This window comes from Cucumis sativus, chromosome 5 (assembly GCF_000004075.3).
Source record: "Cucumis sativus cultivar 9930 chromosome 5, Cucumber_9930_V3, whole genome shotgun sequence".
In the NCBI taxonomy this organism is placed as follows: domain Eukaryota; kingdom Viridiplantae; phylum Streptophyta; class Magnoliopsida; order Cucurbitales; family Cucurbitaceae; genus Cucumis; species Cucumis sativus.
The window spans coordinates 17,316,393-17,378,074 of NC_026659.2; the positions used below are offsets into that span (position 1 = coordinate 17,316,393).

At 33.7% G+C, this 61,682-nt stretch overlaps 4 protein-coding genes and 2 long non-coding RNA genes across 11 annotated transcripts in view; 3 read left to right on the plus strand and 3 right to left on the minus strand.

Annotated features, from left to right (window-relative positions):
* Positions 1-1,184, minus strand: part of LOC101221533 — a 1,496-nt gene extending 312 nt beyond the window's left edge. The window contains exons 1-3 of the mRNA XM_004140286.3: positions 971-1,184; positions 586-775; positions 1-496 (exon numbers count right to left, since the gene is read on the minus strand). The exon at positions 1-496 is cut by the window's left edge and continues 312 nt beyond it. Of these exons, the coding sequence (XP_004140334.1) occupies positions 182-496; positions 586-747 (477 nt within the window). The 5' untranslated portion in view covers positions 748-775; positions 971-1,184 and the 3' untranslated portion in view covers positions 1-181. The remainder of the gene's footprint in view (positions 497-585; positions 776-970) is intronic.
* Positions 1,185-13,889: 12,705 nt separating this feature from the next.
* Positions 13,890-17,306, minus strand: LOC116403960. Of its 2 annotated transcripts, none has more exons than XR_004216831.1 (2): positions 16,595-17,306; positions 13,890-14,196 (listed from the first exon to the last, which is right to left on the minus strand). It is a non-coding gene; the product is annotated as an uncharacterized LOC116403960 (long non-coding RNA). The 2 variants fall into 2 exon arrangements; XR_004216830.1 differs by having other exon boundaries at positions 13,890-14,201.
* A 135-nt stretch (positions 17,307-17,441) lies between these two features.
* On the plus strand, positions 17,442-20,392 carry LOC101221296. Its single transcript, XM_004140285.3, has 3 exons — positions 17,442-17,653; positions 18,724-18,929; positions 19,821-20,392. The coding sequence occupies exons 1-3, from the start codon at positions 17,555-17,557 to the stop codon at positions 20,086-20,088; spliced, it is 573 nt and encodes a 190-aa protein (XP_004140333.1). The 5' UTR covers positions 17,442-17,554; the 3' UTR covers positions 20,089-20,392.
* Positions 20,393-22,222: 1,830 nt separating this feature from the next.
* On the plus strand, positions 22,223-24,102 carry LOC116404157. Its single transcript, XR_004217097.1, has 2 exons — positions 22,223-22,340; positions 23,839-24,102. It is a non-coding gene; the product is annotated as an uncharacterized LOC116404157 (long non-coding RNA).
* Positions 24,103-30,952: 6,850 nt separating this feature from the next.
* Positions 30,953-43,515, minus strand: LOC101215748 (fluoride export protein 2). Of its 3 annotated transcripts, none has more exons than XM_011656869.2 (6): positions 43,283-43,515; positions 33,112-33,543; positions 32,939-33,016; positions 32,601-32,699; positions 31,915-32,107; positions 30,953-31,823 (listed from the first exon to the last, which is right to left on the minus strand). In XM_011656869.2, exons 2-6 carry the CDS (start codon positions 33,535-33,537, stop codon positions 31,210-31,212), a joined length of 1,410 nt encoding a protein of 469 aa, XP_011655171.1. In that variant the 5' UTR covers positions 33,538-33,543; positions 43,283-43,515; the 3' UTR covers positions 30,953-31,209. The 3 variants fall into 3 exon arrangements, with proteins under 3 accessions (XP_011655171.1, XP_031741854.1, XP_011655170.1); XM_031885994.1 differs by lacking the exon at positions 43,283-43,515 and adding an exon at positions 34,536-35,928 and having other exon boundaries at positions 33,112-33,570; XM_011656868.2 differs by lacking the exon at positions 43,283-43,515 and adding an exon at positions 34,536-35,927.
* Positions 43,516-47,813: 4,298 nt separating this feature from the next.
* LOC101221058 (cold shock protein 2) lies at positions 47,814-51,788 on the plus strand. 3 transcript variants are annotated; one of them, XR_004217082.1, is made up of 3 exons: positions 47,814-48,615; positions 50,765-50,832; positions 51,394-51,788. XR_004217082.1 is itself a non-coding variant. In XM_011656871.2 (2 exons), exon 1 carries the CDS (start codon positions 48,046-48,048, stop codon positions 48,589-48,591), a length of 546 nt encoding a protein of 181 aa, XP_011655173.1. In that variant the 5' UTR covers positions 47,814-48,045; the 3' UTR covers positions 48,592-48,615; positions 49,482-49,718. The 3 variants fall into 3 exon arrangements, 2 of the variants coding, with proteins under 2 accessions (XP_011655173.1, XP_004140332.1); XM_011656871.2 differs by lacking the exons at positions 50,765-50,832; positions 51,394-51,788 and adding an exon at positions 49,482-49,718; XM_004140284.3 differs by lacking the exons at positions 50,765-50,832; positions 51,394-51,788 and adding an exon at positions 48,692-49,045 and having other exon boundaries at positions 47,815-48,615.
* Positions 51,789-61,682: the final 9,894 nt, after the last annotated feature.

Genomic DNA, 61,682 nt, shown 5'->3' on the forward strand with positions numbered 1-61,682 from the left:
ATTTACTTGGATTTCCTTTTCAAGTTATTTACAATAATGGTCTTTTGGTCAAAAAGGTTTTTTCTTTTCTTTCAAAATTTTACTTTAATATTTAAATTTTGAATGTGGGAAAAAAAATTAAAATCCATGTGTTTGTTTTCTTCATCATCATTGCTCAACCGGCTCGGCTTGGATAGGGTTTCTAAGCCAGAGCAGGGATGCTACGGTTTCGCCTCTCTCTGTCGAGGCGGCAATCAAACCCTTCGATCCTCACCGCCGGGTTCTTACCAAAATTAACCCGGACACACCCACCTTTCCGACCGGCCGACGGCGGTGGAGACAAAGGAGGAGAAGCCGCCGGCGAAAAGAGGGGCAGCAGCTTTGGCTTCTCATCCCCAAATCGAGCGTCTTGGATTAATGGGTTAGCTACTCTACTCGGCGGCGATCCACAAAAATACGGTGGCGACGAGGCTAATTGTGCATTACTACTGTTAAAATTCTCCAAACCACAACCACCCTAAGAAAACACACACACACAAAAACTAAATATTCATCAATCCTCTTCTTTTATTGGATAAAATTCATCTCTAAGAGAAAATTAAGTACCTTTAAGAAGAGGAGATCCAGAGCATCTGAATCAAACCGGTGTCTAAATGGGTTATCGTTGCAAGTATCATTGATGAGACCGAGACGGCGGGGTTTTGGACAAACAATTCGCTCACGGCGGTCGGTGGCGGCGGTTTGCATCTCTTCACAAACCCAATTCATCTTCTTCTAATTTTAGTTTTCTGTTTGCCTATACAGACAAGATAAAACAAACGTTTTAAACATACTGGGAAAAAGAAAACCCAATTCACAATAGATCTAAGCAGAAACATCTTTCCCCCCAAAAAAATGAAAATACAATCCTGTAAATACAAAGATCTAAAAATTGAAAGTTTGAAGTGAAAGAGCATGGAAGTTAAAAAGAAAAGTGATATAGAGATTAAACCTGAAGAAGAAGAGAGAGGATTGTGGTTGGGAGAACAAGGGGAGGAGGAGGAGCGTCAGTTATGAGCAATATAAGAAGAGCATAAGGAAGAGAGAATGGGGGAAAGAGACAGGGGAATTAGATTTGTTAATTGAAAAATAAAACGAAAATGGAGAGAGAGAATAGGAAAAAAGGGTAATATCTATTGGGCAACAGCAAAAAACAGCTAGAGAGATATAGAGAGAGCGATGGGGAGATCTCCTCTCTATTTCAATCTTTATTCTTTTTGCTTTTAAAGGAAAATTAATTTTTACGCAGATAAGATTTTATTTCCCTTCTTTCAAATTATTCTATTTTAGATTTCAACCCCACCCTTTTCCCTTTTTTCATTTTTTTTTCACTAAATTATTTCCATTCCTAATTTATGCTAATATCTTTTTCACATTCATGCAAATTTTTAATTAATCAATAAACATCTTTTTTCCAAATAAAGAAAATTTCTTTTTCCATCTCTACCGGTGTTTTTAAGCTTTGTTTTGTTACTTTAGTGTTTGAAATTTCAATTACAATAGTTAGTATTTATAACATGAGGTTCTTTTAAAAATATAATAAGTCTAAAATATTTACACTGTAACAATTTTGAAAACGAACATAGCTCATATGTCTACAATGAAAAATACAAAAAACGTCTCAAGCAACACATGATTTATCGACTACATGCATATGTGTAATTCATCTTCTAAACGATCATGATACGTGACCATGTAGAAAATGATACGTGATCATGTAGGATATGATACGATTGTGTAGTTCTTTTTAACAATGTAAAAAATGCTTCGTGTAATTCTTTTTCTAAAAAATCATGATACGCAATCGTGTAGTTCTTTTTAACATTAAAAAAAATGTTTTATGTATTTCTCCAGCTAAACGATCATTATATGCAATCGTGTAGGAAATGATACATGATCATGTAGTTATTTTAATGATGAAAAAAATGTTTCGTGTATTTTTTCTTCTAGACGATCATTATACGTGGTCGTATAGAAAATTATGCATAATCGTGTAGAAAATGATATATGATCATGTAATTCTTTTTAACGATGAAAAAATGTTTTGTGTATGAAATTTATACATGATCGTGTAATTCTTTTTAACGATGGAGAAAATATTTCATGTATTTCTTCTTCAACGATCATTATACGCAATCGTGTAAGAAATTATACATGATCGTGTAGTTCTTTTTAACGATGTAAAAAATGTTTCGTGTAATTCTTCTTCTAAAGGATCTATGTGATCGTATAAGAAATTATACATAATCGTGTAGTTATTTTTAACATTAGGAAAAATGTTTCAAATCTAAACAATTTTGTTGACTAGGTAAGCGATCATTTAGATCATATCAAAGTGATATTTAAACAATTTTGATATTATTGAGGAGTAGTTGTAAGAAAGAAAGAAAGAAAAGAAAGATGACTAAAAATAAAAGAAATAAAATCTTAAATCGGAGCTCAAGAAACATGAAAGAAAAAATGAATAAATTGCAAAAAAGAAAAGAAAGATAAGTGACGAATGGTCCGCAACATCAAAGGCAACTTTGAAATTTCTGAAAATTTCTAGCAACTTCATGGGCTTTTTAATTTTTTAATTTTGTTAAATATTTTTGTGTATTGTTATATTTATGAAAATTAACCTTATAATATTATTGCAATTTAAGATTAATTTTAATATTATTATTTCAAATTTTTAATTGTCAACTTTGTTTATTAAACATTACAATAATGAATTAAGTGGTCAAACACTCCTTGAGATTTTATGTTTTCTTTTTCGAGAATTTTTTAACAAATTTATGTGTTAAATCTTGAAGACTAGAACAATATACTTTACGACTTCTCCAACTTACTTTTTATTGTTAATTTGTGGTCAACTTTTTTTTAATTAAATAAATAAATAGGTGGAAGTTTTAACTTTTTGAAATTAGTTCATTAAGTATAGATCCAAAAATTTCATAAAATATTGTTAAATGTACCTGTTTTTATAATTCAAAATATTTGAAAATAATGGTATTTTAAAACTTTGAATCTAATTATTGAACTACAATAAATGTATTATCATATGTACATGCAAACTTCTTTTAAATGTATTTACGATTTTTATACATCCAAAATTCTTAGTCTAATTTCAATTATTATAATTTATCTTTCTTCCTCTTCCTAGAGGAAGATATTTCTTCTAATCATCTATTTCACTTTTAGTTTATAATGATATATTTACCATAAAAATTTATATTTACCATTTTTAGAAGTATAATATTATTTATTTCTTACTTGATAATAGCTCGACACATTTATCATTGTACAACCAAACATGTATGAGATCCTTCAAAATGAAATTTTAACGTCGCAAAATTAAAATTTAAAATACTAATTGATGCATTGTGAATCACTTGTATGTTCATCATAGATAAAATAATTTCATAGATAAAACTTTTCATATTCAAACTTTTTAAATTCTACCTTGTTAGGATTGATTGAATCAACATAAATTGTTTAAATTAATTTTTCAACTATTGAAAGTAAAGTTTAAGGTTTTTTTTTTTAAAAAAATTGACAGCAAATTTATACCGTGAAAATATAATTTAAAGTAGTATAACAATATATAGAGGTCAATTTTCATGGATTAAATAAGACAATAAATATAGAAATATTGAATATTATTATTATCTTTAAATAAAAACAACATTCTAACTCTCACTTACAAAATCTAAAAATAAAAGCGAATAATATTAATCTATTGTTTCAAGATAATATTATTTTCTATTATTAGAATATGAGGGAAAAAAATAAAATGATATGATAATTTTTTTAATATAAAAAGTAATAGTACCCTTTACTAAAGTAGAATAAAATAAATTTAAACAAATATTGTATTTCCTCTTGTAGTCTAACATTCTCTAAATCCCTCACTCTTCTTCTACGGTCAAGTCTCTCAAAATCTCTCCCTCCTTTCTATCTCGTAGCCAATTATTTTAGATTAATTTTAGGGACAGTTGTAAAAATAACAACAAAAAAAAAATTAAATTATGATAATAGGTTCATGTTACTACATTTTCTAAATTATAAAAATAACAAATTTAAAAGTCGATAACTCTTTGATAGCCCTCTAATAACCTTTCGATAGTTGTCTGATAGTCATCCGACATCACTAATTACTTGTCATATTTGCTATATTCGCAATATGCAAAAAAGAGGTGTCATGAGTTGTTTTTTTCTAAATATTTTTATCATCTGATGCAATTTCTCTTATTTTTAAGAGCATGTGATTTTCTATTGTTAGTGTGGGAAATATTCTAATATCTTATTAATGAATATTCTGTATTTTACAAGAGTATCAATTGTAACATAAATAGATAAATTACACAAAGTAAATAAGGAATGTAATATAATTAGCCTAAACTATAGAATTTACATTAATACCCTCCCTCAAACTCAAGGTGGTAGAGTGTCGATCAACTTGAGTTTGGTAAGTAATTGACAGAATTGATTAGGTGGCAATACTTTAGTGAAGATATCTGCAGGTTGTTCAATAGTGAAAATAGAGCGTAAGAGGAGGGTCTTGCTTAAGAGTGATGACGAACAAAGTGATAGTCATTTTCAATGTGTTTTGTACGTTCATGAAAAACAACATTGTGAACAATCTGAATGCCACTACGATTGTCATAATGGAGGAGGGTGGGACCCTGTTGAAGGGCACCCGTATCAGCAAGGAGCCAGCGGAGCCATAGAAGTTCAGTTGTAGCATCAGCCAAAGCATGATATTCACATTCAGTACTGGAACGAGAGACAACACTTTGCTTCTTACTACGCCATGAGATGTGAGAATCACCTAAGTAGAAACAATATCATGTGGTGGATCGTCAATCAGTGGGATCCCCAGCCTAATCAGCATCAGAATATCCAGATAACACAAGGGAAGATTGAGAGGAGAACTGGAGACCATGTCCCAAGGTTCCTTTGACATAGCAAAGTATGCGTAGAACAATAGTGAAATGAATGGTTCGAGGAGCAGCCATAAATTGACTGACAATATGAACAACGTATGCAATGTATGGACGAGTCACTGTTAGATAGATAAGACTGCCGACAAGTTGCCGATACAAGCTTACATCTTCAAGAGGAATACCATCAAACGGAGTTAGATGGACATTGGGATCCAACGGTGTTGAAAATGTGTTGGAGTCAGTAATTCCTGGCGGACTATCAGATCAGAGGCATATTTTGCTTAAGACAACAGATAACCATCTGAACGTTAATAGACTTCAAGACCAAGAAAATAATTAAGAGATCCAAGGTCTTTCATCTCAAAATGTTAACCAAGATAATGTTGTAGATCGGATATGGCTTGTGGATCATTACCAATAATAATCATATCATCAACATAAAGAAGTAGAAGAATAATACCATGGGGTGCCTATTGCGTAAAAAGCGCATTGTTGTGAGAGCTGGAGGCAAATCCAAGTTGGATAATGGTGGAGCTAAATGTGGCAAACCAAGCTCTTGGAGCCTGTTTTAGACCATATAAAGCTCGACGAAGAATACACACCTTGTTGGGAAGAGAAGATGTGACCTGAGGTGGCTTCATATACACTTCTTCAGAGAGGGTTCCGTTAAGAAAGACATTCTTGACATCCATCTGAAGAAGAGGCCACTGTTTGGTAGCAGTCACAACTAACAAGCTGCGAACAGATGTCATTCGAGATACGGGGGCAAGTGTTTCTTCATAGTCAATCCCATATTCTTGTGAGTACCCATTTGCAACAAGACGAGCTTTATAGCGTTCAATAGTTCCATCAGAGCGAGTTTTGATTTTGTAAATCCATTTGCATCCAGTGGGTCTTTTACTAGTAGGTAAATCAACATAGTCCCAAGTGTGCGTCTTTTCTAGAGTCTGTAATTCTTCATCCATTGCTTTCTACCATAAAGGATTAGTACTGACCTTTTAATAAGAGGTGGGTTCAACAAGGAAAACAATGGTAGAAAAACAATGGTAATCAGTGAGATGAGTGGGAGGTTCTCTTACCCGGGTAGAGCGACGAAGAGGGGTATCAGGAGTAGATTCAGGAACATCATCGAAGATAGACGGTTGATCTGGATTCGCAGGAGCAAGTGTAGATTGTGCAAGCTCAGGATTCGAAATGAGTTCAGAAAGAGGAAAAATGTCAACAGATGTATTAGTAAAAAAATGATGAGGACTAGAGAATGAGGTGTGGAGGGGGACAAATGAGAGAACATAGTGCGTTCCCAAAAGGTGACATGTCGAGATATCCGAAGTCATTTGAAAAGAGGATCCCAACAACAAAATCCTTTGTGTTCGGTGTCATAGCCAAGAAAGCAACAGAGGCGAGCACGTGGTTCAAGTTTATTGTATTCATGAGAATGTTAAAGAACGAAGCAGGTATAGCCAAAGACTTTAAGGTTAGAGTAGTCAGGAGAAGTACCATATAGTCTTTCGAATGGAGAGGTGTTTTGAAGAACAGAAGAAGGGAGACGATTGATGGTATATACTGATGTAAGGGCAGCTTCACCCTAGAATTTTTCAGGACAAGAGGCAGAGAGGAGGAGGGCATGTACTGAGTCAAGAATATTACGATGTTTGCGTTCAGCAAGCCCATTTTGTTGAGAGGTATGAGGACAGGAGCGCTGAACAATAGTGCCCTGTTGGGAGAGAAAGGAAAGAAGAGTGGAATCTTTATATTCCAAAGCATTATTAGTGCAAAGAATTTTAATGGAAAAGGAAAATTGAGTGTGGATCATGTTAGCAAACTCAATATAATTGCGAGATAATTCAGAACGGTGTTTTAGAAAATAAATCCATGTAAATCGAGAGTAGTCATCAATGAATAAAACATAATAACGATAATCATGAACTGTAGTAGTAGGGGTAAGACCCCAAATATCAGAATGCACTAGATCAAATGGTTTATCACATGCAGAGGTGGATTGAGAAAAAGACAAGGTAGGTTGTTTAGCAAGTTTGCAATTCAAACAATTAAAAGGCTAGAAAAAACTTAGTAAGATTATTCCAATTGTTAACATAAATTAAATGATGGAGTTTTTCAGAAGAAGCATGATCAAGACGAAGATACCACTTATATGTGTTAGAATTAGTGACTGAAGCAGAGATAAAGGAGAAGGAAGCCGAAGTGATATGAGCTCAAACAATCTTTCCACTTTGCGACCCGTTCCAAATCGTCTGTCCCGTTTGTGGATCCTGAACCTGACAACCATTGGGAGAAAAGGAAACATTTAAGCCAAGATCACATAATTAACCAACAAACACTAGATTAAAGATCAAGTTTGGAACACAATAAGTATGGGGAAGATGTAGATTAGGAGTATCAATGGTGCCAATATGAGAGATGTTCATAGAGTTACCATCAGCAGCATAAATAGAAGGTAAAGATTTTGCAGGGCTAGAAGTAGACATAAGGGAAAAGTCAGAGGTCATATGATTACAGCAGGCAGAGTCAAGAAGCCATTGATTACCTGACGAGACAACAAGAGCAGAGGATGATGAAATTAATTGATTCAATAGACTCTAAAGATCACTTATCTGAATGGGGATGTGGAATCATCCGAGGTAGCAACAATAGAGGAGGGACCAAGTTTAGTAAAGTTTATCTCTTTTGTGGAAGTGACAGGAGGTCGGGGTGGTCTAGTAGGTTAATTATCCAGAATATGACCACGTTTATGGTAGTGGTCTAGTAGGTTAATTATCCAGAATATGACCACGTTTATGGCAGTACCTGCACTCTATTTTAGGGCAATCAATAAATTTATGACTAGAGAGTTTACAATTCTTACAAAAATTATTTGAAGCTTTATTGGGAGGGTACATGCTGGTAAGGATAACATCATATGGTTTAGCAGAATTAATGCCAAGACGCTTTTCTTCAAACAAAATTTATTGGATGGCTGCATCCAATGAGGGCAAAGGACTCCGGTGTAGTAAGACAACTCTGACAGATTCATATATTGGGAGGGTAAGGCGAAGATGATCTTTTCTGATGTTTGCTTGATATGGCTGAGTCCAAATGAGTTGAAGAACTGTCAAATATTCATTGACAGATTGACCAGTAACTTGATGAAGATTTACAAGTGTATTGTGCAATGCAGTTGATAGTAATTGACTAATCCAATAGATTTAAAGTCCATAATTTTTTAGATTTGATGATTTTTACCGTCCCAATCTTTAAGGTGTTCAATGAATCTATTATCTTCATCCTTGTCCTGTTTAATTGGTTTGGTTATGTTGCCAGTTACAAGCCGCCGTAGTTTTCTTGTAATTAGAAAACTTTTCATTTGACGGTCAAGAATTGTACTAATGGTCTATGGTCTCTCTCCATTATGAAAAATTGAAATTCCACGTATAATGAGTAGGTGAGTAAGCAGGAGTGTCAACCACGAATCGCGGCTGAGGGATTCGCGGATATCTTCAGATCAGATCTGGGGTTCTTTACATCTGGCGTTTCAGATCTGGGATTCACGGATTCACGAAGATTTGAGGTTCGCGGGATTCTTTAGATCTGGGGTTTGCGGCTGGGTTGCGTTTTCACGACAGGGGTTCGCGGTAGGTTCACGTTTTCACGGCTGAATTTACTTCTTCGCGGTCGGCTGTGAGAACGTGATCAATTGTTACTTCTTCGCTAATGTGATCAAAGGGGTTCGACGGCTGGGTTTTCTTCTTCGCGAATAGCTGGGGTTCGCGGCAGGGAGGCGTCTTCAATGCTGAGTTGCAACACTAAAACACGACGCGTTGAACGGAGACGAAGATGAAGAGATGAAGATTTTCGTTGTCAATGATCTTCACGACAGAGATCTCGGCGGCGGCACTGGTGAGTTACAGTAAATCTAGGTCTTTTGCTCTGTTAACATGTGGGAAATATTCTAATATTTTATTAATGAATATTCTGTATTTTAGAAGCCAATCAATTGTTATGTAAATAGATAAATTACACAAATTAAATAAGAAATGTAATATAATTAACCTAAACTATAGAATTTATATTAATAGTTAGATTATGAGAAAATTATAAACACATAATGATATTGAGTTGATATGATAATTGTTTAATATAAAAAATAATCATATTAAACTAAACAATAATAAACAAAATTAATCAATACTTGTATGTCCTCTTTTCCAATCTCACCATTATCTTCTTTCTCTCGTTTCTCTCGCTTTAGAGAGCCATATTCGTAGATTGTCATTGTTTACCCAAATAACGTTATCCACGCAATTTTATTCATATATCTTTACATTTTGTTTGATTTTTCAGCTTCCTTTCAATCTCTTTAGTCTTCAAATCTATAACCATAAAAAGATGGAGAAAACTAAATTTTAAAATCCAAATCATGATCATACCAAAGAAAAAAAAATGCACTAAAAGATGACTACCATTTTTCATTTTTTGTATGTGAATTTATATTGTAATTCAATAAAATAGGAATTAATTATGATGAGTTATTACTCAATTAACCATGGCAAAAAAGCACTTAAATCAATGGTCTATGAGTTTTTAAAAATTAAAATGGCAATGGCTTATTATTAGTTAAGAATTTTTGAAGTTTTTTTTACGTGGATGGTTGTAACTTAAAAATATTTTTAATGGTTGTTTTAAAAAAGGAATCAGCTCAGGTATAAATTTTGTAATATATAATATCTTGAACGTTGGATGTTATTAATTTTCTTTTTTCTTCTTCTTTTTCTTCCTTTTAATATCATATCTTTATCCTTAAACTACGATATACATTGATAGTAATTGGTTAACATGAACACTTCAAATATAATAGATTAATCTAAGATCACTCATCGTAAATTTACAAGTTTTCCTCTCTTTTGTCTTTTGTTCAAGTGCTAGTGGAGAGAGAGGTTTTTTGGTAAGTTTAGAGTCGAACAACAAACATTTCGAAATGCCTCGACTTTTCTAACCTTATGTGGTGACTATATCCAGTATATGGTTATGGACACGACGATGAAGTATAACGTAATATGAACTCAGCAATTAGGTGTGTTTATATAGGAATATTTAACCAATTAAATGTTAACACAAGCGAGATTAACATTTCAAGGTGATACAAAGCATTTATTAACTTCAAGGCAAGTAGCCATTAGGTGCTTTGGTCATACTTGCTCGTCTTTCGGAATCTAAATACTTGAAGTTAAGAAGATTTGTACACAATTTGTCTGTTTGAATCATAAGTAATCCATCCTTTATTAAGGCGGGCATCCTTTCGGTGCTCGACCACACACATTGTGCATTTATGTAATGTATGAAAAGGATAAATTCGACGACAAGATTGTATTGTAATGATCTCATAACCACTCAGTTAGCTAAAATAAGGTCATCACGCATCAAGTGATGACAATCAATACTTTGTCTGTTCTCTTGAATAAGACAAGGCATTGATGGCCACATTTAACTAAACAAGACTTATAATGCACTCAACTAGATTGTGAGATCCATTTCTAATTTGAGTAAGGAAGTAAATTCGGCTAAAGTATTAAGAAGTTGGCATTTGAATAAATCTGCAGAAAGGATTAAGCGATAAAATCTTTTATGGTTAAGTATACGTTTTTTGCAATTAAGTGGGTAGTTCACAAAAGAAGTTCATGTGCGATAAGAAGAGTCTTTGCATAAGTTAAGAAGTGAAAGTTTTGACAAAGTGTTAGACTAGATGTTTTGAGAGGACTTCGCGAGAAGAACCAAGTGTTTCGCGGAGAAGAAGTATGCGAGAAAGCCTTTGAGTTTAAGTTCGCGATAAGAGTTCTATGCGAGTAAAAGTTGGTTAGCTCGCGTGGTAGGTTTTCTTATAGTAAAACTATAACCATGTGATAAGGTTATTCGCAAGAAATGTTAAGTGGTTGAAGTTATTCACGGTATGGGTTAGGCGAGAAGCAAGGTTTGGAGTATAATACTCGTATTTCTACGAGTTATCAATTTTACTCACACTGAATTTGTGATATACACAATCTTCTACTATATTCGACTCAAAGCCAAAAGATGTAATTACTTCATGAAATTTATGATACCACTAACGACAGGCTTGTCTGAGACAATAGATGGATTTCTTCAATTTGCACACCATAAATTTTAAATTATTAGATATTAAGTTTTCTAGTAGTACTGTCACACCCTATCCCAAAAGACATCCTCAATATGCCCAACATGTGACATGAAGTCGATCGACATCATTCTTCTTCTAACGACATCTGTTGACTCTGATTGACTTGTAACCCTTATCTAGAGTTGGCTTTAGATTTGGCTACCTAAATTTAATTGATCAAATCTAAACGATTGTGTACTAAAAATAGTCAAATCTAAACAATCTTGTACACACAATCTTAAAAAAATCTTTTAGATTTGGCTACCCAAACTTAACTGATCAAATAACTATCGTGTACCAAAAATAGCCCAATCTAAATGCTTGTGTCACAAAGAACCTTGAAAAAATCATTTAGATTTGACTACCCAAATTTAAACGATAAAATCTAAATGTTCGTGTAGAAAAGTTAAAAAAAAAAAATAGTTTAGATTTGGCTAACCAAATTTAAATGATGAAGTCTAAACGATCGTGTACAAAAGAAGCCAAATCTAAACGATAATGTACCAAAGAATATTGAAAAAACTTGTTTAGATTTGGCTACCCAAAGTTAAACTATCAAATCTAAACGATCGTGTACCAATTCTTTTTAAAAAAAAACGTTCTGATTTGTTTGCCCAAATTTAAACGAATAAATATAAACAATCTTGTACAAAAAATAGTCAAATCTAAACAATCGTATACAAAGAATCTTGAAAAAAAATCGTTTAGATTTGGGTAGCAAATTTAAATAATTGTTTACCAACTATGTTATGCACGCTGGATGTCAATTAATCACGAGACATTTTTGGTATTTTTCATTAGGGGCCTGTGGGTTTTTTCCATTTTCAAAATTGTTTTATACAGTGTAAATATTTTGTTGCTTTGTATATTTGTAAACCCTGAACCCTATTGAACTTGGATTTTCTCAAGAGTTTGAAAGGATTATTTTTAAGTAAAGTAAAGATGGGAAAGTAGACTTAAGAAGTGACTTGGTAAGCATGTTTTGATAGGTGAAAAGTAGACTTGAGAAGTGACTTGGTAAGCATGTCTTGATAGGTGGAAAGTAGGAAAATTAAGAAATAATGATTTAAAAGATAGGAAAATTAAGAGGTAATGGTTTAAAAGATAAGAAAAAGTTAAGTAGAAAAGAGGAAAATTTTGGTTAACTCCATGGCCTAGGCGTTTGGCCTTGGTGGACGGTCAAATGAAGAGCTAATAACCTCTAAAGAGGTTATTTGGGTGAGAAGAAAGCTTGCTAGGCGACAAGATTAATGTGGTGGTGTATGGCCAAGAGGGTTAAGATAACCACTAAATGTGTTGGCGAATTGGCTTTGTCAGGCGAGAAGACTTGTTTAAAGGTTAGGTATGCAATTGGGGTTTGTTGTTGGACAGCAAGACAACACAAAGAAGGCTATGCGAGAGGCTTAGAGGTTAATAGGCGAGAGGCACTAGGCAACCAAGGCTATGCGATGAGAGGTTAGCCAAGTCTATGCGATGAAGACTATAGAAGTTAGCTAGGCGTTTTGGCATGTCCTTGAAAATTTGGCATTTTTGTTAGGCAAGATGAGGAAAATGTGGACTCAGTTAAGTGGATTCCAGGTGTCATATACATGCATAGATTAAATTTCGGCGGTAGGAAGTGTCAATAAAGATTTATGCAAGCTTCAGTATAAATAGGTCGCTTCAGATGAATATTTCTCCCAAACCACTTGTGCGATTTTGCTGATATTAGCTTCAAATGATCACAGGTTGAGTCTATTCTTTATTTTAGGGTTGTTGGTTTAATTTGAAAGAAGGAAGATTGAATTTAAGTTGAAAGAAGAGAGAAAAATCATTCTCAAGAGAATCTCGAGTAGTGTTCACTTCAAAAAGCTATACAATTCATCACAAAGAGCTTTTGGCTACAATTTTGAGGTAAGAAAGCTACGACCAAAGAAGCACACAGTAAACCCTGTCCGCGAAGGCTGTGCGAGATGGCCTGTGTGAGGCATGCGCATGACAAACCTTTTGTGAGGTTAGCACATGGCAGACCTGCCCAGGCCATGCACGTGTGTGCCTGCGCTGTCGCCCACCCCATACACACCAGACATGTCAAATGGGTGTTTTTGGGCTACTTTTGGTATTTTTAGAATTGTTAAGTAGAGTTAAGATGTTTTCTTGATGAAAGGATATTAATTGGAATTATTTCCCATCATTTCAGACCAAGAAGAAATCACGCAAATCTGGCGTTTGAATTAATCAACAAAAAAAATTAAGAGAAAATCTTTTATGGTTAAATATATGTTTCACAATTAAGAAAGTAACTCGCGAGGAAGTTTTGAGAAAAGAAGGATTTGCGATAGGACTTATAAGTCTAAACGCTCACGAGAGAAAGAGTATTCGCGATCGAAAAATGAGTTATTGCGTTAAGACCTTCGAAGTAAAATGATCATGGGTTTAGAATCATGAATTATGTTGATTTTTCTTAGCTTTGTTCTCGTTGGAACGCTGAGATTTCGTGATTCTTAGACTGTTTGATGATGGACGAATAACCTTCCCTGGAGTTGCTTGCTTCTTGAGTGCTGAATTTGTTGGCTTTATTGTTCACTCATCCAACATGGTCAATAACGAAGAAAATTTGAAAAGTTCTTCCGCTAATTTTGAAGAGCCAAAGTATGTTCTTGTTTAATATTTTCTAATGAATGTCCTATTTTGGAAGGCATTTTCTTGTTTAGTTGATGTAATGATGTTCATAATCACATAATTTTTCTGGATAGCCACTTGAATCCAATTTTATGATTTTGCTTATATGCAATTTGTGTCTTTAAAACTTTTTTTAACGCCACTGAATTCATGTTTTAATATTATGTTCTGTATTCATTTTTGACAAGGAAACCAAAATCTCTCTTATTTCAAACATGGGTAAATCTTCTAGAGCTATGATCTACTACTATCACTCCATTCATCCTTTGCCAAGTGATAGAACTGTTGAACTTTTTGGTTTTAAATTTTGACATGCACAGTCGAATCAACGAACCTGGAAAGTGCTGCTTACTCTTCACAAAAAGCAAAGGCTGGGACTGCTGACTTTCTTGTTCAGCTTGAAAATAGAAGATCCATCAAGGTCTATACTACAAACATCATTGCATACATTATGATAAGATCCACATTCCTCTAGTATTTCTTGGCCCAAGTATTTAACAATCCTAAATGTACTGTACTTAATATTGTGTGATGTTGCATAGCAAAGCCAAAGTAAATAAAGTGGGCCTGATAGGCCATTGGTTCACTTTCTCTTTTATTCTTACAAAGTTACATGTACTCAGTGGCTATAAATGGCACATACTTGCAAATGTATGGTAAGAGCACACTAATTGGATTGTGCTTTAACTTTCTTTTCTAGTGTTTCTATTTCTCTCTTCTCACCAGCATTTGTATACACTGGGGTTGATTACTGATAACTTTCTTTTCTAGTGTTTCTATTTCTCTCTTCTCACCAAAGTTGCATCCAATTATTAATAATTAATAAGCTCTGTTTAAAGCACACACATATGTGTATGTATTATATCTTTGCAGGCAACTCAGGTAATCAAGCAATTGATCTACTACTCATACAAAAGGGAGTTCCAGAAGCGCACATCATATCTCTAATTTGAGCTTTAGTTTTTATCATATTCCAGATTTCTTATTTTATTACATTTTCGAGGATTCAAGGTTAATAGATTTGTTTCTAGGTTGATATATTTTTGGTTGTTGTAGTTCCTTTGATAATATGTAGATTATATTCTGCAGGCAGTTGAGTTATGGATTGTTGACAAGGTTGTTCTTCCAACTGAGAACTCTGTTGGTGGAAATTCCTATAATTTCAAATTCAATGAACTTTTTGTTTCTTCTTATTTTTCTCATCTTGTTCCCTTTGGTACTAATGGGTTTCTAACATTGTGCTTCAGTTGAAAAAGACATACAGCAACGGAGCCATTCATCTTCTTGATCTTTCATTTACAAAATCATTAATCTACGGTTGCCGGCATTTGAAATTCTAGTGATTAGACAATTTTTGCAGCAAACTGTGAGTCTCTGCTATTTTTTTCTTGGTTGGTTTATCGATTTTACTTCTGTTATTTTGAAGTTTGATTATCAAAGTGAGGAAAGAGTCAAAATGACTAGATTATGCTCATTGTTTGACTTTAGAACTTCAAGGAAGTTGTGGTACGGTTCAGAAGAAAATGGTCTCAACTTAGTTTTAGCTTTTGATTTGACTTATTCTCTGATCTGAGCTTAGTTTTTATCATATTCCAGATTTCTTTTTGTATTACATTTTTGAGCATTGTCATTAAACTTAACGAATCTGTTTCGGTGATATTGGTGTTTAAGACACGTTTGGTTTTTTAGTGCGTAACTCTTTATTTTCTCCTTTGTTTTATGATTAGGTTTGATCATTTTCTAAATTACTTTGTTTTACGTTTGTTGGAATCCTTTCATTTTTTCTAGTATTTTCTGTGTTAGAATCCTATAATATTTATGGAAAGATTATAAGAATGTTTTCCTTATTTCCTAAATATTTTTCTTTTTTAGACGTTGTATACTCTATTTATTCTCCCTTGTACTTATGTATTATTCATTAGAAAATAATAACAACAAACAATTGTGGTTTTCCTTCCGGTACTCGAGTTTGCACGTAAATTGGTGTGTGCTCTCTGTCTCTCCTTTCAATATGGTATCAAAGCAGATTATTCATTAGTAATCAAAAGGCAATCAGAGGATTATCAATGGCTATCACACATGCCTACTCAAATTTAAAACAACAAATGGGAATCCGACGGTAATCATACAATAATCAAAGGGTAATATTAGTTAGAAAATGAAAGAAGAGCACAAAATGAGATAACAAACATAGAGTTTGAGTCGCAAACAGAAATTACAGAAAAGAACAACAAATAGAAACATAAATTAAACAACCAAAATTACTCCAAGTGGATACTAAAATGGAAGCTAAACTGTAATCAATGTATAAACATCAGTTTGCAATCAGTTAGTCTTAATATTTTTTTCACTCCAAATACACATTGATTTCGGACAGATACCTCATGCACAAAAAGGGATCACAAATATACATTTGGAGTCACAAACAGAAATTATATAAAAACAAAAACAAACAAAATTACTCCAACTAAATATTCAAATGGAAACCAAAATGTAATCGATACGTAGAAATCACTTTGCAATTAGTTAGTCTTCATTTTCATTTACTCCAACTACACACTGCTTTTGAACAGATACCTCATGCAAAAAATGGGATCACAAATATACATTTTGAATCACAAACAGAAGTTACAGAATAGAACAACAAACATAACAAAAACAACAAAAAATATTCCAATTAAATACTCAAATGGAAACTAAAATAGAATCAATAGAAATCCGTTTGCAATCAGTCAGAAACCTCATGTTTGAACAGATTAAAATGAACGAATTAATGAAACTATGGTTTCTAAGATGTAGAAGAAGAGAGGAAGAGAGATACCTCATGTTCGGAAGTTGTTGCGAAGGAGAAGAGAAGAAAAGTAACCGAATCGAAAACCTAAGGATGTTGGAAAGAAGAAGATGCTTGAAAGAGAAAGAAGGAAGGAAGTTGATGAGGGATGAAATTTGCGTTTTATACAATTTTAAAATTCAAGAGACACGAGCTTAGTTTAGTTAACTATTTTTGCTAAGCCCCTAAAAAAAAGTGCTAAAAGAAGAAGAAAATCCCAAAAAAAAATGGAAAATTTGGAATTCATAAAAACGGAAAGTATATGATTTGAATATTTGGCTAGATTTACAAAATAAAAATGTTGAAAGTTATTCTTGCAATATTTCTAATTTATAAAAAATATCCCTTGAAAATAAATAAAGACAAAAGAAACGAAGTGCAGTGTAGTCGGTGGAACGCATCGAAGGTAGGGCAAGAAGGGAAGCCCATGGGCCGAATTATTTTGAAATCTGAAAATTTGAAGAACTTAGCAACAACTTTACAGATAAGGATCTAAAAAAGTTCCGACAAAAGTCCCTCTTTTAATCCAACGGATGTCAAAGAAAAATTTGTAATATAAAAAGAAAAAAGGCAAGAATAAAGTAAATGATATTACCCATTCTACGTCGTCGTTTCATAGAAAACACCCTACCCACAAACCTTACTGTGACCACGTATTAAGCCCCCGCCATTCTCCTTTTACTTTTAGCCAAATAAAATCACCGTACCAACTCCCCATTCTCATCTACGTGACTCACACACTCTCTTCCATTGGTTCTAAATTCAGCGTGTATCTCACGTTACTAATTCCCGCCTTGGATCTAATGAAAAACCGCTCCTCCTTTTCCTACACACCTTTCACTTGCTTTTACACTTTTACCTACTCCTCTTCCACGCCTCCGCCGTACTTTTCTCACTCCAAACATAGTGTACACTTCTTGGGAGCTTCTTTCTTGCTGTGATTTGTGAGAAATGGAAGGCAAAGGCTCCACTCTGGTTCATCTTCTAGTTGTGGTTTTGTGCTTAGTGGCTTTTGGGTTCTCCATTGCCGCCGAGAGACGAAGAAGTGTGGTAATGAGAACTAACCCCTTTCCCCTCTTTTTTCATTTTTACCTTTTCATCTTTCAATTATTGGTGCTTTTCTGAATGTGGGGGTTTTGGAGCTGCAAATGCTGATGCAGGTTTCTGGAATTGGGTTGGGATTGTCTTTAATTGATTCGCTGTTGTTGATCTTGTAATGCTTTGTTTTTCCGTTCCCCCAATCCCTAATCAACACGCACGCTTATGGTTGGCTGTGATATGTTCGAGGGTAGAAAGTAGTTTAGATGGGAATTTGGATGGGTTTTGCTTGTTAAACTTTTAGAGTTAGTTTAAATGGAAGTATTTTGAGGAAGCAGTCAATATGTGGAAAGTGTTACTATTGTGAAAGTCATACCAAACCAAACCGACCTTTAGGCTTTTGAAGAACAGAGTTGGGAGGATGGATATGTTCTGCAGCATCATTGCCCCATGTCTTTTTTTCTCTTCTTGAGTACCAACTAGGCTATTCTCTATTGTTTCCAATCCATCTAATTGTTCAGAGGAGAAAAATAAAAAGACATATTCTGCTTTGTTAATCCAAGTTGGTTAATGGCTGGCTTTGATTGACCAATGGTTATTTTGATTATACAGTTTAGAGGCATTGTCATGACTATATCATAGCTGGGGCATTTCATTTTGCAGTTTTGATAATTCTAAATGACCTGTAAAAGTTAATGCATGAGCATTCAAAACAGCTTGGTAATATCAGCTTTCACAAGAAACTTCACATGTTTCAATGAATCCTCTTAAATCCCCAATAGGGTCAGTTGGATTGCTATATATACAAGTTCAGTAACCCAGGGGACCTATAATTTTTACTTTAATATGTTAACTTTAAGGCCTACTTCTCTTAGATACCTTCATCCTATTCCATCTATCAACTTGAGTTGGATTTCTTTGCTCTTGTTGCAACTTTTATTCTTATAACGTTGTCATACAAGCACGAATTTACCAGCTTCTTGTACTCTTTAGTTTGTGGTGAAGTAGTTCACGTGAATGAGAGTGTCACCGCATATTCAATTTGTACAATATAATAATAAGGAGATGTATGCTTTAAACAGGGGACTCTGTTTGAAGATAAGCAACGGAACGCAACCTACTGTGTTTACGAATCAGATGTTGCAACAGGTTATGGCGTAGGGGCTTTCTTATTTCTTCTCTCTGGTCAATCATTGCTGATGGGGGTTACAAAGTGCATGTGTTTTGGAAAACCTTTAACCCCAGGAGGAAACCGGGCATGGACCATTATATACTTTCTCTCTTCAGGGTGAGAATTTCTTTATGGCTCAAGTCTGAAAAAAAACAAGTAAACAAATTTCTTTTTTTTTTTCCTTCTACTAATAATAGAATAATGATATGCTGCTATTTTATTGGAAGAAATGTTCTGCTATGTTGTTAATACACTTGTTTATTCTAAGATATAGACTATCGTTTGAAACTTTGCATTCAACTGGTAGCATTATTATGTTTTCTGGATTTTCTTTTTATATGTCGCTAAGTGTTGGTCTGCTGTGAGTTCACTTCACTTTTTTATGGAAGCCAATCATTGTTGATGACCGCTTTTTTGGAATTATAAAGTATTTCTTGTAGTCGTGTAGTCTTGCCTCTTGCGTTTTGTTGTGTATTAAAGCATAAACAAGTACTACAATCTTTTATGTGTAGCATTAATGGTAATGGTACTCCAAGAAATGTGGTACTCTCTCTTCCTCTCTGGTATATGAAATTTGAGGAAGATAATTGGTGTTTTTAAACTTTACAAGGGTGTTCCATTCAGGTTAAATTTGTGTAACCTTGAGTTTCAAGACTGAGGTTATGTTTTGATATGAGATTGAATAAATCTAGCTGACCCAGCTTATGAAACTAATAGTTTTTTGCTATCTATAAACCCCTGTGAATCATAGATTTATGTAAACTTGGATTTCTATGGCCTTGTATTATTCTTTGCACAATCTAAACACATTTTCAATCATGTTTCATACAGTTTTGTTTAGTCAATGAGCTAAGAGTCGACTCTAGCTCCAGTACAGGCTTTCTTTGTTTAAGAGTCGACCCTTTCTTAGATCTGCATCATCAGTATTTCGAAATGGCAAAATCTGGAGCAAACAAATGCCAACCTCTAACAGATTTAATCCTCTTTTTAATGTCTATGAATCTTCAGGGCTACCTTTTTGGTAGCGGAAGCGTGTTTAATTGCGGGTGCAACAAAAAATGCATACCATACGAAGTATCGAGGAATGATATACGCTCAGAACTTACCATGCGAGACATTGAGGAAAGGAGTGTTCATTGCTGGGGCAGTGTTTGTGGTTGCTACCATGATTCTTAATGTGTATTATTACATGTACTTCACCAAGGCCACATCTTCTCAAACATCTCACAAAGCAAATCGTTCGAGCTCAACAGTTGGGATGACTGGATACGCCTAAGTTCAATCAAATGTAATGGGATCTGATTAAAGCTTCAGTCTTTCCCATCAATGGTGGGTAGGTGATATGTTGAAGATTATTGAATGTTAGATAAAGTTGTACAATCACTTGTGGTTACGATGTATAAACAAGACATGTAAGAAAGAACAGAAAATGCTTTGCTCAAATTTTTTTTGCAGCCAGGCTAAAGTGTTTTGAAATGTTGGTATTTGTCTCTCGCTGTAGTTGGAAACTGAAAATATGAAGATATATTGATTTATAACTATATTATTAGAAGTTAAATAATTGGTTTAGTAGTTATTAATTCTACCGATAGTTTGTTTATTTATCATTGGTTATTATTCTGTTATTTTCTCAACAATCAATCGCTGCTCTCTATACAAATGCCCTTCGTTGGTTTATTAATGAAATGAGAGAACCAGCTAGTCTAAAAGTCCTTTTAACATGGTGTTTCTTCGTCGTTTTTACTTTTTGAAAACCATAAAATTCCTTTTCTTCATCCTTTTGCCATGGCCGACGAACATCTCGCCTCCAACTCTCCTGATTTTCTGAATTCAAGGAATACTTTTCCTGGTGAAATTCCTGATGCCAATTGGTCTTCAAACTCTCCACAACCAGCAATCAATTAATTAGTCTTACCTCGATCCCTACTTTCTTCACCGCAATGATAACACAGCTTCTTGCTCATCACAGAACCTTTAACTGAAGAAAACTATGTTTTCTGGACCGTCCAATGGTCATTGCTCTGTCTGTTCAAAACAAGCTCATAATCATTAATGAAACTCTCCCTCGGCCAACAGGCGAACTACTTCCATCTTGGATCCGTAATAATAATATTGTAACATCCTGAATTTTGAACTCTATTTCGAAGACAATTTTGACTAGCATGGTCACACTTTCTCTAAGACCACTTTCTCTAGATCATAGAGATATGACGTGAATCAATCAATACCGTCTTTTGTATCAACGATACTTCCTAAACCTAACCGTTAAATCTTTACTTAAAATTTAGAGAAAGCATGTATCCCGGTCTCTTAGAGAGAGAGAGTTCAAGAGTAGCCAACTTTTATTTACAATTCTTTATAAAAACATTCACAATGACAAAGATCAAACTTTAAATCAATCATCTTTTAATACCTAGACACAACTTGGCTATGTTTTGATACACTATCTTCAACTTAAACACTTCACGATTTTTTCTATTAGAATAGTCGGTGCGGTAGCAATAAATCAAGAAAACATGATCTTGCCTAGAAAGTGAGAGCATTTGAATGAATGAGCTAAAAATGCCCCGTAAGTAATGATTTTCTAAAACATCTTTTCCAAATAGTTATGCTCAATGCTCAGCTTTAACATGTAAATCCTTGTAAACTTAACATGGTAAAACTTTAGAAACACTTCATAAATTCCTTGATCATTCATAAACACACATCAACAGCTCGTACTATGCATACATAATTGAACATAGGCCAGTTTGAACTGAACATTCCTCCATAGGCACTAGTGCCTTCACTAATGTAATCATCCTAAACTCCTCTATAAAGCCTTTATATCAGTAGTTGGAAATCTTATGTGCACATTCAAAGGTAATGTGTATAGTATTAACATAGTTTAACGAGAATACTTGAAGCTTGAAATTCAACTTGAAAATCTTAAGCATTTACGTAAATCACTTAAATGCAAATTATTCACAAGCTATTGCTTGTGAAACCCAAAATCATATATAATAAATTAATCTTGGAAATATACTTTAGAAATCATTTAAAGTGTGTAACTTAAAATTCAATTTGAAATTCTTGAGAATTTAAGTAAAAAAGTTTAATGCAAGACTTGAGGTTTTTCTCCTTGATTCACAAACTTTCTCCAAATTTCACTTGTCATGAAAATAGGGTACTTATACTCGATTTCGTCTCTAATATTAAGAAAATATCTAATCTCTAACCAAAAATTGCTAAAAAAAAAAACTATAAAACTAAAAAATAGCATGTGGGTTGTCTGGTGTGCAAGGCATGGGCGGCAGGTTGCACGGGGGCAGGCCCAGAGCCTGACCGTGTACTAATCTCACAGGCCCTTGCATGTTGCATGCGTCTCACGGTCGCACGACGCAAGCTCCATCTGCTGTGCACTGTGCACTGCACATGACGATGATTGTTTGCGAGTGCATGAAATGTCGCATGCCCAAGGCATGGATCGGTCGTCGTGTCCATGCTTCTTAGGGTGTCGTTCATGCTCCAATGGAAGGATTGTATCTGGTAACTCTGTTCTAGATTTCTTCTTTATTATGATTGACTCTATAATAGCTTGTTGTACATAAAATTTGATAATCTGAACAAATGAATGGATATAAAAGCTATATTTTTCTTGAGTTTTGTATCATTTTAGTCTCATTGAGTTTTGTATCATATATTTTCCTTCTAAACCATGTCTATGAACTGTTTAAGCTTATCCATCCATCTAGACAACTAGATAACAAGATTAACTTATTCATTGTGTTTTATCATGATACATTGAGTATTGTGTATAATACTAGTTCAACCTGATATCCTGTTTCCGAATAATAGTAGATTGAGCTCTATGGCATTACTGATGGTCTTGATCTTTTAAGTGTCTCAGCAGAAAGTTAGGAGGTGATTAGTGTGTAATTGTAGTGCAGTTCTTACGTTACATTATATATTGTAATTAGGATAACTGATGCTTCAAATTTGCAATCTCAAGTCAGAGAGAAATACTGTTGTTGTTGATTAATTTCTTCTGTAAAACGTGACAAACTTGTTGTAAAACTCCTATATCCTAAGCCTTTTGAGTGCAATCGCTTGTATAAAACATACGAGCATCCACTGAGTATTAACTAATATAATTATTATAAACATCTTTTTTTGTAGTAAAGTTGCATTAAAGTAAAACTCGATACCAAAAATAATCGTTCTCTATAAGCTTGAGATTATTTTTTTATTGTTGGTTGGTAATGTCGAATGAATGAGGAGACAGATACTCTCTTTTCTCTCTACCAGTTCAAAAATTGTGCAAATTTTGAATGAAAAGTTTCAAATACATTTTATAATTATTGCTTGTCGGATGTCGAGTTAATGAGATATGGATATTTGAGCTCATACAGTACGAATTCTACTGTAACATTTCTTAGTTAATTTTAAAAGTTGGATAGGGTTGAGAGTGGGTGCTTTAGAACTTATAATGATGAACATGATTCAATTGGTTTGGTTTGAAGTTCGTTTTACTTAGAGGAGGAAAAATGGATAGAAGAAATCTAAGTTTTAATTATGAGGGTAAAAGACAGAAACATTTGGCCATGAAGATGAGACCACACAAGAAAGAAAGGAATATATTTGGATAAAACTTTCAGGAAAAAAAAAAAAACACAGCCATTACACTCAAAGGAATAGATTATTAAGTACGTTCTAATCTTTAAGTTCTCTCTCTTTGTTTTATTTTGTTATTAGTTATTTAGGGATCCATTTTCGTTCATTTTTTATTTTGTAGTTTAGCTTGTAATACCTGACACATTTTCAAAAAAATATGCATTGTATGTTTATGGTTTATGTTAACTAGTTACTACTTACATGATTTGGTAGTTTTGAGTTGTGATTACTTGAAATTTCAAATGACTGATTGTTGTGCCGGATAACATTTAGATTGCAATTCATCAAGCATTTACTAAGTTACACAGAATATGAAATTTCTTGGTCATTTGCTCTATGAACTGACCTATTTTCTTTTTGGGTATTTTCCTAGAGATACTATGGTGCTGCAATTGGGAAGGGTAGGCAAGCTGCAAAAACGCAAGATACAAAATTTACTTGTCTTGATTCTTCTTGTGGGGTTTTGACTAGAGAAGAATTCATTGTTTATTTTCAATTGAATTGCTATAATTTGATTTAATTTGTTTTCTACAACCTAGTGTGTATCAAATTTGCAGTCTAACGTTGTTGGAAAGTATTCATCAAGTTTATATGTATTATTTTTAGTTCATTAACGGTGGCGTGAGTGATTGAACTATTGACTTTTGAAATGGTAACTGGTATCTCTCTATTCATCAAGCTTTTTTGGATTGGCTCATCAAATTTATGTTATTGGATTGATTGAATATGGAATTTTTCATGCTTGATTTCCATAGTTCTTAATCTTAACATTGCTTTAGATAACTACTTTTTCACCATGTGATAAAAAAAGTTCCATAATTTGAGATAATATTTTATTGGAATTTTCTTATTTGTATATTTAATCTCATTGTTCAATTGAAAATTATTAATAACTAGGAATAAGAAGAATGAATGAATGTAGCTACAATCTCTCTTGTTTGGATTATTTTGCATTTATGACCATAGTTGCACATTATAGCTGGCATAAGTATTTTCTTACTGAAAAGATAACATGCTTGAAGAACTAACTTCCTAATTGAAACTTAATTCTTGATTTTTTGTGCAGTCTAACGTTGAAATTCTTGCTCTTTTCTACATGCAAGAACACACTTATTAAGGACATATTACGAAAGAATCTAGAACATAGACTAAATGTTAGCTTTTCCTTGTATTTACATTTTACATACTTTAAGATTTTTCATATTAGACATAGAGCTAGGTAGAACAATATCTTCATATGGTAGAAGTTTGAGGTATTGTAATTAAGTATGTAAAGATTAAGTACTATATGTATGGTTGAGTGATATATGCAATTTGTTAAAGTTATTAGTTATTTGATGGAAAGTTTTGGTTGAGTTAATTATTTAATTAATATGCGTAGTTTAGCAACTTTGTGTAATCTTAAACGCTCTATTTATATGTGTGTGAATGAACTTCAAAACAGGTTTAATATAATCATATGAATATTTTAAATTGTACAATTTTTCATTTGAAAGAAAAAAAAAGTTTTGACATGCAAAATGTGTCTAGAATAAACATATTCTTGACATTTAAAAACTGTCAAGTATAATTTTACTGGATGCGTAAAAACTGTCAAGTATAATTTTACTGGATGCGTAAAAACTGTCAAACAAAAAAAAAACCATTGTTCTTGACACTGGATTACTTTACGTGTAAAAAGTGTCAAGTAATCTCATACACTTGAGGTTTTTTACCTGTCAAGTATAATTATACACTACAAAAAATCGAACCAATCACAACGCAACACAAAACGTTGATGAAAGGTGCATCGGCGTTGATCACCTTTTACCGATGCAAAGAACTCCACTTCGGGGAACAAACCTTTCCGCAACGTGCAGGAATCACACATCGCAGAAAGTGTAAAAGTTATAAATTTAATGAGTCAACTTTCCACGACGTGTGGTAGGGTGACATCTTAGAAAGTAATAATTTTGACTTATTTTGTGACTTTCGACGACGTCTATTTGTCTAATGTCACGGAAAGTAGAGTATGAAACGACAAGTTTCAACTTTCTGCAACTTTTAACAGATGTCATTGCAGAAAGCAAAAATAATAAATCAAATTTAATTTAATTTTAGACGTTTTGCGACGTCACCTTATCTCACGTCAGGAAAAGTAATAATTTTTTATTTTTTATTTTGACTTTCCACGATGTCGTCCGCGACACGTCGCGAAAAGTCAAATTTGAAACGACAAATTTTAACCTTGTGTGACGAGGGATACGTTGACAAATAAATAAAAAAGTATTACTTTATGCAACATCAACCTGCCACATGTCGCAGAAATTTGCGCGTCTGGGAAGATTAAGACTGACGTCAGCAGCACTGAGGAAGGTGCAACTTGTTGGCTCGGTGGCTTGACTTCAAGTGGTTCTCACGCGGGCGACTCCAGTTCTGTGCAAGCGGCTTGGTTCAAAAATTTTGTGTCGGTTCAGCTGTTTTTTGGGCCGATTCTTCCGTTTTTGGATCGATTCAAGGTTTTTTGCGTTCAGTTTGAAGCATTTTATAGGTTTTGGAGCTTTGGAAGTAGTTTAGGATATTTTAAAGGTTAATTATTGTAATTTATTGTTCTATTATCCTATGGACCAATTTTACAGATTTAATTGCTATTTAAATGTTTTGTGGGTGTCATTTAGATAAATCTCACTTTAAGTTAAGTATGTTCATGCACTTTTATATACTAGTCCTTCAACACGTGCAAAGCACGTGATTTTTTTAGCTTGTTAAATGAATGTAAATATATGAAAAAAAAAATCATATATAACAAAATTCAACAAATTTAATTTTCAAAAGTACAAAAGATACATTATTTAAAAACAAAAGTATAAAAGATAGGTTACTATTGTTATCGTTAAAATTATTGGATAATGAGTTTATTGAAGAAAAAATATTTGCATCCAAAAGTATTTCAAAATGAAAGTGGAAAATGGAGAAGATTAAAAGTGATTTTATGATAATGTTTGAATGTTTAATGTATTCTATAAGATATAATGCACTAAAAAAATAAACTTATAATCAATGTTAAATTCTTGAATTATAACAAAATTTTGTTTTTAGCAAAAACATGTTATTTTCATTTTTAAAATATTTTTTTTCAAAGTTTATATCATTTCTTATTAGGAAGAAGATTGTATTAGGTAAAGAAAACGTGAAAACATATATTGGAGGGAAGAGATTAGTATATGCACTTGAGATAATTTTTTTCAATCTACTTTGTTGATGTTTAAAATCAAATTAAAAATTATTTTTTCAAATAGAACCATACATTATTTATTAAAGCACTTACTTTATAATTTATTCTAGGAAGGAAAACAAAAACTTATTGCACTTATCTAATATCTCTTATCATACCAAATAAATAAATTATCTGTCAAGAAGAAAAAAATAAACTTACATAACTTTTTATAAAAATGTGTGACTATCTATTATTCTATAGCACATTATACATCAAACAATTAATTTTAGAAAATGGGTGAGTTTGGAAGAAAACAAATATATATACAAAAAATATTTATAGAAAAAGGTATGATGTCATTAGTATTGTTAAATTATTAAAACTTTTAAACTTTTCCAATTCTTAAATTTATTATAATTTATTGTCAAATCATACATTTATTATGACATTTTAATAATTACTCCATCAAACTTTTCAACTTTTAAAATTTTAAAATAAATTAAGTTTAAAGTTTTTATTATTTTTAATGAATTTCTTAGGACAAAATGGAGAAACTACTATCATAATTCTTCTTTTAACCACTATATTACCTTTAACTATAACTAATAATTAGATTGCCACATAAGTTACATAATTCAAACACAGTAACAGTGTATTAACCACACTTCACCATTTTATTAATAAAAAAACTAATAAAAACAAAATTAATTAAATTGAAAAAAACAACATGAGCAAAGAATGTATTCTTTTACATTTAACTTAATTACAAAGCAATGATTAAAATCTAGCAAATAATTCTTTGGCATCGGCATGTCACTTTGTTATTTTTTGGAAATGACGTTTCTGACCGTTCTCTTTTTAGTCTCCCACTTTCACATTCTTCATCCTTAAATTCTCATCAATTTCTTTGCATCTTTTTTATTGGGTTGATTGGTTTCTCCTAAGCATCGCAAAAATATGATGAAGGGTTCGTGGACAAATATTCATTTAAATTTGTTGGAAGACTAATTTCTTCGTACCCATAGCTTTTTATTATGAATATACATAGAAAAGAAAAAGAATGAGATATTTATACCAAAATATTTGAAAATGGAAAAGAATTTGAAAGGTTGAAATAATTACAAAATAGTTAATATGCAACAAAGTGAAATATTAATAGGTGGAAGATAAGGGAATGTGAATGGTTTTAGAGAACTTTTAATGATATAATTAATCGGAGAGAAAAAGTTAAAATTATTTATATCCAAGTATTTATCAATAATTAATTTCAAATTAAAATAAATAAAATGAAAATTACAATAAAACCCAAGTAAGAAACCAACAAATCTACTACAAAAAAGGGCAAAATGGAAAACAAAAAAGTTTCTCCTCATCCATACTTTTATATATACTATAGGTTATAAGTATTTTAATATTAATGTATGATTTTTAATTTCATGAGTTATTTAAATATAATTGGTTAGTTAGATATGATGCTTATAATTGGTTAGTTATAAGTGTTATATTAATTAAGATGAAAATCAATTGCATTGAGCATATATATTACATTCGTAGTTTAATATAATCGTTATGTTGATGTAATGTTTTGCATGTTACATGGTTTATTATTTAACTATAATTTTATTTTGATTAATTAAATCATAGTACACATATTATAAGACTAATTAATTAATTTTATACTAGTTATAAAATTTGATAATTAGAAACCGCAACCTATAATAAAGAGTAGCATGCAAATATAGGATCTTAGGATTAATTTGTTTTAATTTTAAATTGTTTAATCTTAAATAGACCTAAAATCACATTAATTCTACTAGGATCATAATTAAGTCTTATTTTAGTTTAATGAAACTAAGTAGAACAAATAGGATTTAAGGTTATAATGAAACTCCACCGGTAAAGTTCTGTCTAAGGTTGGGGGTACTTCAGTTACTGATTTACTGAACACACCTCCTACCTGTGAACTGACCCAGAATCGACATTGAATTAACCTTATTTCTATTAATATAAGATGTCACTAGGTAGATTAAATGGTTTAATACACCTAGAGACTTTAGAGTAAATAGGATTTAAGGCTATAAGGGAACTCCATCAATAAAGTTTCATCTAAGGCTGAGGGTACTTAAGTTGACGGTTTATGGAACACCTCCTACTTGGGAACTAACCTGAAAAGCGAAATTGAAGTAACATTATTCCTATTAGCATAAGATGGCACTAGGTAAATTAAATGGTGTAATACAGTTAGAAACTTTAGAGTAAAATTTTATTATAAGAGTTATAATAAGAGTAGACATAGATAGATTCATTTAGCTAGAATTTAGCTAGGTACAACAAATCCTAAATTAATAGAACATTTTAGTGGGAGAAAAATAGTATAAATGATATATCAATTTTAAGCTCTCACGTCCCTAAGAGTTCACACTTGAGATTCATACTCAGCTTTGTGTCGCCCTTCGGAAAGTGTTTTCATGGGTCAATAACAAGGTGAATAGGAAAAATGTTCATATTAAGTGGGAGAAGGACTTGTGTCAACGTATCCTACAGTCTCCTCCATTAGGTTGCACCATGAGATTTCTATGATCCGCCTGCATGTCGTCCTAGAGCGAATACACTAAATCATTTGTTTGATTAGGGTTCTTTGATTGCTTTGTTTTGCTAAGTTGATGGGATAATTTTGAGTAATGGGGTAAGACTATGATAACTAATATGGTCAATTGTTTGTTATTTCAGCATGTCTTGTTCGATTATTCAACTACTTAAAAACAAAAAATTAACTAATGAAAAATATGTGACGTGGAAGTCAAACCTGAATATGATTTTGGTTATTGATGATCCACCCTTTGTCTTAATGGAGGAATGTCCTCCTTCTCCTACTCGAAATGCATCTCGAAATGTCAGAGATGCATATAATCGTTGGAAAAAGGTCAATGTCAAGGCCTACGTCTATCTCTTGTCCAATATGTCTAAAATACGTGAAGAAGGACAACTAAGATTAACAAGTTGTTTAGAATTCTCATGCATTGGTCATGTAGCATTATTAAGACTGAAAAGTGAAATGTCCCGGCTATGAACAGTCATGACAACAATACCTCTAAATTGTATAATCAAATGAGAATTCATTGGTCAACCAAAAACCGAGACATTAACTAATTTGGATTCACAAAGCAGAATATATTTGTTTGTTTTTTTCTCTGAATAATTAGATGGATTGCAAATAAGTGGAGAACAACCTAATCCATAATCAAGAAGAGAAATAAGAAGATGGTGCAAAAAGTAGCATGTTTCAGTTTCCCTTCCTTTGATAAAAGAGACGTACTTGAATGACAATAGCAATGATGCTGCAGAACATTTCCATTCCACCAACTTTTTTCTTCAAAAAACCAAAGGTAGGTTTGGCATGAGTTTCACAATAGTAAAAAATCTATGTAACCAATTTAAACAATTTTTCAAATATTGAGTGCTTAACCAATCACTCAAGTGTGTCTGTCTGTTTCGGAGAATTACAAGATCAATATGAATGTAAATGCAGTGCACATAGAAGAAGCATCAATATATATTTTCAAAGAATAAAGATTTGAAGAACAAGTTCAGATTGAAATCTTTCACATAGTCTCAGTGAAAGTGTGCTATTTTCATTCTTTATGAAATGTACAATTGGTGAGTATTTAAAGAAACTCCCGGTTTTAACAAATAAATAATAAAAAAACAAATTAACAAACAGTACAACCAATATCTTATAACAAATATCGCAAAGAAGCATTAAACCCAAAAGAAAATCTCAACCGAATTCAAGGAACATGCATCAACATTTGCAGCTCATAAACCCCAACATTCAAAAAAGCACCAACAATTGAAAGAGTAAAGGAAAAAAATCAATGGAGAAACCAAAAGCTACTAAACACAAAACCACCACTAGAAGATGAACCAGAGTCGACCCTTTGCCTTCTATTGCCTACATGAAAAAATCAAAACCTCCTGGCAATGAGTATACGTGAGAGGTGCAATTACGACTTCAAGGCACTCCTCTACTTCTGATGCCTTTGTTGGACAACAAATATTAGCACAAGGCACTACTCTACCTCTGATACCTTTGATGGACAACAAATATTAGCAAGCACAACTACTGCCAATTGAAAATGATTCACAGCAAATATATCTCAATCAATGGATAATAAATGCAATCAATTATAGCATTATAGCGAATAGTTTTGTTTACTGTACAAACCATTCTAATAAAATCTTGAACCTTTAAGATCAGATTTGTTTAATTCATATACTTAAAATATTATGATAAGCAACAAATTATTAAGTTTATATCTAATAGATCTCTTATGTATCATGTACAATCACTATGAAATTAATAATTTATTCAACATAGAGACAATGTCATAAACTTATTTACTTCTTCCTAATTGCATTCTGTATAAGAGTCATCAACCCTTTAAGACCACCAAGAGCTAACTATCACTTAAAACTACCATGGTTTATAAACAACTTCAACCAAAAATACTATGAAAAGAAGTTGCAAAATGGGGCCTTACATTCCTATTACTCATTGAGTCCCTTGACCCAGACAGGTACAGAGTAAATCAAGATGCCAAATCCAAAGGAAATGCCCATTGTGAGGGTCGCATACACGTACGCCCTCCATGGCTCCTCACTAAGTCTCATTGCATTAAACTCCACAACAAAAGTTGACACTGTGCTCAAACAACCCAATAGCCCCAGCTGCAGCCCACTTGCCACAGTCTCCACCCTCTCTGTTTTCACCGCTTTCTTCACTGTCGCCAGTGCCGCCATCACACAAGCTGCCGAAACATTTGCTATCAAAGTCCCAATCGGCACCCATTTCCACTGCCCCACTCCGCGCCCATTCAGCCTGGCCAAGAACCACCGCACCCATACCCCCACTGGCCCCACCAGACAACCCACCCACAACTCCGCCCCCTTGCCCCTGCTGAAATCTTTATCTAGCAGACTCCCACTCACGCTCCATAGTAGAATTAGTATGAGGGAAAACCCCAACATTGCTGCTATATGGCGCTTGTAACTGTCCACTTTGCAGCACCAGTTGTAGCTTATTTTTTTCCTTCTCAGAATCCATCGAAAGCCCTTTGCTGTCTCTATTCCAAAGATAATGGAGTAGGCCACCAGAAACAAGCCTGCAAGCAAAGATTGTGTTCTAGTGGTTCTGCCCTGTATGATAGATATAATGTAGTTTTGGACTTTTGATGTCTTGAATTGTTGGATTACCTATGAGGAAACCAAGGATTGCAAAGAGCCAATGGCCATCGAGACTGAGATCCAACATTTTCTGATTCCATCCGCTGAATGTTGTCAGGCTTCCCAAGTAACCGGTTGTTAGTCCAATGGCTAGATAATCTGAAATCTCGGATATGTCTCCTTTGAATACCACACCCCACCATCCCATCAAGAATGATCCCACCTATCAGTTTAATAGTATGACACTAACCATGTGAGTTTGTGATGACTTTTATAAAGCACAACTTTGACCATGTGAGTTTGTGATGACTTTTATAAAGCACAACTTTGACCATGTGCGTCAAGTTTTATAAAGCACGGCTTTTTTATCAGACCCATCATGTGTATGAAAATTTTGAAAAGTGGTTTATGGACTAACACTTACCACCTTTCTAAACGCTATTACAAACTCACCCTTACTATTACAAAAATTCAAGAAGTTCTCACACTTCAATACAAAAAGCCAATTATAGAGCTGACCAAGCCTTCCCTATTCATGCACAGAAAACCAAAACTATATGCAAGTTGGCCCCTAAAATTTGTACCAAGGGTTTTCCTATAACAAAATGTGAAGCATATTGAATAATAAGCTGCAATTTCACTCTTTTTAAAATGAACGAATTCGATACTCCACAGTAACAAATGAGTGTATGAGAGAAGTATAAATAGAGCAAAACCATATTGGAAGGAAGATCAGGATACAGAATCGTATCATTGCTGGTCACATTTGCATTTTCTGGACCGAACAACTTTTGTAGTCCATACCTAGTCAAGACCTGCATAACATAAAATAGTTTGAATGGAGGCTGCAAACGAGGAAGGTCAATAAAAAGAAACGTTTCGACAATCTCAATCTTCGTGTAACTCTAGAAAAGTTCAATCTAACTCCAACAACCTTTTACACCAAAAGCTTCTGTCACTCATCAATGAACTTAAGAGGCGAGGATGTTTTCTAAGAATGCATTAAAAATTATCACTATGAACTCTTCTAATTACTGAATTTTCTTTGAGTTACCCCAAGAATTCCAAAAACAGCAAGATGAACGAGGCAGGTTACATACTCCAACAGCTTTGACAGCTTCATGTTGCTTTCCTGTTTGTGAAACCAAACAAAATGCAAAGATCATCCAAGAAATGATAAAACATTCAATTTAGCCATTGTGGAAAAGATGTCAAAATAAAACCCACTTGCTTTGTGTCTCCAGAATGAACAATGGGACGACAAGTTGAAGGAGAGGACACATTTTGCTCTTCCAGAGGTGGCACAGAAGAAACAGTAGTATCATCAATTGTTGCAGACTCACGGCCTCTAAATCCATAGGATTGCAAAAAGATGTTCTCTGGAATGGGTGCAATCGCACCATTTTCTAAAGCATGATCAAGAGACAAGCTAAAGCGCTCACTATCACTAATTCTGTTGCTGCAAAGAGCACGGTCCCCTATGTCTCCTGCCTCTGAAACACTCTCAGTTTCAACATCATGACCCGTTTGAGGAGGTTGATAGCCAGAACCAGAAGAGTTAAATGAGTTTCTTCTAAATGAAGAGCCTAAACTTCTTGCTCGATTAAGTGGAATTCCTTGCCTGGCTTCCGCGTTGCTACTCCCATAATCCATGGCCCCCTTTTGGAAAAGATCACAAAAAGTTATCTGGAAATCAGATCTATAAAGATTAAAACAAAACAAAAGAACAGAGTAATTAAATGGTGATAAAGCTGACAGGTTTTGAATTGTTTTTTACACTCATGCACAACATCAATAGCAAGTTAGATAGAACTGCATAAACAATAAATATTTGTTTTACACTCACGCACAACTTCAATATCAAGTCAAATACATAAAGAAGATAAAATCCATAACACACAATTAGCTAGCCAAGTCAATTACATAGGTATCAAAGTGAAACCACAAAACTGGACTAAAAAACACCATAAACAAATATAACTTTGTCCATGATTTAAATTAGTATATTATATAACGTAACAAGAGCATCCATATTGATATTTAGCCATATTTGTAAAAGCTTAGTATATAATGTAGCTAAACTTTAAGGACCTCTCTAACCCAAACAATACAGAGGAATTAAAATGCAGACTGACCCAAATAAAGAATAACTTTGTCGGAGTTCTCTTCGTCTGATAGCTCATGTTCTCTTAAATCCCAATCATAAAAGTTCAAAAGAATAGAATATGATTGCAAAGAAATAGAAATAAAAAGAACAGAAAACAATGATCGTGCATTATCAAAGGTTTGCTTGTTAAACCAAACATGCTAAAAAGTTAAAAACCATGGGTAATATGACCAAAGGAAGTACATTCTTGCTACAATGACAAATTTTTCAAAAGGTTTTTTATCAACAAATTTCGGAACCTCCCAGTACTCTTAAAGAGTTCTATGAATTAAGCATCAATGTAAAAGTTCTTTTCCTGCATTAACCTTTAATAAGCTTCGGCAATCTTTTCTACCCTGAATTTAACTACCCAAGCTTCACCGACAAGTATTGAAGACCAGACCAATATGCAGTATTGAAATTGACCAAAAGAACAGATTCCGAATCATCTAAAACAACCAAGAAAAAGAGTAAAAAGAAGAATTTAACCACAAAGAAAGGTCACCTTATAGGAGGGTCAAAACAGTTCGTGCATAGTACCCGCCACTATTATCATTAGGAGCCTCAAAACCTCCAGCAAATACTGTGAAAGATTTCAATTTCCCCAAAACCAATAACCCACTTCGATTATGTGATAACACATTACTTAATTCATAATTAATCTTATTAATTATAAGATGAATAAAACGCAGAGAATTATCTAGAGCGGCGGAGCTGAAACTAGGCAGTGGACGACAAGTCAACGCATCGGACGACGGATTACACGGCAGACAATGGACCTTTGTGGCGGACGTGAGATTTTGTGAGGGCGAGAGATCAGGGGGAGGGGGCTCGTAAAGAGAAAAATGAAGAAGAAAATTAGGGATTTTGACTTCTTTTTATTTAGACAGAGGGAGTGAAACTGAGAAGCGGGAAATGAAAATGAGAGGAACGAGGAGAAATAAATTGAGAAATTGCCAAAAATAGGATATTGGTTAGGAGACTTCTTTTAGGCTCAGTTTTTATTTGTTAGAAGACAGAGACTTTTAGGCTGTTTTTAAGAAGTTGAGTTTTGAGACAAATAGTTGAAAACTCTAACTTGTGCAATAGATTTGAGATTGTGCAGTATAGAAGCTTTTCATTTTATTTCAAGGAGAAATCTAAAAGCTTAACTAAATCCCGATGGTGAAGCTTAGATAACAAAACCACTTCTTTTTTAACTCAACATCTTCATGTCTTGGAGCTTGACGCAGCCGTTTCACGGCTACGATTCGTCCATTTAAAAGTTTCCCCTGTTAATTGGTATGATAACTACAAAAAGAGTAATTGGCATTGCCACAACGACGAAAGTTCCATTTTTATTAGCTGAAAACAGAATATGTAAGTGTGAAGAGAGAAGAAGGGGAGTAATTCTGAGGAAAGTGGAAGCAATAGCGTTACCAAATAACCATGAGTAATTCTGTTAAGCGGAAGAAAAACAGGGGATAGCGGCGGAGGCGGTGACAAGGGTGGGCGAGAAAGCGGCGATTCAATGAAGGAATAAATCTCATATCGAAAATTACAACTGGGTCTAAGAACTCTACTCCCCAATTTTCCATCACAGCAGTTTCGGATTATAGGCAGAGCCCCAACCGAGCACTCGTCGCATTGCTGCCGAGACAAATCCGGTAACGTACCATCCAATGGCTTCGTTCTGGGTCGGACACCGCAAAGGGAGAAGATGTCTGGAGTCGTTGAGGCATCTCTGGCAAGAATCTGCGAAAATATCCCCTCTGCAGAATCCGATTACGTATGCTCTGTTTTCGAGGATGCCGGAAGAGAGGTTATAGAAGCCATAGTCAATTGGATGATCGGAGGTGAGGGTGGAGAGGAGGTGGTTGGTAATCATTTTTCTTCAACCAAAACAAATTAGTGTAAAAGTCGTTCATCAACTCATAATTAATTTAATTAAAACAGAGTTTTAAAGTAAATCATCACACAAAATAACTATCTAATACACTAATTTCAACAAAAAGTGATCTAATATTGTTTTTCCTTAAATATTATCATATATATTGGTATATTTGCTTATAATTCATTGAACACGTGATGACTGGTGACCTTTTTAATGATATTGGGAGGACAAAATTGTTAGAGGCTTAAACTTTAACATCTTTAACATTAAAATTGCAATGTGATCTAAATTTGAGGTGCAATTTGATAAAATTGAAAGGTTTGAGTAAAAAATGATTTTGCGAGATGGTGTAAAATACGTGCAAGATAAAACATAAAAGACTAATAAACTTAATAAACATGCATAAAATCACTCTAAATGACTTGGGAGATATAGCAATTTGATCTTGAAATTCACATGGAAAGTTTGAAATGTGTGTGAGATAGGTACAAGATGCTGCGAGATGTATGCAAAATGTTGCGAGATAGGCACGAGATAAAAAATTATGGCCTAATAAAATTTCGAAACATATACATAATCACTTTAAATAGCTTGGGAGGGATAGCAATTTGATTTTTAAACCTAGAGAGAAAATTTGAAATGTGTGAGATACGTGCAAGATAAAAACATAAAGGTCTAATGAACTTACGAAACATGCATATAATCATCCTAAATGGCTTGGGAGGGATAGCAATTTGATTTTGAAACTAACAGTGAAAGTTTGAAATGTGTGCAAGATAGGTGCGAAATATAACGTAATGGCCTAATAAACTTAAGCAACATGTATAGAGACACTCTAAACGGCTTGGAAGGGGTAGTAATTTGATACTTTGAGTGAAAGTTTGAAATGTTCGAAATGCGTGCGAGATAAAACATAAGATCCTAATAAACTTACGAAACATGCACAGAATCACTCTAGATGGTTTGGGAGAGATAGCAATTTGATTTTGAATCTCTCGGTGAAAGCTTGAAACATGTGCGAGATGTGCACAAGTTGTTGCGAAATAGGTGCGAGATATAACATAATGGCCTAATAAACTTACAAAACATGCATGAAATCACTCTAAATGACTTGGGAGTGGTAGCAATGCATGAAATTTTGAAACTCGGAGTGAAAGTTTAAAAGGTGCGAGATACGTGCGATATGCGATATGCGTGCGAGATACGTGGGAGATAAAACATAAGGACTTAATAAACTTACAAAACATGCATAGAATTACTCTAAATGGTTTGGAAGGGATAACAATTTGATTTTGAAACTCATAGTAAAGGTTTGAAATGTGCGAGATTGTGCAAGATGCGTGTGAGATAAAACATAAGTGCATAAGTGGCTTACTAAATCGAATTGTTTGCACTCCTAAACATATATTGTAACACCTTGAACGATTCCTAGATATATATAAACACTGCATCTTTTTTAAAGAATCTTTCTCACTCAAGCAAAGACTGAAAACTTGTAATAAAATTTCTACTAACAATGCATTCATTATTAACATAATCTTTCTCACTCAAGCAAATACTAGGATAAACTTGTTTAGGTTTAGGAAAGTAAGAGGAAAAGTCTACATTTCTTATGCTTAGGTTTAGGAACAAAACTCATTGACTAAAATGAACACAGTAAAAACCATAAAAATAAAAAAAATCTAACAATCCACGTTAAATAAAATGAACAATGTATCTAACTCATATAAGTAAACTCAATAAAGTAGTATCGCCCTAAGCTAAGTTGTAGATACTATAATAGCAAGATAACCATTACACTTCAGTTATACTAAGGTAGCATAATGTCACGCTCCAAAAATGACCCAACAAATTTTTCGCAAATTAAGGCTCCTTAGCATTGCCCAAGAGGACCCAACCAAGTCCCAAGCAGTCCAAAGACCCAAGGAAGAGGAACAGGTTCACGCCAAGCCTATGACACGCCAATGTGCAGGAGACTAGCGCGCGCGGCCCTGTCATGACATGGGCGCGCACGCGTGCAAGGGCGGCAGGCAGACAAGCGGACGCCGCGCGGCATGGACGCCCGCGCAAGGCCAGTCGGACGCGCGCGCTACACTAGCGTGCGCGGGAAGCGGACACGGAGCGCACGAAGTGCGCGGAGAAGCATCCGGGAACCTCTAGAAGTTTCCAGAAGAATCGCGAGCGGCCGGAAGGCTCGCGAACACACGCGAAGGCGCGCGCGCGCCAGACGGCGCCAGACGCCTCCAGAAGCTTCTGGACAGTGTCATGAGCGCTCGGGAATGTTCCAGATTGCTTTTGCCGACCTTGTAAGGCGATTTAGGGCTTGTAAATAGGTTGTATACTTCTATAAATACCCCAAAGGGGTCCATTTGTACAGACAACACAGAATCCTTGGGAATTCATCAACAAAGCTCTCTTAAGCATTTTATCAAACACCTTGTCTACAACTCTTTGCCTACTTCTTACCTACGAATTTCCTTCTTCCTTAGTTTGTTCCAACAAGTCCAATTACTCTTAGGCTTACATTGGTGCAACCCCAACACCTTTGTGCCGCACGTTGGTTTTGTGATTAAAATAACCACGTGACAGGTGGTATCAGAGCGTGTTCGTTCAAAGGGACATACTCTTGATCGTTGCTATCAAGTGCACGATACCGAGAGACCAAGATTCAAGACTCTAGTTCTTGAAACGTTGTCAAAGTAACGGAACACAGTTTCTACACCCACTTATTCCCAGTTGACTTGTGAACAAGATGTCCAGCGAAGAAGGCCACATTTCAGCCCAAGCTGAACAGGTTCTTGAAGGACCTATCACACGAGGTAGGAAGGACCGACGATCCCCGACCCGACGATCGAAATCTAAGGGTCCGGATGCAAGGGAGCATGTCGAAACTCGCCTTGCCAACCTTGAGCAAAGTCTCGAGGATGTCCAGCACACGGTAGAAGAGTTGGGTGATAACTACGAAGAGCTTATTCAGGAGAATGTGGAAATCTCCGCAGCAACCAAGGAGCTCGTGGCCGACCTTGGAAAAACATTCCAAAAGGATTTGAAGGAGTTGTCATCAACCGTAACCACTTTGAAGACATTTGTTGAAGGTGAGTTACGCGAACTCTATTCTAAGTATATTTCCCTAGATGCAAAGGTAGATACTCTTTGCATGGAATGTCGTTCCAAGCACTTTGGTGGAGACGGTCCATCCACCAGTACACACACCGCTGTGCAAGGCACTACTCACATAAAAGTGTCGAAACCTGACACATACAATGGGGTGAGGAATGCCACGGTCGTGGAAAACTTCCTCTTTGGTCTTGACCGATACTATGTAGCTGTCGGTGTTCGAGATGATGAGGCCAAGATAAACAATGCCCCGACATTCCTAAGGGATGTCGCACAACTTTGGTGGCGTCGAAGATACGCTGACCAAAATGGGAATGCCATCCAGACGTGGGAACAATTCAAGGCCGAGCTAAGAAAGCACTTCGTTCCCCACAATGCTGAAATGGAGTCAAGAGCCAAACTTCGAAGGCTACGACACACAGGTAACATTCTCGACTATGTGAAGGAATTTACCACTATTATGCTTGAAATTAGTGATCTGCCCGAGAAGGAAGCCCTATTCCAATTTAGAGATGGATTGAAAGATTGGGCCAAGGTTGAGCTAGACCGTCGCAATGTCCAAACATTGGACGACGCTATAGCCGCAGCTGAGATGCTTATCGATTATACAACCCAATCAAAGGAGAGAAAACCTAGCCCAAGTAAACGTGAAGGCAATCACTACAAGCATAGAGACTCCGAGCAAAAGGAAAAGGGAAAGAAGGCATTCCAAAGACATGGCAAGTATCACAAAACTCAACAAGGTGAGTCGTCCAAACCTTCTCCCTGTTTTGTTTGTAATGGCCCTCATCGGACAAGAGACTGTCCGAATAGAAAAGCAATGAACGCACTTGTTGCCTAAATTACTCGAGTCCAAGCAAGGAGATGATACACCACAGATTGGTTCCTTGCAACACATTGGAGCTCTGAAACAGGCCAATCAAACAACTAAAGGAGGCCTACTCCATGGAAATGTAAAGATAAACGGGAGAGAGGCTATTGCCATGTTTGACACCGGTGCGAGTCATAACTTCATGAACGTGAATGAGGCTAAGAGAATAGGCCTCAAGTTCACAAACGAAGAGGGGACTGTCAAGGCGGTAAACTCAGAAGCACAAGCCATCAAAGGTGTAGCAAGAGGTGTAACAGTCAAGATCGGTGATTGGCAAGGTAAGCTCGACTTCACCGTGCTACCTATGGATGACTTTGACATCGTGCTTGGCTTAGGGTTCTTCGATAGAGTAATTGCTATCGTTGACTCCTCCGGATGTACCCTGACGATAGTGGATGGTCAAATAACGACCATCCCACTAAAGAAGGGAAAACCAACAATCAGATTGTCAGCCATGCTGAGTAAGGAGGGAGTCGCCGAAACCCAACATCAAACAGTACCGTCGAGAGAGACAAATTCTAAACCAACAGTCCCAGCATAACACAAGGACGTTATGCTCGAGGCAAAATCAGGAAACGCCGATGCACTCAATAACGTCGTAAGCCAGAAGGCAAAACTGACTGCTATAACCACCAGCATGCCCAGGAGTGATTTCCTTGACAAAATCAAGGAAGGGATGAAGAATGATGCGACAGCCAAGAACTTATTGAAGTTGGCCAAGGAAGGTAAAACCAGACGCTTTTGGGAGAGCGATGATGCCCTCCTTACAATTGGAAACCGGTTGTTCGTGCCACGATGGGGATCCTTACGGAAGGATATTTTAAAGGAGTGTCATGATTCTTTATGGGTCGGACACCCAGGTATGAATCGAACCCTTGCCCTTATTCATGACAAATATTACTGGCCGAAAATGCAAGACGATATTGAAGCCTATGTCAAGACTTGTCTAATATGTCAACAAGACAAGGGGGAACAGCAACTCCCAGCAGGGTTACTTGAACCCTTGCCTATAGCGGAAAAACCTTGGGATAGTGTTACAATGGACTTCATTGTAGCCTTACCTAAGTCCCAAGGGTTTGGAAGCATCATGGTAGTGGTGGATAGATTCAGCAAGTATGCAACATTTATTCCATGCTCACCAGATGTGAAAGTCGATGAAGCTGCTAGGCTGTTCTTCAAAAATGTTGTGAAGTTATGGGGAGTACCTAAAAGCATCATCAGCAATCGAGACCCCCGCTTCACAGGCAAGTTTTGGCGAGAACTCTTTAAACTTGTGGGGACAGAACTAAACTTCTCTACTAGTTTCCATCCCCAGAGCGACGGCCAAACGGAACGAGTAAATGCCTTACTGGAGCACTACCTAAGGCATTATGTCAGTGCACACCAAAAGAATTGGGCAACTCTCATCGATATAGCCCAGTTTTCTTATAACCTTCAAAGGAGTGAGGCTACCGGAAAGAGCCCCTTTGAAATAGTCATGAATCAACAACCCAACACTCCTAGTGCCTTGATTATTCCATATGAAGGACCCAATCCAACGGCATACAAGTTTGCGAAGGAATGGCACGAAGAATGTGATATATCGAGGGCATGCCTGGCGAAGGCCGCCACTAAAATGAAAAAGTGGGCGGACCGGAAAAGGAGGGCTAGAGAGTACCAAGTAGGGGAAAAAGTAATGGTAAAGCTGCTACCTAACCAATTTAAATCCCTACCCAAGGTACATAAAGGCCTAATCCGAAGATACGAAGAACCCTTCTCTATCATCGAGAAAGTGGGCAAAGCAGCTTACCGATTGGAACTTCCTCCCAGACTGAAGATCCATAATGTCTTCCATGTGAGCATGTTGAAGCCTTTCTATGAAGACAAGGAGGATCCAAGCAGAGGTGAGTCCTCTCGTGCACCTACCAGCATGATCTCAGAGTTCGACAGGAAAATCAAGGAGATCTTAGCAGAGAGGAAGATACGAAGGAGAGGAGTTCCTAGTTATAACGAATATTTAATTGCTTGGGAAGGACTACCCGAAAGCGAAGCAAGTTCGGAAAAGGAGGACACCCTATGGCAATTTCAAGATGAAATCAGGAGATTTCAAGAAAGCGCAACGGGGACGTTGCGAAATCGAGTGGGGGAGGGTGTCACGCCCCAAAAATGACCCAACAAATTTTTCGCAAATTAAGGCTCCTTAGCATTGCCCAAGAGGAGCCAACCAAGTCCCAAGCAGTCCAAAGACCCAAGGAAGAGGAACAGGTTCACGCCAAGCCTATGACACGCCAATGTGCAGAGCGAGACTGGCGCGCGCGGCCCTGTCATGACATGGGCGCGCGCGCGTGCAAGGGCGGCAGGCAGACAAGCGGACGCGCACGGCAGCATGGGCGCGCGCAAGGCCAGTCGGACGCGCGCGCTACACTAGCGCGCGCAGGAAGCGGACACGGAGCGCACGGAGCGCGCAGAGAAGCATCCGGGAACCTCTAGAAGTTTCCAGAAGAATCGCGAGCGGTCGGAAGGCTCGCGAACACGCGCGAAAGCGCGCGCGCGCCAGACGACGCCAGACGGCCCCAGACGCCTCCAGAAGCTTCTGGACAGTGTCATGAGCGCTCGAGAATGTTCCAGATTGCTTTTGCCGACCTTGTAAGGCGGTTTAGGGCTTGTAAATAGGTTGTATACTTCTATAAATACCCCAAAGGGGTCCATTAAGGGGTCCATTTGTACAGACAACACAGAATCCTTGGAAATTCATCAACAAAGCTCTCTTAAGCATTTTATCAAACACCTTGTCTACAACTCTTTGCCTACTTCTTACCTACGGATTTCCTTCTTCCTTAGTTTGTTCCAACAAGTCCAATTACTCTTAGGCTTACATTGGTGCAACCCCAACACCTTTGTGCCGCACGTTGGTTTTGTGATCAAAATAACCACGTGACAATAAGTAAACTTAAAACTTAAACTTGGAATTTATATGCATTGAAATCCATTGTTAATTTATATTCATTATTAAACCTAAACAATTAGTTAGTTTCTATCTTTCTTTTTCTCTCTACCTTGAATCAATTAAAAATTTAAATCCAATGCTCATGATCTTGATAATGATATGGCTTATGATGAAGCTACAATCAAGTGTAAAACAATAAGCATTGAGAGAAAGTAAAACAATTAGCATAACAAATTTCTTGCATTCGTGTAATACATAATACTGTAATGGTGGACTTATGCATCAATTTGCTGAAAAACCTTAAATGGCATCAAACAAAGGGGTCAAAAAAATTTAATGGTATTCATTCAAGATCTAATGCCATATTACATAATTTTTCCAACAAAAATCTCATATCTCAACTAGACAACTTAAACAACAATGATGTATACATAAATAAATAAAAACTTAGATTTGATAACTCACTTGACTTTAGAGAGGATGAATATGAAACTGAAAACAAAGAGACATGGAGAAGAAATGGAGAGGCGTTCACTGGAGGATGAAAATGAAGATGCATGCGTGGAGAAGAAATGGAGAGGCGTTCACCGGAAGAAAACGACACTGACAACAGACAAGCATGGAGAAGAAATGGAGAGGTGTTCACCGGAGTTGAAGTCGGCACCGAAGTTGAAGTGGAAGTGGAAAAGTTTACACGATGAGAAGAACTGGAATCGGCTTTTAAATTTCTTTTTTTTCTTTTTGTTTTGTTAGAGAATAGAGGGAAAATGAACTAAGGATAATTTAGACATTTTACTTCTAATTTGTCCTAAAAGTCTACTTTTTTTTTTCAAAATCAATCATAAAATTCATTTATTATTCTGTTTTAGCCTATTTTTGGCAATTTTCCAAATAAATTTTAGTTTTAACTTTTTTTAATTTTATTTGATTCAAGGTTTTTTAAAAGTATAATGATAAAAATATTTACACTATGTACAATTTTGAAAACAAAGAAAAAAACTCGAATACAAAAAATGATCCAATCAACACGGGTTTAACATATTTGGTAAACGATCAATCTAAACAATCGTGTACCAATATCCAACGATTTTTTTTTCAAAATTGTTTGGTACACGATATCTTTTAAGATTCTTTGGTGCACATTTTTTGCTACATGATCATTTAGATTTTACGATTGTTTAGATTTGGATTGTGTAGATGACGACCAAGATCCAACAATTTTTTTAGATTATTTGCTACGCAGTCGTTTAGATTTGGCTATACGATTATACTTTCAATCATTTTTTTCAAGATTCTTTGGTACACGATCGTGTACCAATAACCAATAATTTGTTTTCAAGATCTTTTATATTTGTTAGATTTGGTTGTAGCCAAATCTAAACAATTATATACCAATGTCTCAACGATTTTTTTAAAAAATTTGTACCAAAATATTTTATATTTGGTACATGATCTTGAACCAAATAACACTTTGAAAAAAATAATACAAAAGAAGATAGAGAAAGACAATGAAAAGGAATGACAAACCTGAAATATTTTTAAAAAATAGATGGCTTTATGGACTTTTCTATTTTCTTACCTGGACCATAAATATTTTAGTATTTTGTTATATTTATGAAAACTAACCTTAAAAAATGTATATTTAATGGTAAAGATCCGTTCTATAAAACTTTCCAATCGACATCTTAAGCTACATTTTTTTAATGAAAATTTCAATTTTTTTTTAAATCCCTTTTATCCTAATCTTATAACTTACAAGATTTTTGTAAACCTAAGAAAATAAATGGAAAAAAATGTGGGTTACGGTTTAGGAAAGAAATCAACCACAATTCAAACTTTCCTTCTTCGAACACAACTTTCCTTCTTCGAACACCGTGGTATATTCCTTCCATTATAATCGCAGAAGCCACCATTTATACTGGGAAAACTTAAGAGATTTTGGTGGTGAAGAAGAAAAAGTTCGATGGCTAGCAAAGACAGTATTTTCTAACAAAATTTGGGTCTAAAATTCAAGGTTAGTATTGTATATTTCGAAAAATATGAAGATTATGGTATATTGAATATATTTTAGATACTCCATTAATTGGTGAACTAAAGAGGCAAACAAAAGATAATGAAGATTTTGGCCATCTTGTAAAAAATTATTAGAAATATATGTCACTAAATATTAATCTTGTAAATAAGATGGGGTATATATACTAAATCACATAACAAAACTATTATATTTTACGGATATATTAAAGTATATATTGTTCATTTAAAATATATTTAAAGTGATAATATTAAAGTATATATTAATATAACCGCATAAAAAAATTTGTGTGTTATTGTGTATATGTGTATATGAAGTGGTATATATGTGTATAAAGTGATAATATGTATTTATGATATGCACACCGTATAGATACATTATGAATGTGTAGTTTACTACTATTTTAGAAATATTTACTATATAAACATATATTTTAAATCCAAACTCTGTCGAAATTATGTAGTTTACCGTACATTTATTGTAAATAATATGGGTATATATATATATAATAAATCACATGAGAAAACTATTATATTTTGTTAATTTAAAAAATATATAAAATCATACTAAGTATGTAAGATATTTTTACTTGTATAGTATAGTTTACTATTGTTTTAATATTATTTACTATATAAACATATATTTTTAAGTCAATTTCGAAAGAAATTATGTAGTATACAGTAAAAGAATAATGAAAAATTACTCAAGCGAAAAATTTGGATGACTTACTGTATAATATTATATGTATGTTATTGTGTATATTGTATATATGTAGTGGTATATATGTGTAAGGAATACAATGGAATAAAAAGTTAACACGTACTAAGTAAAGTATGATGTAATGGAATAACGAATAATGCAACAAATTTAAGAAGAAAACTAACCAAAAGTTTGATGAGAACGAAATGACAAAATAAACTGAAGATCAAATAGAATATGATGAAGAGCGATATTGACGACACCCGAATTTATGGAAGAAATGAACAAAATTGAAGGATGAAGTAAACGATGTGGAAAATATGAAGTCGTTGCCAGAGGAAAAGACCAAAAAATTGAATGATGAAGTGGTTGCGGACGCCGGATGAAAACTTTCAAAATGTTAAATGGTGTGGATAATATGTTATACAATTATAATTAATTATTATATTATTCCATATTATAAAAGATTTTATTTTATACTTATTAAAAATCTATTCCTAATTTATTTCCATAATAAAGTTACACATTTAAATAAGAAAGTTATCAAAATCATAATAAATTGAATGTAACGTGAATAAATGAATAATTTAAATTTAATTTTGAATATTATATATATAATTAATAATACTTATAAGGTTATAATTGTACGAAAAGTATACGAATTCCTATTTAAGAAAATAAATTTTAGTTCACGACATTTGTGAAATTTCAAATAAATTTAGGTATTTTGTCTAAATCTTTCTAAAAAAATATCATCGTCAATATGCGATTAATCGGCCACACGCGCGAGTAATATTATTCTAAATGATCATGTACTACAGTTTAAACGATGATTTCGATCATGATACATGATCGTGTAGTTCATTTTAAATGATGGTGAAAAATGCTTCAAATTTAAATAATTGGATAATAAACGATCGTATAATATATTTTAAACGATTGTATTAACCATGATAAACAATCATGTTGACTATGGTAAATGATCGTATTGATTATAATAAGTGATTATGATAAATACGATCATTTACCATAGTCAACATGATTGTTTATCATGGTTAATACATGTAGTCCAATATAAATGATCGTAAAAAACTTTAAATTCAAATATTGTATAATACAATATACAAATCGTTTAGAAATGCAGCGGTACATAGTTCTTTCTTAACATTTTTTACTAATCTTCTAAACAATTCAGAATTCTTACCAAAGATGATGAAGATGAAATAGAAAATTTAAATGATCGGATCTTATACTCTAGACACTGAAGAAAGAAAATTTGGAAGAGGAGATGAATAAATTGCCAACAAGATGAATATATAACAAAGAAGAAAATGTGAAGAAGGTATATACAACTCATCCACCAATATTCAAAACCACTAAGGACATATATGAAATTTATGAAAAAATAATCTGACTTTATGTGCATTTTTTATTGGGGAATTGTCAAAAATAGCAAATTTGACAAAATATTTATAACATATAGCAAAATTTTCAGATTTTATTGGTAATAGACATTGATAACCACTAGTGATAAGAGTTTATCAGTGACTATCATTGATAGAATTCAGAATTTTGTTATAACTTGTAATATTTTATTTTTAAAAATCTCTTTCTTATTTTATTATACGAACACTAAATATTTAGTGGTTTTGTTTCATTTATGTAAATTAATAAAAGAATTTGTGGTATAAAGTTAGAGGGAAGTTTAGAAAAATAGCAAAAACAAAAAATTATGATAATATAATTATCTTAATTTTAAGGACGTTACAATCTTATCTCCTTTAGAAACTTTGGTCCTTGAAAGTTCTAATTCTCGAATAACTTAGGATATCGGGCTCTCACATCATAATTAATAGCATTTTCATCAAAATTTCAAAATCTTTAATTAAATATACATACCCATGTACATATATTTAATTAATCCAACACATTACACCAAATAAATTCTATAACTTTACTTAAACCTAACATACAATTATATCAAATTGTCAACGAACACCACAAATTTAAATCCTCTAACTAATTAAATATTCATCTAACAAATATCTAATTAATTCGAATATTAAAATCTCAAATAACTCAATATAAATAAAAAAAGACTACTATAATTAAGTTCAAAATTATCTAGATTTTAATTGGTACTACTTTTAATATATATATATATATAGATAGATTATGATTACGTGTTGGCTTGCAGTTAACTCCGTTATCTAAGTGGATGACGTGACAATAGCCCAATGGATAAGGTAGAAAGGTGATTAAGCAGCTCATAACGGTCTGATCCCCGAATCCTCCTTTTCCCCCGAATCTCTCTATCCGAGAGACATCCACTTTCGAAAAGTGAATCAATACTCAAATAAAGGGGAGGAAAAATCAATTGTCCGCCATTGGTTCCTTCTGTGAATGACATGCAGCTTATTCATCTAGATATACATTGCTACAAGCTTTTCAATTGTCCTTTCTTTCCCTTTTCTTTCTTTTACACTTTTTCCTTTTCATGGCTGAGCTGAAGAGATCGACCGGTACTGTAAGGTGGTTTAGTGCACAGAAGGGGTTTGGCTTCATAGCTCCAGATGATGCTACCGATGATCTTTTCGTCCACCAAACCTCCATTCGTTCAGAAGGATTCCGGACTCTTTTCGATGGTCAAACTGTTGAGTTTACCATCGATTATGATCAAGATCAACGCGCCAAGGCCGTCGACGTCACTGTAATTGATAGATCTACCAGATATGGAGGAGGCCGCGGGGGTGGGAGAGGTAGAGGTGGTTCTTATGGAAGATTCGGTGGTGGTGGACGTGGTTTTGGCAGAGGAAGATGGAACGAAGGTCCAAGCGGTGGTGGTCGTGGCGGTGGGGAGTGCTACAATTGTGGCCGGATGGGTCATTTGGCGAGGGATTGTTACAGGGGTAACGGCGGTGCTCCTTCCGGCCGTAGATACGACGGTGGTCGAGGTTATGGTGGAGGTGGAGGCGGCAGAGGTTGTTATAATTGTGGAGATACAGGACATTTGGCTAGGGATTGTCAAAACGAAAGCAAATGAAGAATGTCGGTTTTCCTTTAAGCGGTACACATTATACTTTTTCTGAAAATTATTTTGGTTGGGCTGTTAATTTTTTTATGCGAAATCTGGGATTTTTTAGTGTGTCAGTTACTTCAAGTCTGCAATTGAGGGAACGAGGATCTGGTGGCAATAAATCTTAAGGCTTCAGTTCGTCTATATTTCTCCTTTTGGGTCGTCCATAATTTGATGTTTATAATTAGATGATGAAACCAATTGTTTGTATATGCTATACCTTTCTGGCATTTCTAATTCATTCTTTCTTTGCTTGTTTTATAGAATCATAATATGATATTTGTAATCTGTCAAAGGTATACGTTCATACCATTTTTTATTTCTTATATACGTTTCACTTTTGTCTATTACTGTAATGGTTGTATTTTTTCGCCCCCATTATTGATTTCTTGGTGCTTTACTGGGATTCTTTGCTTCGAAACTTCAATCATTGGTGTTGAATTGCCAATGGAAGTAATTGTCCTGCACTATGTACTATATTTTTGCCTGTGTTTTCCCCGGAATCTGAATGAAACCAGAGCTCTTAATAATACTTTAGATATCTTTGAAGTTTCTCACAGAGGAAGCTAAACCCATTTCAGGGTTTCACTTATTGTATCTGCTAATAGTTGTGGCTGGATTTGAAATTTCTCCATTTGCCTTGTTTCACTCATGAAAACTCTAAGCATAGAAATCTCAGCTATTGGTGGTGTTGCTCTTGATGTTTAGTAAGATCTTCAATCTTATTTTTCCTGTTCTCTATTGTTTCACATCATCTGATTTTTGGCTTTCTATTCAATGTATGACAACTGTCATTATATTTGAAGCTTGAGAAAATTGGAGGTTGTTTTTGATTCAATTTTGCTATGCTTTCTCAGAACTAGTGAAATCGTGTGGTCGATCTTCTGTTTGACTGAGATGTGATGCTGCTAGATGAAATGCTTGTAGTTTGCTCGTTTTATTTTATTTGCATTGTGTTTTATAGATCTCAATCATCCTTTATTCAACATACAGGCCGTTTATGTAACTGTTATGTTCTTTTATTGGGTTGATTATTGAAAGAATTTTACACAAACGTAATCCATTGAAAAGCAAAAGATATTACCTTATAATCATTTTGTTCTTGCCTTTTCCGAGTGGTATATATCACTGTAATAGTATCCCCATTCATTTTATCACTTTCTCAAATGAATGAAGTTTAATAGAAAAAAAGCATGGATCCATAAAAATTCCATATGAATCGCACCATTATAGTGGGCACGTAATTTTGGCTTGCACCAAAGTTTCTAAATCTTCACCTTGTTGTATCATTCAGATATGATCAAAATTTATGAGTCTAATATTTTACTTTTTCTTCTCTCCATGGCTTTAGTTGCATGAATGACAAAATAATAATAATAATAATAATAATAATAATAATAGCGAATATCACATAAAGATAAAATAATTGCATACATAGTACAAAAACAATAGAAGACTAAAATACTCACGTCAAATCACCATTTTGGCCGTTTCTTGTTAAATTTCTCAAATTGCTATCGGTGATATATGTTATCATAATAGCTTTCAATTTGAGAAACGATTATTTCACACATTTTTGCATATTGAAATCTATCACCAATAACTACAATTAGTGAATATGACTAATATTTGTTATTAGTTGTTATCACGAATAGCTACTATTAGTGATAATTTGTCACCATTATCAGTATTTTTTTAATTTTCTTAAATTAAAAGCTATTGTTGGTAACAACAGATAGTTGTTATACGTTTTTATCACTAATAGGTGCTATCAATGATAGTTTTAATTTCAGAAATATGTTATTAGTTGATATAATTGATAACAGCTATTAGTGATAGCTTTTATCAATGATAGTCAATTAATGGTAGAGTAACTTTTAGTTTTAAAAAAATGGTATCAGTTGCTTTTAATTTTAGAAATATGGTATCAGTTGCTACAGATAACTATTATCGCTGATAATTGTTATCAATAATAGGTTTCAATTTGATAGATGTGGTATCAGTTGCCATCACTAATATCTTCAACCATCGATGTTGCTATCAATTGATATTCCTAATAGCTACTATGAGTAATTTTTCTATATTGCTATCAATGTAAAATGATATCACTAACACTATCTATCAATGATTGCATTAGAAGAATATCGCTGATAGAAAACCTTAAGAATAACAAGGAAGACTTCGTGGTGTTCTTGAGATTCTACAAAGGTTAGAATTTTTTTTCCTTTCCTCCTTAGAAGCATATTTAGTTTTACATTTGTTTTCTCTAAATTTTTGTTGTTGTTCAAATTGAATTCCATTTGCACGTTCATACACTTCCACTATGAAAATTCTATTCCTTCGATAAGTATCCCCTACCACACATCGATTATTTGTTTGATCAGTTGAGAGGTGCATTACTGTTCTCCAAGATTGACTTAATGTTGGGTTATTACTAGTTAAAAGTTAAGGAATTAGATATTCTGAAGACAACTTTCAGAACAAGATATGAGCATTATGAGTTCCTAGTAATGTCATTTGATCTGATGAATGCACCAGCAATGTTTATGAATCTCATGAATCAGATTTTCCACCCATATTTGGACCAGTTTGTGATTGTATTCATAGACGACATTTTGGTCTATTAATAACTTGTAGAAATACAAGTTATTATAGCCTCTTGGGTAGAACAATGGAGCCAAAATGCAGAATAATGTGTCAAAATGCATATCTTCTATCACAATTAAGTCTCATGCCTGTTTAATCCTACTTTTTAGTGTTTTATTGCAGGATCATGAAGAAAAGAATAAACATGAATCGCAAGATGAGCACATGGAAAAGCACTGCAATAGGAAGCCTGGAAGCCTATCTGGCGATTAAACATCCCTAGGCGAGGAACCACATCATCATGTGATGAAGATTCACTACCAGAAAAGAATGGTGGTTGGAGATGATGTGACTGGACAAGGTTGCAATTGATGCTAACATATTCAAAAGAAAAGAAGCTTTCCACCTAAAGTAGTTTCTATAAAGTCTCTTTCCCTATCGTGTAACCTTGTCGAGTCTAAATAGACCAAAACCTAGAGTGCTTAATGAGAGCAAGTGGAAATGACTGACCTTTCCGCCTTTTGTAAAAGATTCCCCACCTCTTCTCCAGCTTGAATGAATGAGGGCCCTTCGCAGCAGAAGATTTTACAAAGACCGTAACACTCAATTTAATTTGGAATTTAAAAATACTAAATACATTGTCAAATACATAAACAATTTTTATAACCTAAAGCTAAGCATGCTTATAAAATTAAAATAAAGATGACAGAGAAGAAATCTTACGTTCGTTGTCAACTTTGTATCTACTAAAACTTCAAATTGGGGCACCATCACTCAGATAGCTCCCTATTCTGAGTTTAGATTGGTTTGTGGTAACCAATTGGAAGGGGATTTTATATAAAGAATTTGAGAAAGAAAAAACTCAAAAAATCCAAAAACTATTTTGTCTCTCTATTTTTGTCGTACTTATCATTCTCTCTTCTTCAGGTTAGATAGATTAAGGGATCGTGGGAAAACTACCTAATTTCTGTCATACCCCAAACCATAATGCGACAAAATCTCATGGCAGCGAAAGATTTTACTGAATCGTACTACATTGACCAAATTTAGAATCAAAATTCTAAATAAAAACTAAGGATGCTTTTAATAGTTTCAAAAAAAAAAATTTAAAAATATTGTATATTTGGTGCGCGATCTTAAACCAAATAAAAATTTGAAAATAAAATAAAAGAAAAATTACAAAAGAAGAGAAAAAAACAATGGAAAGAAGGGAAAAAAATTGTCGAAGATGAGAAGAAAGACGATGAAAAGAAAGATTGCTCTCGAAGATCCTAAAGAAGAGAGAACAGAAAATAATGCAGAAAAAGTTGGAAAGAAGAGGAAGAATCAAAACTGAAAAAACATTATAAATCACTAAGGGCAAATATGGAATTCTGAAAAAGTAATAAGCCTTAATAGGTTTTTCTTAATTTGTTCTATGGACCATACATATTTTGCCACTTTGTTCTATTTAGGAAAATTAACTATTTTTAATTTAATTATTTTAATAGTATTATTAATTTAAAATTAAATTAATAGAAAATGTGGGTGATTTTTTTTTTCACGTTCCCATATTCTCTCTAACTTCTCTCTTGTTGGAGTTATCAATATGGCAAAACTATGTGACAGAAGCTTTATGTGATTTTGCGTTCTCAACGATTTCTCTCAATTTTTCTCTCCAATTTTTTTCCTTCTAATTTTGGTTTCCACCAACCAAAATCTTGCTCAGAGAATAGGGAGGTTTCCAATTCGTAGCGTCCCCAAATTTTGATTTTGGTAGATTTAGAGTCATCAACGAAAATACATTCTTTTCTCTATATTTAATTTGAAAGCATGCTTAGCCTTCTTAGAAATTTGTTTCTGTATTTTTGCAAATTACTAGTATTTTTATATTCCCAAAATAAATTGAATAATGGTTATGTTAGATTTTTTGTTGCCTTAAGGCTCTTATCCTTTCAATGTCCACCTAAAAAAAATCGTCCAACACCTCCCTTTAATTACATCTAACACCTTAAGTTCTACCGATCTTCTAATGAACAACCTGCTCATGGTCTTACCCTAAACAATAGAGTCAACACTTAAGGAAGCAATTCATCTACTTACCCTAAAGATGGAAAAAAAGGTGAATTTCATCTTCTGAGATATCTTTTTTAGGTGCTTACTCGAACGAATTCCCAAAATGGTAGGCTTATTGAGTCACGAAACATGACCACTCTCACCTAAGCGGATCAAAGGACTTCCCTCGTAGATAGAAGTTCTCATTACTCACTCATGATTAAGGTCAAGTCACATGGTCATCCTATGAAATGTCAACCTCCTCAATTAACGTGTTATAAAGGAAGATTAATCATTTCGGGGTCTAATCTTATTCCAAACACTTTGTATAAGATACTCCAACTCAATTGTCTCTACACGAACAATTGGGATCATATTTTTTTGTAAAACTTGCAACTTTTGTAACATTTACAAAGTGAGTCATATCCATAGTGTCTATATAAGACACCTCTAGCTTGATCTTTATGACTGTAGCTCGATCTTCTTCGTGCCCCTCTCTTGTTGAACTCCTTTTCTCTCCTCTCCTTGGGCTCCGCTTCTAACAAACCTAGTAAAAAGAGGAAAACCTATCCTTTTTCATATGACTCTCGATCATTCTTTGAACTATAGAACTTCGAAAGACTTGTTTATCCATATTCATTAGGTGAAGGACTTTATCAAGCTTTAGTAGGTAGTTATCACATCTAGCTTGACTCATTCTACAGTTATGAGTTAATACCCAAATACCCTCATAATCCTAGTAATCCCCTTCCCGGTCTCTTTCTTTTCCCGGTCTCCACCGATTTCATATCACTATTTCCTACTCTCTAGTTCTAGCTTCTTCCTCAATTGGAAGAAGATCTACTACATATCATTTAGGTTGTTATTTAAACATGATCTACCTTTATGTCAACTACCACATACACGTTTAAGCTACATAAAATAACGTTGGATTTTTTTTAAATGAATTGTTGCATACAAAGAATAATCAATTATTATTTCAAATAATTAGTCTATATACTTTGATAAACTCTCACAAATAGCCATACAACATTGTTCTTCTAGCTTCTCTTTTTTAAAATTGTTTATGAGAATTTTATCAAACTATTTATAACATTTTATCAAAATTCAAAATAACATTTACAAAGACCATATGTTTAATTTAACGCATGCTTGTTGTTATGGGTGCTTGTCCAAGACGTTGTTTGTCTATGACCACATGTCTAAATACCCCCAAACCACATTGTCTTTATGTTTTGTACTTAGTTTAGTCTATTGTTTTCCTTATTATGTCGTCAACCTTAGATATGATGTTTCACACTTTTCATATGCAAGCTTGTCAAAGCTAACTAAAAAGGTCTAAAATGTACTATATGGAAAACCCACTAGTTGAATCCCCAACCAAGTCTTGTTGTACTCTTCGCAATCAAAGTTTTCTTTGCAACTGATAGTTTTTAATGCTTTCTTTAATGATGTTTTCAATGTTTTTCTTTCTCTATCACGTTTTATAGAACAATTTTCTCAAGAACGTGAAGGGAGACTACATCATACTGTAAGTTTGTCCGCAATTTTTAAATTTTGCACGACTAACTTGTTGACTTAGCAGAATGAGTACTGCACAATCACCCATCTTGTATTTGAAAGATTTCGATTGTACACTTGCAACTTATCACATACAATAAAAATACTCTAGAGTGAACCAAGCAAAACAAGAATTCATTTTGAAAAGTGGTTAAGCAAATATCTCAAGTAAAAAAAAAAAAACATTAAAATCTCCATGTTGACGTGGCGACAAACATCACGTGCTGACAGATTCCATATCTGACAGTTGACACGTGTACGAAGAAGACGGAAGCATTGTAGAAGAAGAGAAGCATCTTTTTTTTTTTCTTTGCACCAGCACATATAGTATACTTTAATTTCTCCTCAACAATGTCCTACAAAAGTTTTAAAATATCAAACCCTCAGTTTAATTAAATTTAGTGCAGTTAATTTCACAAAAAAGAAAAGACCAAAAAAAAAAAAAAGGTTATTTTAGTTTTTGATTAAAAGATTGTAAAAGTAGAATGAAAGAGAATCAAATTGAGTCTGACAGAGAAGAGAGGTTGAATGTAAAGATCGGAAAGACAAAATGTCAGAAAAGATGAACAGAAAAAAGGGGAAAAAAATGTGATCTTGGAAATTTCTGAATATTACACGTGTAGCCAGCTCTTACGCGGACTAAATCTGCCGACTCTTGTTCGGTCAAAGAAAACCAGAAAAGTGGTTCAGTTGTCACTGTTACCTTTTGGGTATGGGCCTGGCTTCTGTAGGCCCATTTTTCACAAAATTATGATAGGCCCATAAAGTGAATGGGGCCCATTAATCAGCCCAATTCTTCTGTACCGTTTACATAGAGTCAGCTTTTCTTTTCTCTGCCATGTCCCAAAAGGACTTCAATGTACCTCTTTTTTAGCTTTTATATGAACGTGGTCTAGTTTGATCAAAATCACTCATGGAATGATAATTGAAATAATTATTTCACAACAAAAAAAGATTGTACAATTTTTCGTGTAAAATTGATTTCTAAACCATCAAACTTAACAAATTCTTAAAATTTAGATAATACCATGTTTTCTAGTTTACATAATAATTAAAAAATTAAGATATTTGTGAAACATCACGAATAATTTAAGTATTTCCTTAAAATCTTTCTAAAATTTATTTTCAATCATTATGTTTGATATTAAAAGTGACTCTAAAATTATCAAATTACTAAAAAGATGATAATTTTGGTATTTCAAACACTATATAAAATAAGGTGGTGGTTTTTCAAATAATCACTTTTTCACGATCATTACAGAGATCTTGAGTGACTTCTTATTTTTCTAATTTTTTTTTTTTGATGTTGCCAAATACCATATTCTTGTGTAAAAATTGATTTTAGCTAATGAAAAATTGATTTTGGCTTACTATCAAACACACCCGTAACATGTTTTATATAATCAAAACTAATCTTTCAAGATTGGAAATATATATGTATATGCGTAGTCTTAAAACTGATAAAAATAATTTTAATAATTTTAAAATTATTGTCAATCATATGCCAATAATGAAAAATCAGCTATATAATACAAAACACTTCATTTTATTCGTTTGCATGAAATATGTACTTGTATGTTTCTTATCTTGATTGGTGTCTAAGATCCATACTAGAATAATTTATACGTTTAATCATTAGATTATTAGAGTTGGCAAGTTTAAAAGAGAGGACGAACATTGTTCATTTTGGTAGAGTCCATTGAAACCTTCCGTATTAATAAGATTATCTATGTTAATGAAATCTTTATTGAGCTATAATGGGTAGAGAGAGTGAATGAATGATAACTACTTAAAAGACAACTAGAGTGTTCTTTATTCGAGTTTCACATGTCCGTTACAAAAGAAGTATATCATGTCTAAATAAGAAATTATAAGATTTTTATCCTAACGTGAATAAGTCTATTTGATAAATTCAAAATTTATATAACGAATATAATTACGCCAACAAATTAGATTAATTGTGGTATTAATTTTTTTTATTTTTTTTTTTGACGTTTTCATTAATCTATTTTGTATTTCATATAGGTTTGACGTAACATATCAATTGAACCATTCTAAAACATTAGGAAAAATACTTTGAAGGTCCTTATGTTTTCAAGAATTGGTGCATTATTTGATCGTCGTATTTTAAATGGATATGGTACATTTTAGTTAATGAGTTTTCAAAAAACGTATTTCAAATGTCTCTTCACATAATATATCTATTAAATTAAAGTTGAAAAAACCTCTCTTATCTCCCTTGTTCTCTCTCCTCCATCTCCATCTTTCTCTGTCATTTTTCAATAGAATCAAGCAATTTCATAATTTGAAATTGTGAGCCATGTATTATTTATCAATTCAAAAAAAGATGAAGAAGAAGAAATTTGTGAACTTCTCGCGTCCATGAAGAAGATGAAGATTTCGCAATTTCTAGATTGAAAGTCTAAGTTCTTCCACCTGTCAGTACTTATACACATGGAGAAGACGTTTGGATTCAGAACAATAAATACAAAAACACTGTAAAATCTGTTTGGTTACTGAGAAAAGCTTTCTCAAACCAAAACAACAAAACTCTATTTCATGAAAAACCTAAAAAATGTTCAGAAGATGATGAGACTGTTGTAACTTTTCTACAACCCTAAACCATTACCATGAAAAAAACAAAACTAAAACCCACGAAATTACTCTCCTCTCTTTCTCTTTATATATCTTACGTTCTTTCTCTCTGGTCCTAAAAGTGGAATTTGAATTACAGATCAACCAATATGATACTGTATACATATTTTCAGAAAATTGAGACATTGATATTTCAATCCACCTTAACATCATCAACTAATATGACATAAATTGATCTCATCAGAATCCGATCGTTCTCATATCTCAATGTTTTTTTAATATAATACTAACGTAAAAGAACATTCAACTCTTACCAAATTAATATTTTATCCTCAGTCTTCTAATCATCCCATCAATTTTTTTCTTTTTTGTAAACAATAGATATATGTCTGCTGTTTTCAAGATTTTCTTCATCTTCTGTATCTCTACTTCTTTTTTCATTTCATTATCCGTGACAAGATGACAATAGTTGTGGAACAAATTTTAACAAGACTTTGATTGATGAAAACTACTATATGTTATTCCAGCTTAGAATTACAGTAAATGAGGTAAGTTTGTCATTGCATGAAAATGTTGGGAAATCATGAATAGAAGTTAGTCGGCATTGGAATGATCAGTTGAGCGGTTCCAAATAAGATGGAACAACTCCAAACCAAGTGATCCTTTCATCTTTTCTATTAGGACCCACCAAAATTTCCTCTTCGGTAATCTAACTTTTTTGACCAACGACCTTTGAAGTGATGACCCGATTGAATAGATAATCATAATTAGAGGGCTTCAAAAAAGTTCAATGAACCCAACAAAAGTCCATATATCTTATGAGTTGGATTAGGTTATAAACTTGTTAGTGTTTGATTGGGTATAATTGAAAATTTGTAGGTTTGATGACTTAATCTATTCTTCCAAAATTTACTATTGATTATCAATTATAGATGATAATCAATAGTATATAATTAAAAACATGTCAATCTAAGCATAATTGTAAGTTGAAGCGTAGATTATATTGTAGTATCTTACACATATATACTATATAGCAGTATTAAAGAGCCCTAAGGGAGCAAAAACGTATATATCTAAAAAAAAAAAAGAAACACGTCACAAAGTTACATTAATTTAATTTAACAATTAAGTTAAATCAATAATAATTTAATTAATTAATTAATTAATAATTAATTAAAAGTATATTTGCACCAGGTAGCAAAATCTTTTAATAATTATACGTACCGATGTTAAGAGGAGGACGTCTTTTGACGTGTGGTTGTGTTATTTATCGTTTAGTAGTTTAATAAAGGACATAAGCGAGTGTTATGATGTTTTGCATTAAAGGCACCATGATTGCTCAAGTTGTGTTCTATTCCGTATAGTAAGGTTAAGGACGTGTGCAGGACAGGACATGACAACTTAGTATCAAGGTACGCTTTAGGGAAACCTAAGGTTTATGAGTACTATAGACAAGTGTAAGTTGTTTTGGTACAAGTTATGCTGAAAATTTAAGTTGTCTTTGTAGAAAAATGATTGTAGATATAGAATTTCGAGGACGGAATTCCTAAAAAGGGAAGAGTTGTAAGACCCATGTTGGATTAAAAGAGTCATTTTAGTAAATAAGAATTTTTTGAGTTAAGAGTTGTTTAGAGGATTTTGAAGACTCGTTTTGAAGAAAGAATGTTGATCTCACGGCTGTAGCACAAACTGAGAGATGAAAAGCAAAAGGGTTTTAAAGTTGAATTCTTAGGCTATCATGTGGAATCTTGGGCAAGATGAAAGCCAAAAGGGTAATCCCAGGACAATCTTAATGCTTGTTCAACCGAGATTGGACATAGAGAAGCAAGTCTAAGGAGATATCATGTCATCTCAAGCTAGGATGAGTTCAACTGCGATTAGAAGAAGAGAAACAAAATTATACTATAAGAAATTTTGTTTTTAGTGGCGCATGAAAAACGTCACTAAAACACAAAAATGTCGCTAAAAGTATTAGTGACGCAAAGTCATTCGTCGCTAGGATTTTCGCAGAATCCACGTGGCTAAAAGTTTTAGCAGCATAACATTACACGCCGAAAAAGATATATTTTTAGTGACATTTGCGCACTACTAAATGCTTACTTTTAGTAACATAAGTTATGCCACTATTTATTTTTTAGACATATTGCACTCGCCATTAAAGGTGATGTTTTAGGTGACAATAAAGTCAATGCTTTTGTGACATTATTGAAACGCCAGTAAATGATTTTTATTAAATAAAAAAAATAATATCTAATTTACTATATAAAATATCAAATATAATAATCTTAGGAACTATCACTAGGCAACATGGAATAACACCAACTTTATCACTAGAAATATATGACAAAAAACTTCTATATTTTCATAAATAGTTCAAGCAATATCAACCTAAGTTATAAATACGAAGTTACATCAAGTAAATGGATGTACAAGGTTATAAGTTATGAAGTTACATCAAAAAGTTACATTCATGCAAAACCAGCGTGCATAACAAAAATTTCTACAAGTCTTGCAAGCATGTAATAATAAGAAACGAACGGAGACATCACCCTCCTCCAAGCACCTCAATGTCACTCTTAGATAACTCCAAAGTACTCAAAGTCTCACCCATTTTTATTCTCAACTTCTTAAAATCTACAAACAAATGAGAGTAACAAAAAGTAAAAATAAAAATAAAGTTCCAACTTACAAACAAACTACTAAAACCAACAACTATTTCCATCCAATAATTAACAATCAACAATTTCAAACAAAAAATTACAAGACTTTCTAATCTTACTATTTCATTTCCCTATAGTGTAAAAAAATAACTCAACCTCCGATTTAAAGATTAAGCAGTGGAAGATTGTTTTCCACGTATCAAAGCAGTATGCAATGCCGTAGCTAACTTGGCTCCTAACTTTGACCATTTTCACTTATCACAACAGTACATTTAGTCATCATTTGTTAACATGATCAGAGTATCAAGCTAAGAAAAAAAATCTACTGGATTAGTGGTGCTTACCAAAGTTGTTACAACAAGATAACCATGGCAGCCAAAGCACATTAAGATGACAGAGAAAAAATTAGCAAAGTCAGCATATTTAATTAAAAAAATGCATGGTTGGTTTTAAAGAGACAACTAGAAGTGTTTGTGGTGCAAATAGAAATGGAATCCCAAATTTACTACAATATTTTCTCCTTCCGAAACACCATCCACAGTTATGATAACTCAGCCAGAAAAATTTTATTCAATAATTAGGCTAAGAAAATAACAAAAAGAGAAAAGAGAAAATTGACCCAAAAAAAAAACTGACAATTAGTGAAGCCGCTGTAGATGATTCTCATGGTGAATAAAAATAACAAAATGAGAACCAACCATGTGAACTTTAACTTAAATGATGAACATATTAATACTGAGTAGAACTACAGGATCCACTGATACAATGGTGGCTGAAGATGAATTAGGTGTCTCAGATGATCTAATAGTAGCAAAGGACTCATAAACGCAACGATATATATCATCAAAACCCAACCACATAAATATTCAATCAACCATTGTGTATTTAATCTCCAATAAGAAAACTAAATCAAGTTATAAATATGATATAGTGGAAAAATTATTAGTATAAAGATTTGCTAAGTAGAACTACGAGATCCATTGATATAAGACCAATAAATGTTAGACAATTGAACAACTAAACAACATGAGCAAATATCTCACCTGCTAGTGCTAAGTAAGATATTAACTTCATCTTTCTTGGAACAATCAATCAAATCTAAACGCTTGTGTACCAGAATCTTTATAAAAAAATCATTTAGGTTTTAATAGTGCGGACGATTCGTCATTTCGTTTTTTTTTATTCTTTGCGATTCATTCATCTTCTCTTCAAAATTTGTTCATAATTTTTTTGGTCCAACGAAATTTTTGGATTTATCAAATTGACTACACAAATGACCCAAATAGGATTTTCAACCCAAGGACTTAGGTTGGGTTTAGGGTTATTTATTTATTTATTTTTCTTTTTCTAAGTATATTTTTTATTAACTTAAAATACTTAAATTTGTCTACAACGCATTAATAATTAAAATTTTATAAAACTAAAATGTTAAATATAAAAATTCAACCATATATTGCAAACTTGATGACATTATATATGAATTATAATAATATTTAAAAGTTATAATATATATATTTGAATAATATTAAAAATTCAGGTTGGATTGGGTGAAACCAAATTTTTAAGAAGTAATCCGAACTCAACTCGAAAAAAGTATAAAATATTCAATCCAACCCAAAATAA

What these genes read in the sequence shown, in the direction of transcription:
- LOC101221296 (XM_004140285.3), top strand. Translation starts at nt 17,555, where the DNA reads ATGGAAGGCAAAGGCTCCACTCTGGTTCATCTTCTAGTTGTGGTTTTG. An exon ending in CCGAGAGACGAAGAAGTGTG is followed by an intron (nt 17,654 to 18,723) that starts GTAATGAGAACT and finishes TGCTTTAAACAG; the next exon opens with GGGACTCTGTTTGAAGATAA. An exon ending in ATATACTTTCTCTCTTCAGG is followed by an intron (nt 18,930 to 19,820) that starts GTGAGAATTTCT and finishes ATGAATCTTCAG; the next exon opens with GGCTACCTTTTTGGTAGCGG.
- LOC101221058 (XM_011656871.2), top strand. Translation starts at nt 48,046, where the DNA reads ATGGCTGAGCTGAAGAGATCGACCGGTACTGTAAGGTGGTTTAGTGCA.
- LOC101215748 (XM_011656869.2), bottom strand. Translation starts at nt 33,537, where the DNA reads ATGGATTATGGGAGTAGCAACGCGGAAGCCAGGCAAGGAATTCCACTT. An exon ending in CTGTTTTTGGAATTCTTGGG is followed by an intron (nt 32,700 to 32,938) that starts GTAACTCAAAGA and finishes TATGTTATGCAG; the next exon opens with GTCTTGACTAGGTATGGACT. An exon ending in AATCCTTGGTTTCCTCATAG is followed by an intron (nt 31,824 to 31,914) that starts GTAATCCAACAA and finishes CTTTGCTTGCAG; the next exon opens with GCTTGTTTCTGGTGGCCTAC.